This window comes from Triticum urartu, chromosome 5A (genome assembly GCF_056163025.1).
Source record: "Triticum urartu cultivar PI428250 chromosome 5A, HENAU_Tu73, whole genome shotgun sequence".
NCBI classification, from domain to species: Eukaryota; Viridiplantae; Streptophyta; class Magnoliopsida; order Poales; family Poaceae; genus Triticum; species Triticum urartu.
The window spans coordinates 459,666,141-459,737,520 of record NC_141877.1 but is presented as its reverse complement, the minus strand read 5'-3'; the positions used below and the strand labels follow the sequence as shown (position 1 = coordinate 459,737,520).

General features: G+C 45.9%; 5 protein-coding genes across 6 annotated transcripts; all 5 read right to left on the bottom strand.

The window, feature by feature from the left end:
- Positions 1-38,004: 38,004 nt before the first annotated feature.
- On the bottom strand, positions 38,005-38,418 carry LOC147971918 (uncharacterized). Its single transcript, XM_087522883.1, has one exon. It carries the CDS (start codon positions 38,416-38,418, stop codon positions 38,005-38,007), a length of 414 nt encoding a protein of 137 aa, XP_087379009.1.
- Positions 38,419-41,207: 2,789 nt separating this feature from the next.
- LOC147971917 (uncharacterized) lies at positions 41,208-42,960 on the bottom strand. Its single transcript, XM_087526431.1, has one exon. It carries the CDS (start codon positions 42,577-42,579, stop codon positions 41,641-41,643), a length of 939 nt encoding a protein of 312 aa, XP_087382557.1. The 5' UTR covers positions 42,580-42,960; the 3' UTR covers positions 41,208-41,640.
- Positions 42,961-43,093: 133 nt separating this feature from the next.
- On the bottom strand, positions 43,094-47,150 carry LOC125509732 (putative galacturonosyltransferase 4). The gene is made up of 7 exons (XM_048674756.2): positions 46,758-47,150; positions 46,589-46,678; positions 45,942-46,345; positions 45,064-45,332; positions 44,597-44,954; positions 43,812-44,387; positions 43,094-43,612 (listed from the first exon to the last, which is right to left on the bottom strand). Exons 1-7 carry the CDS (start codon positions 46,879-46,881, stop codon positions 43,337-43,339), a joined length of 2,097 nt encoding a protein of 698 aa, XP_048530713.2. The 5' UTR covers positions 46,882-47,150; the 3' UTR covers positions 43,094-43,336.
- A 5,711-nt stretch (positions 47,151-52,861) lies between these two features.
- Positions 52,862-54,697, bottom strand: LOC125509731 (uncharacterized). Of its 2 annotated transcripts, XM_087526430.1 has the most exons (3): positions 54,524-54,697; positions 53,810-53,888; positions 52,862-53,695 (listed from the first exon to the last, which is right to left on the bottom strand). In XM_087526430.1, exons 1-3 carry the CDS (start codon positions 54,695-54,697, stop codon positions 53,271-53,273), a joined length of 678 nt encoding a protein of 225 aa, XP_087382556.1. In that variant the 3' UTR covers positions 52,862-53,270. The 2 variants fall into 2 exon arrangements, with proteins under 2 accessions (XP_087382556.1, XP_048530712.1); XM_048674755.2 differs by lacking the exon at positions 54,524-54,697 and having other exon boundaries at positions 52,888-53,695; positions 53,814-54,412.
- A 174-nt stretch (positions 54,698-54,871) lies between these two features.
- On the bottom strand, positions 54,872-56,817 carry LOC125509730 (Tetratricopeptide repeat (TPR)-like superfamily protein). Its single transcript, XM_048674754.2, has one exon. It carries the CDS (start codon positions 56,744-56,746, stop codon positions 54,872-54,874), a length of 1,875 nt encoding a protein of 624 aa, XP_048530711.2. The 5' UTR covers positions 56,747-56,817.
- Between the last annotated feature and the right edge of the window lie 14,563 nt (positions 56,818-71,380).

Below are 71,380 nucleotides of genomic sequence, written 5' to 3'. Positions count from 1 at the left end.
CAGGAAAGGATTGGGTTCTTGTCCTACTAGATAAAGTGACTGGAGACTTACGACAAAAACTTATGCTATTTTGGTGGCGTGTTTGGCTTCATAGAAATGATGCGATCTTTGCGAAAGGTAAAGCAAAAATCTCCCACTCTGCTCGGTTTTTGCAAAACTACCTTGCAAGCATCTGTTTGATCGAGAACGGAAATTCCAAGATTGATCGTAAAGGGAAAAGCCGTATGATCAAATTGGCAAAATTGAAAGAACATGATAATACAAAGGAAAAAGCTTGGCAAAAGCCTGACCACGGGTGGGCCACGGTCAATGTGGATGGAAGTTTTTTGCAGGAGAATAGCAGCGGAGCATGGGGAGCTGTGGTTCGAGAGCATGATGGGAGAATTATCTTGTCGGCCTGGGACTACATTCCGTGATGCAAAGGAGCAGACTTCGCAGAAGCTACGGCTTGTCTAGAAGGACTGCATGCACATACCTACCTTTAATTATTGAGACGGACAACAACGTCGTGGCAAAGTCACTTGACCCCTCATGCATGGATAGATCGGAAATCGGAGTGTTTGCGAAGGAATTCCAGGCCATCAAGCAAGGAAACAGAGAAGTTAAAGTTCAGAGAGTAGATAGAAGATTCAATAGTTTAGCCCATAGTCTTGTCCAGTTTGGGCGTAGAAAGTTGGTGACGGTGTTATGTAACGGACAATGCCAACCTGCGTGTTGAGCGTGGCGTTGCAAGATTGTAAGAACAATGTTTCCTCTTTTAATTAATACAACTCTCTATTAAAAAAATAGAAATACAGATTTTAGACAGTTTCCTTCCCCGGGAGGAATTCAGTTTTGCATCTCTGGTCATCTTATTTGGATTTGATCTTTTTCCTCATACGGTTTTTGCTCTCAGGCCTCCTTTGATTCACAGGATAGGAATAGTATAGAAATAGAAAAACCATAGAAAGTGAGATGACATGCATCTCAATTTATATAGGGAAAGACATGTCATTTGATGCATAGAATACACTTTTTCATTGAGTATAGACTAATATTTTTTTCCTTTAAAATATGAAGGATTGATGCCTATCCTATAGAAATAGGAATAGATTCATGTAAACCAAGGGGCTTCGAAGGAGATGTTCCTACAAAGTTCTTATCCTACAAAATTTCTATGAACCAAAGGAGGCCTCAGAGTTTTCCCTTTTAGGTGTTAGTTGAGGTAGTTTGGTACTAGTTTTATTCCTTTCCCCTTTTGGACATAAACTTTACACACAAAAATTAAAAAAAATGTGGGAATAAACTCCTACAGTTTGGAGTCATAGAAAAAGAAACATAGATTGTGCACGCCAGATGATCTTCCCACTCAAGGGTGTGCTTGGTTGACAAATCAATGGCGTGTCTGTTTGAGCCCATGTGGTGAAATGTGAAGTGCCGGTTCCACATTTGGCAGTCATTCATTTGTCAGTAGAATGGAAAGAATTGGTTCCACCGAAAAGAGTATTCTTCCTCGACGCAGAACTATGTCATAACATAAAATTTGTCTAATGCACCGGTTCCTCAGTCGATCAACGGTCACGTTATCTCTGTGACCCAACTCTCACCGTGTTCCACGCTCACTCACTAGTGGAGAGAGAGAGAGAGGAACAAATGCCTTTACTGTATCCCTAAACGCAACGCCCCTCTCGCCTCTTCTTCCCGTCTATGCGAAGGTGGAGCACAAAAGTAGCAGTGACAGAAGGAGGTGACGAAAAAAACTCTCATTGCCGGTCACATGTATCAAATTAACTTCAGATTTGGGCACAATGGATCTTATAGAAGTGCAAAGTCCTCGGGGGAGGGCGCCGGGAGGGGGGGGGATTGGGGCATGTGAGTAAGGACATGCGGTATCGGTATCACTGAGGGAAGTTGGCGGCTGTCGAGTGGGAAGTTAGTTTTGCGGTGTCCCTGGGTGGAGCGAAGGAGCATCCTGCCAAACCAGTGGGGTTAACAACGACAAACTTAATGAAAAATGAGAATTCACTTTTCCTCCCCTCCTGTTTGGACGATCCCATCGTACATGGGTCTCTAGCTTGGCTTTTCATGTCGAGCTCGACGTGTAATGATTCTCTCTGTATGCTGCACCCCAGCACCAATTCACGATTTGGTTGTGTCTTCATGCGAACTGACATGTTTGTATGGCCTATAATAAACTTGGTTGCTTTTGGGTGACATGTGTTATATACGCCCAGTACTACCGTCTTATGAATGTGTTTTTTAAAATGTGTTATCTGTGATGACAAATATTTGTTACGTTTGTGATTGTACATTGCTATTTTTATATGTTGCAAATACAAATGAAATCGTGTTGAAAATTCAAATAATATGTTGTCAGAAAGTCAAAGGGCTATACTTATTCGTATTATGCATCATATGCATATGGGGGTAAACTCACCACTCCTGTGAAAGAGGTGAGTTGAATCAAATTTGATTCATTCGATCTCTCTAGCCAAACATCGGAGCGAAAATATTCCATTCCATTTTTTACTCCACCTAGTAGATGTAAGAATGGAACAAAAACCAACTTGTGTCGCCGTAATGGAACCATAACATTCCGTTCAAGGTTGGCCAGGTCGATAACACATTCATGAATTTGGTTGGTGTGTGATTATGTTTTGGTGTTTGGTTGGAGTCGGCATAGTGGATCTAAACGGTTCTATTTTAGTGTTTGCTTGGAGAGATGAAATATTGCATATTTTATTGGGCTCACGTGTTGCATAGGAATGATGAGATTACCTCTTACCTGTCTATGACGTACAGTCTCAATAATCATGTATTCGTAGCAACATATGTTGTTCAAATGTTCAACGGCGTTTTATTTTGTATTTACAGCACAAAAACAATTGATAATATACTCACAAGCCTAACAAAATAAGAAACTTTTCAATGCCATCTCCATAAGACAGCAATGATCAATATACAATTTCTGCAGGGCTAATCAATGCTTACTCCGTTATATTTGCACAGTATCGAGCGTGCGATTGCTGGCCAAGTCAAGCCCCGTGACGCTCCTGCTGCAACGATTTAATACGGCGACGTGGACACGCCGAAGATTGTTTTGGTGCTAGCAGTAGTACGTACCTAGTGGTTGGGCGTTCAGGCTAAGCTAAGCTACCTGACACGCATACCGCGTACTACCGGATTACTACCTATCTAAAAACAACCACTACCTTCTACTCCTTCAGTTCCGAATTACTTGTCCCAGATATAGATATATCTAAATATATTTTAGTTCTAGATACGTTAATTTCTGCGACGAATAATTTAGAACAGAGAAATTATATACTGCTAATACTACGTCCCTCTTAAAAGATGGTACTTTTTTGACGTCGTCGTCGCGCTAGTTTTAGTTTTAGTTTACTTGCTCGTGACACGATGGCGATCAGCGCCGTTTACTTAACAGTTAAGCAAGGAAAATGTTGTTTTTGCACATGACATTGCAGCGGCCGTCACGGAAGGCTTGTCACGGAGCGCGACTGTGTGAGGAACCAGTGTGGTCATCGGCTCGGCAGCAGCCAGCGGGCTGGACTTTCTCGCGCCAGTCCTCAACCTTGACCCCGGCTGCCGTCCGTCTCCCTCCGCAGGCGCGCCGAATTATCTCCTGACAAAGGCAAAATCAAACACGGGGAGGCTGGAGAAGCTAGCTCGGGGGAAGGTGATTCTTCTTTTACGCCAAAACGGAGTAATTATAAGGACTATGTACAGAAACGCAGATGGTGCACGTTCATATGTTCGTCCTGATCAAGGGTGCGCTTGGTTGACAAATCAGGGGCGCGTTTGGTTGAGCCCATGTGATGAAATATGAGGTGTCGGTTCCACATTTGACAGTCATCCGCGTGCTTGGTTCGAGCGTAGAATGGAACGATTTGGTTCCACCACGGAGGAGACTCTCTATTCTAGACGTGGAAGGTGTAACCATGCCGTGACATTAGAGCATTTTCAACGCCGATCCTTAAAGCCTCCCTTCTTGGCCCTCTTAGCTATCATCTCGCCGCTCTCCACCTCAATTTTCGCCCTTTTTCGCCACCGCCACCGCCGCATGGACCCATACGAAAAGCTGCCGGAGATGGCTAGGAGGGAAATCCAACGAAGGCGGCCGCCCAAAAAAACTCAGTGAGACCGCAAGCCCACTGCCTCAAAAGGAATGCAAAGAGGCGTCGCTCAAAAAGAAGGGCAGCAGGCGTGACGGCGGACGAGGTGCGGGAGGCGGTCAAGGACTGGGATGCGGGGTGTTGCCGCCGTCGCCATCCATGCACACGTCGTCCTGGCCAAGACAATACAAGCCTCCCTACTTCTACGCCTCCCAACAGCTCGGCGGACATCCGCCGTCAGGCACGTGCCTTACTGTGTCGATGTCAACGTGGCACCGCTCCTTTTCTTCAAGTCTCCATCGCCACAACTTGTCCGGTCACGAACGCCCGTCGTGGAGCGGCTTGGTGCCTGCTCTCTGTTCGGGGTATGTCTTAACCGGGTGAGCCGTGTACGACAATGCGGACAAGGAGACGATAGACATGATCCACGACGCAGGGGGAGGGCAAAGGGATTCGACGACGGACAGGTGAATGACTCGGATCGGGAATTCGGGATGTGCACGCCTAGCAGCCTGGCACATACACCGACCAGCCGGAGCAGGGCGGCGACGACGACTTTGATCGGGACGAATTTGCGGCCGATCCAAAGAAGAGGGTATAGGAGAAAGCTTCAACATGCGGCAGGACGAGTTGTTGTGTGATGCGTGCTTGGCCATTAGCATTGATCCGGTCCATGACAAATAAAAAGGGCACAATATTTTGGGCCAACACTAGTACTTGGTTCCATGAGCACAAGAAGTTCGAGCCCTATGGCGACGAACTCATCTGCAATCGTAAGACAAAGTCGCTCAACCATTGATGGTACACCATCCAAGAGGACGTGAGTAAGTATTGTGGCTATTTGAAACAACTAATCGGTCGGTGGCCAAGTGGTGGCCAAATCACCAAGCAAGCAAGTTGTTATATGTGTTGGTCATTTGACCAGATAGTGCCGGTCATTTGGCCGGATATACAACTTGTTGGCAATGTTGTTATTTGTAGCCCTTCCGTGTGTGCAACTTGTTCTTAAAGGTGGACAAGAGAAACTTCGTCCCCATGCATTGTTAGTTGAAATCGGGCGGGTAACCCAAATAAAATATATACATTGCAAACTACATCAAAACCACAGGCATCGGCACCAAGGAAGAAGCGGGTGATCCAACTAACCCAAACACAAGCTTTGTAATGATTCTCTGTATGGTGCCTCAATTCATGATTGTATGGGCTATAATGAACTTGGTTGACTTTGGATGATTGTATATGCTCATTACTACTATCTTATGAAAAAGTATTGAAAAACCTGTTATGCTACGAATATTGTAAGGGTATTTTTATCCCTAAGGTGTTTTGGTGATTGATGACAATGTTTTTGCGGACTAATCGTGTGCTTTGAGCATTTCAGAGATTCATCCTTTGGCACGAGACAATTCTTTCCCCTCGGAGTTTTTAATCAAGACGGTGTAGCTCTTTCGTTTCTGGTTTGTTGCACTTGTCTCGTAGGAGTCACCGTACTATCAAGAGGGGGTCCGCTTTGGTAAGGCTAGGGTGGAATCAACACGTACACTTCCTTTTCGCACCCTGTGAGCCTCCCCGCGTCGATGGAGGTCTCTTTCCCTGCTTTATGAGCTTGTTTTGATCCGAGCGGTAGTACCGCGGTGCCCAGCGATAGTACCGCTTGTGGGTCCTCAGCCGCAGTACCGTTGCGGTACCGGGCTCCTACCGCGTCGACTCGAGGGGGTCGTCTCTCGTGTCGGATTGTGCGGCACTAAGCAGCGGCAGTAGAAGCGGTAGTACCGCTCGAGAGCGGTAGTACCGCCCTACCACCGCGGCAGTACCGCACTGGGTCTGACTCCTGCTCATTCGCCAGCCCTCCCAGACTGCACGGTAGTACCGCGAGGGGGAGCGGTAGTACCGCTGGTCTCAGCGGTAGTACCGCTGCCCCCTGCGGTAGTACCGCCCTCTGCGGGGCTTTTTTAGGGGGTAACGGTTGGATTGTTCCCCCCTCTATAAAAGGGGGTCTTCTTCTTCAACGTTGACTTACCTCTTCCCCCAAAGCTCCATTAATGCTCCAAGCTCCATTTTCGCCCGATCTCTCTCCCTAGCCAATCAAACTTGTTGATTTGCTCGGGATTGATTGAGAAGGCCCCGATCTACACTTCCACCAAGAGAAATTTGATTCTCTCACTAATCCCTAGCGGATCTTGTTACTCTTGGGTGTTTGAGCACCCTAGACGGTTGAGGTCACCATGGAGCCATATTCCATTGTGGTGAAGCTTCGTAGTGTTGTTGAGAGCCTCCGATTAAGTTGTGGAGATTGCCCCAACCTTGTTTGTAAAGGTCCGGTCGCCGCCTCCAAGGGCACCAATAGTGGAATCACGGCATCTAGCATTATGTGAGGGCGTGAGGAGAATACGGTGGCCCTAGTGGCTTCTTGGGGAGCATTGTGCCTCCACATCGCTCCAACGGAGACGTACTTTCCCTCAAAAGGAAGGAACTTCGATAACACATCCTCGTCTTCATCGGCTCCACTCTTGGTTATCTCGTACCTTCACTTGAGCAAGCTTATTTGTATTATTTCCATTGCTTGCTTATGTGCTTGTTGTTGTTGCATCATATAGGTTGCTCACCTAGTTGCACATCTCGACAAGCTACTTCGATGCAAAGTTTAATTTGGCAAAGAAAAGCTAAAAATTGTTAGTTGCCTATTCACCCCCCTCTAGTCAACTATATCGATCCTTTCAATTGGTATCAGAGCCTCGTCTCTTTTTGAGGACTTTGTCGTCCGAAGAGTATGGTTGACGTCGTAGACGGTGTGGAGGAGCACTCCGGTGCGAATCCGGTCTCGTCTACAGGAGATGGGGAAACCTCTGTCTCTTGTGAGGAATTCAATGTGGCATTGGAGACATTGAAAACCTCCATGACGACCGAGGTTGAAAGTATGTTTACTAAATTCATTGAAGGGCTTAAACTATCCACCGCACCGTTGAAAGTGGGTGATCCCACCAACAAGATGACGGATGCTAACTCTGACAAGGGGGGTGCTACTAGTGAAAAAGCTCCTTCTTCTAGTGGTAAGAATGGCACCGGCATCTTTGCCCATGTGGAACCGCCACTTGTCTATGGTGGACCGATTCCCTCTACTCATTTGAATCATGCCGGTCCTCCCCTTAAGATTGTGAAAAATAAGGACTTTGATTCTTGGGTTTATCTCTTTAAGCGTCATTTAAATCATATGAATACTAATCTTTGGAGAATCATTGAAGAAGGTTTCTATCTACATGATCCAAGCAACTTCACCCCTAGAGAAGCTGTGGATAATCAATTCAATGAGAATGCTCTCTTCATCATCCAAGATGCAATTCCACCCGAAGATCTCCCTCATCTTCGGCCCTTCGCCTTGGCCAAAGATGCATGGCTTTGTGTTGTCTCCCTCTATCGGGGAAGCGCAAGCATTCAACGCTTCAACTATGAAGTAGTGCAAGATGAAGCCGATGAGTTTGCAATGAAAGAAGATGAAGAATCTCGTGAGCTTTATCGGAGAGTAACCAAACTCGCGGTCTCACTCCGAGATCATGGGAGCAAGGACACGGATGACAATTGGATCAAGCGCAAATTCCTCAAGGCAATGATGCCTTACCACAAGGCCATGTCCTCCGTCATTCGTCAAAGGCCAGAATTCCACACTTTGTCCTCAAGTGAAGTGTTGGATGAGTTTGTGGCCATGAGCATCTTGGACAAGACCGCCGACAATGCCGTGCTACGTTCTCAAAGAGCAAAGAATCCCAACCTTGCATTAAAGGCCAAGGTTAGTGCGGAAGAAGAGGACGAAGAAGAAGAAGAGGAGGGCAACCCCGAAGATACAAAGTATGCCTATCATGAACACATGGCTCTTGCTTCAAGGCAATTTTGGAGCAAGAAAAACTCAAGGCCCAACTTCTACAAGAACAACTCAAGTGGCACAAAGGGCAAGCAACGTGTGAGGACTTGCTATAATTGTGGCAATGTGAGCCATTTTGTTGCGGAGTGCCCGTATGAGAAGAGGGAAGACAATGGTGGCAAGCTCATCCGAAAGGACAAAGCCAAGTCATTCCCAAACAAGAGAAACTTCACCAAGAAGACTCCTCCCAAAGCGTTGGTGGTACAAGAAGAGTACAATGAGGATGATGGTGATGATGATGAGTTGGTTGCCATGGCCTCCGTTGCCATTGTGAAAATTCCATGAGTGTCACTCTTCGACTCAACCAATGAGAGCATCACCTCCAAGTGCCTCATGCTAAAGCCACCAACAAGGTAACCCCCAACATCAAAACTACCATCATTAATAATCCTTCTTGGACGGATTGCATTGATGAACATGATGGACCTAATGTGGAGGAGAATGAGTTTGAGTCCTTTATGGGCAAACTCAAGGGTAAAACCAAGAAACACTTTGTTGCTCTCCTGAAACAACTTGGTGAAGCCAATGACATGATCGAAACTCATGAAGATACCATCTCTAGGATGGAGGGGCATAGTCGTGACTATGCCGATGAGATTTCGGATCTTTCCAATGCTCTTGAGAAAGAGCGTGGTCTTCGTTTGGCTCTTGAGGAGTCACACAACGATGATCACGCTACGTTAAAGAAAGATCTTGATCATGCTATTGTTGTTTCTCGTGTGCTAAACTCCGAGAAGGCCAAGCTTGGGGTTGATCTTGCTAGACTCAAAGAGGAGTTTGTGTTGGGTTTCGTAGTAATTTCAAAAAAAATTCCTACGCACACGCAAGATCATGCTGATGCATAGCAACGAGGGGGGAGTATGATCTACGTACCTAGTAGATCGACAACGGAAGCGTTTGGTTGATGTAGTCGTACGTCTTCACGATCCGACCGATCAAGCACCGAAACTACGACACCTCCGAGTTCTAGCACACGTTCAGCTCGATGACGATCCCCGGACTCCGATCCAGCAAAGTGTCGGGGAAGAGTTCCGTCAGCACGATGGCGTGGTGACGATCTTGATGTACTACAGCAGCAGGGCTTCGCCTAAACTCCGCTACAATATTATCGAGGACTATGGTGGCTGGGGGCGCCGCACACGGCTAAGGAAAAGATCATGTGGATCAACTTGTGTCTCTCTGGGGTGCCCCTACCTCCGTATATAAAGGACTAAAGGGGGGAGGCTGGCCGGCCAAGGAAGGCGCGCCAGGAGAGTCCTACTCCCTCTAGTAGTAGGATCCCCCCCAATCCTAGTTGGAATAGGATTCGCGGAGGGGGGAAAAGAGAGAGAGGGGCCGGCCCCCCCTCCTTGTCCTATTCGGACCAAGGGAGGGGAGGGGCGCGCGGCCCATGTAGGGCTGCCTCTTCTCTTTTCCACTAAGGCCCATCATGGCCCATTTAGCTCCCGGGTGGTTCCGGTAACCTCCCGGTACTCCGGTAAAATCCCGATTTCACCCGAAACACTTCCGATATCCAAACATAGGCTTCCAATATATCAATCTTTATGTCTCGACCATTTCGAGACTCCTCGTCATGTCCGTGATCACATCCGGGACTCCGAACAAACTTCGGTACATCAAAATGCATAAACTCATAATATAACTGTCATCGTAACCTTAAGCGTGCGGACCCTACGGGTTCGAGAACAATGTAGACATGACCGAGACACGTCTCCGGTCAATAACCAATAGCGGGACCTGGATGCCCATATTGGCTCCTACATATTCTACGAAGATCTTTATCGGTCAGACCGCATAACAACATACGTCGTTCCCTTTGTCATCGGTATGTTACTTGCCCGAGATTCGATCGTCGGTATTCCAAATACCTAGTTCAATCTCGTTACTGGCAAGTCTCTTTACTCGTTCTGTAATACATCATCCCGCCCGCAACTAACTCATTAGTTGCAATGCTTGCAAGGCTTTAAGTGATGTGCATTACCGAGAGGGCCCAGAGATACCTCTCCGATAATCGGAGTGACAAAACCTAATCTCGAAATACGCCAACCCAACATGTACCTTTGGAGACACCTGTAGTACTCCTTTATAATCACCCAGTTACGTTGTGACGTTTGGTAGTACCCAAAGTGTTCCTCCGATAAACGGGAGTTACATAATCTCATAGTTATAGGAACATGTATAAGTCATGAAGAAAGCAATAGCAACATACTAAACGATCGGGTGCTAAGCTAATGGAATGGGTCATGTCAATCAGATCATTCTCTTAATGATGTGATCCCGTTAATCAAATAACAACTCATTGTTCATGGTTAGGAAACATAACCATCTTTGATTAACGAGCTAGTCAAGTAGAGGCATACTAGTGACACTTTGTTTGTCTATGTATTCACACGTGTATTATGTTTCCGGTTAATACAATTCTAGCATGAATAATAAACATTTATCATGATTATAAGGAAATAAATAATAACTTTATTATTGCCTCTAGGGCATATTTCCTTCAGTCTCCCACTTGCACTAGAGTCAATAATCTAGATTACACAGTAATGATTCTAACACCCATGGAGCCTTGGTGCTGATCATGTTTTGCTCGTGGAAGAGGCTTAGTCAACGGGTCTGCAATATTCAGATCCGTATGTATCTTGCAAATCTCTATGTCTCCCACCTGGACTAGATCCCGGATGGAATTGAAGCGTCTCTTGATGTGCTTTGTTCTCTTGTGAAATCTGGATTCCTTTGCCAAGGCAATTGCACCAGTATTGTCACAAAAGATTTTCATTGGACCCGATGCACTAGGTATGACACCTAGATCGGATATGAACTCCTTCATCCAGACTCCTTCATTTGCTGCTTCCGAAGCAGCTATGTACTCCGCTTCACATGTAGATCCTGCTACAACGCTTTGTTTAGAACTGCACCAACTTACAGCCCCACCGTTTAATGTAAACACGTATCCGGTTTGCGATTTAGAATCGTCCGGATCAGTGTCAAAGCTTGCATCAACGAAACCTTTTACGATGAGCTCTTTGTCACCTCCATATACGAGAAGCATATCCTTAGTCCTTTTCAGGTATTTCAGGATGTTCTTGGTCGCTGTCAAGTGATCCACTCCTGGATTACTTTGGTACCTCCCTGCTAGACTTATAGCAAGGCACACATCAGGTCTGGTACACAGCATTGCATACATGATAGATCCTATGGCTGATGCATAGGGAACATCTTTCATTGTAACATCCCAAAATTCTAAATTTTGGAATGTTATAATAAATAGATAGATTTGATTGATTGTTTGATTGATTGTCTGAAAGTGAGTGAATTCGAAACTTTTGAAAGTTAAATGAGAGGGAATAAAAGGACTTTCCCAAACTTTCATACTTGCTTTTTGATCTCCGTGAATTCAAATTCTTTTCAAATACAAAACCCTGGAGAGAAGATGACATGACTTCTTCCATTTATTTAAATGAAATGGGGTGTTTGAAAATATTTGAATTTCATTTGAAAATATTTCCGATTCTGGAATTTTATGCAACTCAATGATTTTCATGAGAGAAGATAAAATGACTTCTTCAAATTATATGAAATATGAGTTGGAGTTTCAAAGAATTAAATTCAAAGTTTCTTTTGAATTTATTCTCAATTTGGAGTTATTTGAGTTTTATTCAATTTATTTTCCGCCAAAAATAAAATATATGGAAAATAGGGTAACATGATTCCCTACATTAGAAAATTTGAGGAAAATTAATTTGAAATCATTTTGGGTTTTTTTAAAATGATTTTAGTTGGATTTTAATAGACCAGTAGCACTCTTTGATTTATCTGAATTTGTGTGGATTTTATTTGAAGTTATAAAAATGTTCACCGTGTAGAAAATCTTTTTCTGAAAATTTTGATATATAATATGCCTATATAATATTTTGATTTTTGTTTTTGTTTTTGTTATTTTTGTTGTCTGTGAAAAATGTTAAAAAAAAACTCTCTTCGAACAGTGCCAGGCCGAAGCCCAGCACTGCTCTCTCTCTCTCTCCCCGCGCCAGGCCAGCCGGCCCAGCCCAGCAGCGGCCCAGCGCGCCGTCTCTCTCCCCGAGCAGGAGACCGGCCGTCGTGGCCGAGGAGGACTCCTCCTCCTGCCCCTTCCCCAAGTCGGTGCCGCGCCTCCCCTCCACCCTTAAATACCGGAGCCCAGGACCCCGCCTCCCTCTCCTCCCCGCCTCTCGCCACCACAACCGCCGCCATCGCCGGACGCCGGAGCCACCGCGCCGCGCCCCTCTGCTGCCTCGCCGCGCGCCGCCTCGCCTCGCTGCCGCCTCTGCTGCCTCGCCGCGCGCCGCCCCGCCTTTGCTGCTCGTCGCCGCCGCCCCGCGCCACTCTGCCCCGCCGCGCTCGCCGGAGCCGCCTCGCCTCGCCCGCCGGAGAACACCGCCGCCGCCGGTTTTCTAAGAAAAACCGCCCCGACCGGTAAAACCGTTGCCCGGTTCGATTCGGTTCTTTTGATTAAAACCGGTTTTTCTTAATAACCTAGTTAAGTAGTGAACGTTCATTGTTTTAGTCTTCGCAGCGAACGTTTTTCGTCATATAAACTTCTGTAGCGAACGTTCGCTATTTAGTATTTTTCCTTTTTCTTATTTATTTCGGCCAGGGACCTATATGTGAGGATTTTCTTTATAGTTTAGCCCCTGTTTTTCAAACGCTCATAACTTTTTGCTCGTTAGTCCAAATCCAATGAAACCAACGCTCACATCTTCGTTATGATCTCCTCTATCCATTAATACAACTCAAACATGTTTTTGAAAAGTTTAAAATTTGAATTAGATCAGATTTGAATTCAAACTCCGTTTGATCATAACTTGAGTTTCGTAGCTCCGTTTGAGTTGATTCTTTTTGCAAATCGAAGCTCTTGACCTAAACATTCTAATAAGGCCAAATTCACATAATTTTGGTACTGTTAGAAATAGCATTATATTGCAAGAGCTATTTGCTTGGTTTTGATGTTTTCCGAATCGACTTCTTCGATCTTTCTGGTCTTTTGAGTGATTGCTTATGTGTGGTTACTATTGCTTGCTTACGATAGATTGACCGGAGTGTGACGAGTAGAGCTATCAAGATTTTGAGTGCGAATCATCTTCATCAACATTGCAGGCAAGTTCACACTTTGATCATACCTTTTCTACAACCCAGTTTTATTGCATTAGATCAATCCTCACACATTGCATGATTAGGATCTAATTAAATTGTGGGATGGGAAGTAGATGAGGTAGTACCTATTACATGTTTATTATCAAACCCTTGGGAGTTACTATTACGTTATGCTTATATTGCCATGCTATGCTCGTAGACGTGGATTGGGTTTGAGAGAATTTCATGACAGATGTGAGAGATTATTGTTAACTAAGGTTTAACTTAAGGTGGCTACTTTAATACACATCTGGGTGGATTGGTTGGGGCACCCTGGGGATATACCAACGGACTTGCCCGGACACCTGGGGATTACCAGTGTTGTCCTAGGAGATCCCGGGGTTACCGTGTGATCATCCTATGGTTCTCCACCCAGGCTCAAAGGGATCATGAGATTATTCATACTAGAAACTTCCGTGTGCAGCCACAAGCCATTATGGGCTCTGGCATAGTTGAGTAAGTTGTGTGAACTCTTACGGGTAGACTAGCAGATGTAGGGGAAAGTAGGTGTACCGGTCTACCCACATGTAAGGTGCTAGCGCTTCTGAAAGACTGTGTCTCGGTCATCCGTCTTCTCAAACACCCTGTAGTGCGAGAAACCAAACGGAGGCGATCGAGTCTTGTGGGGAAAAGTGCGCAAACCTCTGCAGAGTGTATAAACTAATCATGGTTAGCCGTGTCCCCGGTTATGGACATCTTGAGTATCTAGTTCTTGGATTATCCTGTTGATCTCATCACGTTACTTTAAATGAATATTGTTGGGTTTAATGATGTTAATTAATTGGGATTGAGAATGCTGTCAACCATTCTCAATGTTCAACAACCACCATGATAGTTAAATAAATTTATTCCTTTGCAGTAGGGAAAAATTGGCTTTACGCAAAAACCTTATAACCATAGAGCTTTTCCACCAGCCAAATATGCATGTAGTGATAGTCATTGTTCATCATTTTCTCTATGGTGTGAATTTGCCAGTACATTCAATGTACTGACCCGTTTCGGGCTGCAACGTCTCATGTTGCAGGTTTCTTACGACGAGTAAGTGATACGTTTGGGTTACGATTTCTACACTCAACTTTGCCGTTGGTGTTGATGGGAATCCACAACCTTGTTGCTTCCGCTACATGGATTGAGGTAATAGTATTTACATTACTTTATACATTTGATTTACCTCTGTTATAAATCCTTCGAGTACTGTGTGTGTCAGCATACCGATCCAGGGATGACACTTAAGCACAGAGACTTGATCCATTCGGGTCAGGTCGCTACAAGATGGTATCAGAGCACATGTTGACTGTAGGACGTGACCCTAGAAACTGGCAAGCCCATAGCAAAGATTTTTCTCTAAAACTTTACTCTTCAAAAGGATCTTTTACCTCTCTTCTCCTCTGAGCTTATTCAAAATTCCCTTTAGTGAGACCATACCCCTTTCCCCTTTTGACCACACAAGGATTCGACTGAAGAGATCACTCCAAGAAGTACAGGATATCAGACAAGTAAGACCATTCGGAATGAAGAGAATTTTACCATACATTATGATAATGGAAACTACAGCTGTTGAAGACTCTGAAGACAAGTAGAATTTGAAGGCTCTGAAGAATCTCTAGATTTGTATGACCTAGGAAGGCTACCCTTATGGAACTTGGCAGACTATGGAAGTTGTCAATACCCGAGATCAAGGTGTATCGGAGAAAGACTGAAACAAGGAGTATGAGAACTCGAAGTTTTGTCAAAGAAACCCTAAGGCAGGAGATATCAACTGTGGAGAGATAGCTCATGGAAATGACAAGAGCAGAAACACGGTTATCCGTGATGTCATCACCATTGATACTGTGGTCACCAAGCTGAGCTAAGCATGCATTCCTTCGGAAGGATTGGATGGTAGAAGGCTGATGGAGCATCTATCAGCAAAGGATGCAGTTTTAAACTTAGCTGGTGTATCACCAGGATCTGTAGTAGTACATCAAGAAGTTTAAAATGGAGCCACAAGAAGCCGTATTTGAAAGGAAACATTTCATGAAGAACTCAGGACCCAAAAGTTTTGAAAGTAGCCAAGCTAGAGTAGAAAAACCTCGAGATACCGAAGATTCGTTAGGAACAGAAGGACAGTAGTACCATGGTTCATGTGAAGGATGTTGAAACCAGAAGTTTGAAATGCAACTCCGGAATATTAAAGGACGTCACGAGAGACTTCGCGTCAACAGAGTTGATCTGGCAAAAGAACTTGAGAAAGACAAGCATGATCGGAAGAAGCCATTGGAGACATGACCAAGACTTGAAGAGTTTTGGTGACGTTGACCTTGAGAAGACCAAACCCCTGTTATATACCTACGTTAGATGCGACGTTTATGAGCTGTCATTTGTTTGATGTTTTCGACAGCCACAATAAAATCTGTCTTTTCAAAACTTTTGTTTGTATTGTGTGCATCCCTCTCTATCTCTCTTATCTCACTCCAAACCCATGGACCCAATAGAGGATGAATGGAGATGAGCTTTTTGGACTGATGAGTCAGTTGGAGACAGACCGATGGATTCAGAACATGGAGGATCACATGAAGAATAACCCTATAGTTGGACATGATATGACCCAGCATGCTCTTTTGTGCTTTGAAAGAGGTGCTGCTACTTGGTGGAGTATGTACCAAACCATCAATGGATGGCAAGGAGTAACCACTTGGAAAGAATTTAAGTTGACTTTGCCAAAGTCTCGGTTTGTGTCCCAGAAGTTGAAACCTTATGGGAATTTTAGAAGAAACTATGATGAAGGAAGAGGTGGAGGACACACCTAAAGAAGACCCGAGTAAACCCTGCACTAAGTCATGCTATTCATGCGGAGAAGAAGGACACATCTCCCAAAATTGTTTGAATGGGGATTTAGTAGAATTCTCGACAGAGGAAGTAGAATATGACCCACAGGAAATAGAAGCCCTGATTGGAATGGAAAAGTCCAGGAAGAGAAACATATTGGAGCCCAGGAGGAACCTGAGTCATATCACCTGTTACAGGTGCAAGGAGTTAGGGCACTACCTCAATAGTTGTCCAAAAAGGAAACCTCGATACTTGTCAGAAGTAATATGTTTTAGTTGTAATGGAGCAGGGCACTTTGCCAGAGAATGCCCCAAGGAGAAGGAAACTTGTGCTAGATAGTTGAGTTTGCAACAAAAGAAATGGAGTAGTAGAAGTGAGAACATTTTTCTTTTATATTGAGGTGTTGAGTTGAGACATGTAATGGAGAAGCGAGAGATTGTAATCATTTGAGAATGAATAAAGTAGCATCGTTGGTACTGATATGGATTTTATGAGTTGTTACTCTATGAAGAAGGATTTTGACCATTTTTGAGGATAAGAGAAATATGGTCTATGGAAGGTTTGTGCATTTTGAGGGTGGTAGTACCCTGTAATGGATTTCGGACAAAAAATGAATACGAATTTTGTCTCGATATGTGTGATGCCCCAAGAGTATGTGGGATGAAGTTGGAGACCGACAGTTGTTTGGACCAAATGTGATCAAGGAGTCAGAAGAGAATGTTAAGTTGATTCGAGATAGACCGAAGGTAGCTCAGTCCAGGCAGAAGAGTTATGTAGACTCAAGGAGGTGGCCTATGAAATTGGAGATAGAGCATGTCTTCGTGTGACCCTTCTGCGAGGAGTTAAAATGATTTGGAGTTAAGTGACAGTTAGCCCTGAGATTTGTAGGACCATACCGAGTTTTGGAGCATATGAGAGAAGTGGCCTACAAGTTTGAGTTACCCGAAGGACTGTCAGGAGTTCAAGATGTGTTTCACGTTTCCCAGTTGAAGAAGTTCCATGCAGAGATGGCCAATATTCCCCTGTAAGGACGCTTGATCGTGGAAAGGATAATGATGTTCCACAAAGTGGAATATGGACTTCATAAGTATAAGTTTTATCCCGGTATGAGGGATATCCCACGAGGATGAAGAGATGAGGTACTATTGGATATAAAGGAGGTATGATGTTGGAAATATGGACCAATGGAAATTCCATGATGAGTCTGAGTAATCATGTCCTAGTTTAGTGCCAATAGACGGAAGGAAGACAGTACAATTGGATGGATTTAAGAATACTAGGAAGTTGGAAGTTGGAATAATGATCAGTTGCCCGATGATAAGTTCAAGGACTACAAGTGATGAGATGGGCCATAACCCACAGGCCCCAGGACCTGCCAAGAAGCAAGCACATTCTTGCTGAAGGAAAAACCCTGGAAGTGGATATACCTTTGTCGACAGACGATTTTATAGGAGTTTACGCAAAACCTGAGAGTTGTGAAGGAATGATAGATGTTTGTTTGGCTTGCAGAATCAATGGATTTATCCGAACTTGGTTCGTCGACAAGAGAAATTCTGCAATGCTTGTGAGGATGACCGAGTGTTAGAATGCGAGATTCGCTAAACTGTATACAAGGTAATGATTTGGGTGCGGGATGGATTGATCACCATACCGACTTACTCTTATTATTCGCCTTGCTATATGGAATGGTAAATCTGAGTGACTTACCTATAGTAGAGAGACGAGGATATTAAACCTTGTTAAACCTTAGAATGGTATAGGTATTTTTCCCTTGTACACGGCAGCTTTGCCAACCGTAGGTTATACGGTGAGGATCACCCAGACCCATTTCCTGCAGGAGAAACCATAAATTGTTGACCACCATGAGATATCAATAGTTGTTTAGTCTTGGCGCCAGACCGGTCAGCTAAGAAGACCCAGTCTTGGAATAACCTTACCAGGATGAAAGTATAGAAAAATTGTGGTAAGGTTATGCCACTACCGGAAGAGCTCAGAGAAGGAATTTTCTCGAGGATCTGAGAAGACCGACACTGTCAAGAATAAGGATGGAGTATATGAGTTTTGATGGAACAGTAACCATGCTTGTAAGGGTGGTAGCACCCCAGACCCCGGTGATGATCGATGGATTTTGAGGAGACCCCCAAACCCTAACCTTTTCTTGCTAGCCTCTCTGAATCTCGAGGACGATATTCATTTTAAGGGTGGTAGGTTTGTAACATCCCAAAATTCTAAATTTTGGAATGTTATAATAAATAGATAGATTTGATTGATTGTTTGATTGATTGTCTGAAAGTGAGTGAATTCGAAACTTTTGAAAGTTAAATGAGAGGGAATAAAAGGACTTTCCCAAACTTTCATACTTGCTTTTTGATCTCCATGAATTCAAATTCTTTTCAAATACAAAACCCTGGAGAGAAGATGACATGACTTCTTCCATTTATTTAAATGAAATGGGGTGTTTGAAAATATTTGAATTTTATTTGAAAATATTTCTGATTCTGGAACTTTATGCAACTCAATGATTTTCATGAGAGAAGATAAAATGACTTCTTCAAATTATATGAAATATGAGTTGGGAGTTTCAAAGAATTAAATTCAAAGTTCTTTTGAATTTATTCTCAATTTGGAGTTATTTGAGTTTTATTCAATTTATTTTCCGCCAAAAATAAAATATATGGAAAATAGGGTAACATGATTCCCTACATTAGAAAATTGGAGGAAAATTAATTTGAAATCATTTTGTTTTTTTTAATGATTTTAGTTGGATTTCAATAGACCAGTAGCACTCTTTGATTTATCTGAATTTGTGTGGATCTTATTTGAAGTTATAAAAATGTTCACCGTGTAGAAAATCTTTTTCTAAAAATTTTGATATATAATATGCCTATATAATATTTTGATTTTTTTTGTTTTTGTTATTTTTGTTGTCTGTGAAAAATGTTTAAAAAAACCTCTCTTCGAACAGTGCCAGGCCGAAGCCCAGCACTGCTCTCTCTCTCTCCCCGCGCCAGGCCAGCCGGCCCAGCCCAGCAGCGGCCCAGCGCGCCGTCTCTCTCCCCGAGCAGGAGACCGGCCGGCGTACGCCGCCGTCGCCGTCGTGGCCGAGGAGGACTCCTCCTCCTGCCCCTTCCCCAAGTCGGTGCCGCGCCTCCCCTCCGCCCTTAAATACCGGAGCCCAGGACCTCGCCTCCCTCTCCTCCCCGCCTCTCGCCACCACAACCGCCGCCATCGCCGGACGCCGGAGCCGCCGCGCCGCGCCCCTCTGCTGCCTCGCCGCGCGCCGCCTCGCCTCGCTGCCGCCTATGCTGCCTCGCCACGTGCCGCCCCGCCTCTGCTGCTCGCCGCCGCCGCCCCGCGCCACTCTGCCCCGCCGCGCTCGCCGGAGCCGCCTCGCCTCGCCCGCCGGAGAACACCGCCGCCGCCGGTTTTCTAAGAAAAACCGCCCCGACCAGTAAAACCGTTGCCCGGTTCGATTCGGTTCTTTTGATTAAAACCGGTTTTTCTTAATAACCTAGTTAAGTAGTGAACGTTCATTGTTTTAGTCTTCGCAGCGAACGTTTTTCGTCATATAAACTTCTGTAGCGAACGTTCGCTATTTAGTATTTTTCCTTTTCTTATTTATTTTGGCCAGGGACCTATATGTGAGGATTTTCTTTACAGTTTAGCCCCTATTTTTCAAATGCTCATAACTTTTTGCTCGTTAGTCCAAATCCAACGAAACCAACGCTCACATCTTCGTTATGATCTCCTCTATCCATTAATCCAACTCAAACATGTTTTTGAAAAGTTTAAAATTTGAATTAGATCAGATTTGAATTCAAACTCTGTTTGATCATAACTTGAGTTTCGTAGCACCGTTTGAGTTGATTCTTTTTGCAAATCGAAGCTCTTGACCTAAACATTCTAATAAGGCCAAATTCACATAATTTTGGTACTGTTAGAAATAGTTTTATATTGCAAGAGCTATTTGCTTGGTTTTGATGTTTTCCGAATCGACTTCTTCGATCTTTCTGGTCTTTTGAGTGATTGCTTATGTGTGGTTACTATTGCTTGCTTACGATAGATTGACTGGAGTGTGACGAGTAGAGCTATCAAGATTTTGAGTGTGAATCATCTTCATCAACATTGCAGGCAAGTTCACACTTTGATCATACCTTTTCTACAACCCATTTTTATTGCATTAGATCAATCCTCGCACATTGCATGATTAGGATCTAATTAAATTATGGGATGGGAAGTAGATGAGGTAGTACCTATTACCTGTTTATTATCAAACCCTTGGGAGTTACTATTACGTTATGCTTATATTGCCATGCTATGCTCGTAGACGTGGATTGGGTTTGAGAGAATTTCATGACAGATGTGAGAGATTATTGTTAACTAAGGTTTAACTTAAGGTGGCTACTTTAATACACATCTGGGTGGATTGGTTGGGGCACCCTGGGGATATACCAGCGGACTTGCCCGGACACCTGGGGATTACCAGTGTTCTCCTAGGAGATCCCGGGGTTACCGTGTGATCATCCTATGGTTCGCCACCCAGGCTCAAAGGGATCATGAGATTATTCATACTAGAAACTTCCGTGTGCAGCCACAAGCCATTATGGGCTCTGGCATAGTTGAGTAAGTTGTGCGAACTCTTACGGGTAGACTAGCAGATGTAGGGGAAAGTAGGTGTGCCGGTCTACCCACATGTAAGGTGCTAGCGCTTCTGAAAGACTGTGTCTCGGTCATCCGTCTTCTCAAACACCCTGTAGTGCGAGAAACCAAACGGAGGCGATCGAGTCTTGTGGGGAAAAGTGCGCAAACCTCTGCAGAGTGTATAAACTAATCATGGTTAGCCGTGTCCCTGGTTATGGACATCTTGAGTATCTAGTTCTTGGATTATCCTGTTGATCTCATCACGTTACTTTAAATGAATATTGTTGGGTTTAATGATGTTAATTAATTGGGATTGAGAATGCTGTCAACCATTCTCAATGTTCAACAACCACCATGATAGTTAAATAAATTTATTCCTTTGCAGTAGGGAAAAATTGGCTTTACGCAAAAACCTTATAACCATAGAGCTTTTCCACCAGCCAAATATGCATGTAGTGATAGTCATTGTTCATCATTTTCTCTATGGTGTGAATTTGCCAGTACATTCAATGTACTGACCCGTTTCGGGCTGCAACGTATCATGTTGCAGGTTTCTTATGACGAGTAAGTGATACGTTAGGGTTACGATTTCTACACTCAACTTTGCCGTTGGTGTTGATGGGAATCCACAACCTTGTTGCTTCCGCTACATGGATTGAGGTGATAGTATTTACGTTACTTTATACATGTGATTTACCTCTGTTATAAATCCTTCGAGTACTGTGTGTGTCAGCATACCGATCCAGGGATGACACTTAAGCACAGAGACTTGATCCATTCGGGTCAGGTCGCTACATTCATATTCTCTCTATCTTTTGCAGTGGTCGGGCATTGAGTCTTACTCAACTTCACACCTTGTAACACAGGCAAGAACCCTTTCTTTGCTTGATCCATTTTGAACTTTTTCAAAACTTTGTCAAGGTATGTGGTTTGTGAAAGTCCAATTAAGCGTCTTGACCTATCTCTGTAGATCTTAATGCCTAATATGTAAGCAGCTTCACCGAGGTCTTTCATTGAAAAACTCTTATTCAAGTATCCCTTTATGCTATCCAGAAATTCTACATCATTTCCAATTAGTAATATGTCATCCACATATAATATCAGAAATGCTACAGAGCTCCCACTCACTTTCTTGTAAATACAGGCTTCTCCAAAAGTCTGTATAAAACCAAATGCTTTGGTCACACTATCAAAACGTTTATTCCAACTCCGAGAGGCTTGCACCAGTCCATAAATGGATCGCTGGAGCTTGCACACTTTATTAGCTCCCTTTGGATCGACAAAACCTTCTGGTTGCATCATATACAACTCTTCTTCCAGAAATCCATTCAGGAATGTAGTTTTGACATCCATCTGCCAAATTTCATAATCATAAAATGCGGCAATCGCTAACATGATTCGGACAGACTTAAGCATCGCTACGGGTGAGAAGGTCTCATCGTAGTCAATCCCTTGAACTTGCCGAAAACCTTTTGCGACAAGTCGAGCTTTGTAGACAGTAATATTACCGTCAGTGTCAGTCTTCTTCTTGAAGATCCATTTATTCTCAATTGCTTGCCGATCATCGGGCAAGTCAACCAAAGTCCATACTTTGTTCTCATACATGGATCCCATCTCAGATTTCATGGCTTCAAGCCACTTTGCGGAATCTGGGCTCATCATCGCTTCTTCATAGTTCGTAGGTTCATCATGATCTAGTAGCATGACTTCCAGAACAGGATTACCGTACCACTCTGGCATGGATCTTACTCTGGTTGATCTACGGGGTTCAGTAGTATCTTGTTCTGAAGTTTCATGATCATTATCATTAACTTCCTCATTAACTGGTGTAGGTGTCGCAGAAACAGTTTTCTGTGGTGTACTACTTTCCAATAAGGGAGCAGGTACAGTTACCTCGTCAAGTTCTACTTTCCTCCCACTCACTTCTTTCGAGAGAAACTCCTTCTCCAGAAAGTTTCCGAATTTAGCAACAGAAGTCTTGCCTTCGGATCTGTGATAGAAGGTGTATCCAATAGTCTCCTTTGGATATCCTATGAAGACACATTTCTCCGATTTGGGTTCGAGCTTTTCAGGTTGAAGTTTTTTCACATAAGCATCGCAGCCCCAAACTTTTAGAAACGACAACTTTGGTTTCTTGCTAAACCATAGTTCATAAGGCGTCGTCTCAACGGATTTTGATGGTGCCCTATTTAACGTGAATGCGGCCGTCTCTAGAGCGTATCCCCAAAACGATAGCGGTAAATCAGTAAGAGACATCATAGATCGCACCATATCTAGTAAAGTACGATTACGACGTTCGAACACACCATTACGCTGTGGTGTTCCGGGTGGCGTGAGTTGCGAAACTATTCCACAGTTTTTCAAATGTACACCAAACTCGTAACTCAAATATTCTCCTCCACGATCAGATCGTAGAAACTTTATTTTCTTGTTACGATGATTTTCAACTTCACTCTGAAATTCTTTGAACTTTTCAAATGTTTCAGACTTATGTTTCATTAAGTAGATATACCCATATCTGCTCAAATCATCTGTGAAGGTGAGAAAATAACGATATCCGCCACGAGCCTCAATATTCATCGGACCACATACATCTGTATGTATGATTTCCAACAAATCTGTTGCTCTCTCCATAGTACCGGAGAACGGCGTTTTGGTCATCTTGCCCATGAGGCACGGTTCGCAAGTACCAAGTGATTCATAATCAAGTGGTTCCAAAAGTCCATCAGTATGGAGTTTCTTCATGCGCTTTACAGCGATATGACCTAAACGGCAGTGCCACAAATAAGTTGCACTATCATTATCAACTCTACATCTTTTGGCTTCAACATTATGAATATGTGTGTTACTACTATCGAGATTCAACAAGAATAGACCACTCTTCAAGGGTGCATGACCATAAAAGATATTACTCATATAAATAGAACAACCATTATTCTCTGATTTAAATGAATAACCGTCTCGCATCAAACAAGATCCAGATATAATGTTCATGCTTAACGCTGGCACCAAATAACTATTATTTAGGTCTAATATTAATCCCGAAGGTAGATGTAGAGGTAGCGTGCCGACTGCGATCACATCGACTTTGGAACCGTTTCCCACGCGCATCGTCACCTCGTCCTTAGCCAATCTTCGCTTAATCCGTAGTCCCTGTTTCGAGTTGCAAATATTAGCAACAGAACCAATATCAAATACCTAGGTGCTACTGCGAGCATTAGTAAGGTACACATCAATAACATGTATATCACATATACCTTTGTTCACCATGCCATCCTTCTTATCCGCCAAATACTTGGGGCAGTTCCGCTTCCAGTGACCAGTCTGCTTGCAGTAGAAGCACTCAATTTCAGGCTTAGGTCCAGGTTTGGGTTTCTTCTCTTGAGTAGCAACTTGCTTGCCGTTCTTTTTGAAGTTCCCTTCTTCTTCCCTTTGCCCTTTTTCTTGAAACTAGTGGTTTTGTTGACCATCAACACTTGATGCTCCTTCTTGATTTCTACCTCCGCAGCTTCTAGCATTGCGAAGAGCTCGGGAATAGTCTTGTTCATCCCTTGCATATTATAGTTCATCACGAAGCTCTTGTAGCTTGGTGGCAGTGATTGGAGAATTCTGTCAATGACGCAATCATCTGGAAGATTAACTCCCAATTGAATCAAGTGATTATTATACCCAGACATTTTGAGTATATGCTCACTGACAGAACTGTTCTCCTCCATCTTGCAGCTATAGAACTTATTGGAGACTTCATATCTCTCAATCCGGGCATTTGCTTGAAATATTAACTTCAACTCCTGGAACATCTCATATGCTCCATGACGTTCAAAACGTCGTTGAAGTCCCGATTCTAAGCCGTAAAGCATGGCACACTGAACTATCGAGTAGTCATCAGCTTTGCTCTGCCAGACGTTCATAACATCCGGCGTTGCTCCTGCAGCAGGCCTGGCACCCAGCGGTGTTTTCAGGACGTAATTCTTCTGTGCAGCAATGAGGATAATCCTCAAGCTACGGACCCAGTCCGTGTAATTGCTACCATCATCTTTCAACTTTGCTTTCTCAAGGAACGCATTAAAATTCAACGGAACAACAGCACGAGCCATCTATCTACAAACAAGCATAAACAAGCAAGATACTAATCAGGTACTAAGTTTCATGATAAATTTAAGTTCAGTTAATTTACTTAAAGAACTCCCACTTAGATAGACATCCCTCTTAATCCTCTAAGTGATTACGTGATCCAAATCAACTAAACCATGTCCGATCATCACGTGAGATGGAGTAGTTTCATTGGTGAACATCATTATGTTGATCATATCTACTATATGATTCACGCTCGACCTTTCGGTCTCCGTGTTCCGAGGCCATATCTGTATATGCTTGGCTCGTCAAGTATAACCTGAGAATTCCGCGTGTGCAACTGTTTTGCACCCGTTGTATTTGAACGTAGAACCTATCACACCCGATCATCACGTGGTGTCTCAGCACGAAGAACTTTCGCAACGGTGCATACTCAGGGAGAACACTTCTTGATAATTAGTGAGAGATCATCTTATAATGCTATCGTCAATCAAAGCAAGATAAGATGCATAAAAGATAAACATCACATGCAATCAATATATGTGATATGATATGGCCATCATCATCTTGTGCTTGTGATCTCCATCTCCGAAGCACCGTCGTGATCACCATCGTCACCGGCGTGCCACCTTGATCTCCATCGTAGCATCGTTGTCGCCTCGCCAAGCTTGTGCTTCCACGACTATCGCTACCGTTTAGTGATAAAGTAAAGCATTACATCGCGATTTCATTGCATACAATAAAGTGACAACCATATGGCTCCTGCCGGTTGCCGATAACTCGGTTACAAAACATGATCATCTCATACAATAAAATTCAGCATCATGTCTTGACCATATCACATCACAACATGCCCTGCAAAAACAAGTTAGACGTCCTCTACTTTGTTGTTGCAAGTTTTACGTGGCTGCTACGGGCTTAAGTAAGAACCAATCTCACCTACGCATCAAAACCACAACGATAGTTTGTCAATTTGACTCCATTTTAACCTTCGCAAGGGCCGGGAGTAGCCACACTTGGTTCAACTAAAGTTGGAGAAACTGTCACCCACAAGCCACCTCTGTGCAAAGCACGTCGGGAGAACCGGTCTCGCGTAAGCGTATGCGTAATGTCGGTCTGGGCCGCTTCATCCAACAATACCGCCGAACCAAAGTATGACTTATATCACCCACAACTCACTTGTGTTCTACTCGTGCATATAACATCAACATATAAAACCTAGGCTCGGATGCCACTGTTGGGTTTCGTAGTAATTTCAAAAAAAAATCCTACGCACACGCAAGATCATGGTGATGCATAGCAACGAGGGGGGGAGTATGATCTACGTACCTAGTAGATCGACAACGGAAGCGTTTGGTTGATGTAGTCGTACTTCTTCATGATCCGACCGATCAAGCACCGAAACTACGGCACCTCCGAGTTCTAGCACACATTCAGCTCGATGACGATCCCCGGACTCCGATCCAGCAAAGTGTCGGGGAAGAGTTCCGTCAGCACGATGGCGTGGTGACGATCTTGATGTACTACAGCAGCAGGGCTTCGCCTAAACTCCGCTACAATATTATCGAGGACTATGGTGGCTGGGGGCACCGCACACGGCTAAGGAAAAGATCACGTGGATCAACTTGTGTCTCTCTGGGGTGCCCCTGCCTCCGTATATAAAGGACTAAAGGGGGGAGGCTGGCCGGCCAAGGAGGGCGCGCCAGGAGAGTCCTACTCCCTCTGGGAGTAGGATTCCCCCCCCAATCCTAGTTGGAATAGGATTCGCGGAGGGGGGAAAAGAGAGAGAGGGGCCGGCCCCCTCTCCTTGTCCTATTCGGACCAAGGGAGGGGAGGGGCGCGCGGCCCATGTAGGGCTGCCTCTTCTCTTTTCCACTAAGGCCCATCATGGCCCATTTAGCTCCCGGGGGGTTCCGATAACCTCCCGGTACTCCGGTAAAATCCCGATTTCACCCGGAACACTTTCGATATCCAAACATAGGCTTCCAATATATCAATCTTTATGTCTCGACCATTTCGAGACTCCTCGTCATGTCTGTGATCACATCCGGGACTCCGAACAAACTTCGTTACATCAAAATGCATAAACTCATAATATAACTGTCATCGTAACCTTAAGCGTGCGGACCCTACGGGTTCGAGAACAATGTAGACATGACCGAGACACGTCTCCGGTCAATAACCAATAGCGGGACCTGGATGCCCATATTGGCTCCTACATATTCTACGAAGATATTTATCGGTCAGACCGCATAACAACATACGTTGTTCCCTTTGTCATCGGTATGTTACTTGCCCGAGATTCGATCATCGGTATTCCAAATACCTAGTTCAATCTCGTTACTGGCAAGTCTCTTTACTCGTTCTGTAATACATCATCCCGCAACTAACTCATTAGTTGCAATGCTTGCAAGGCTTTAAGTGATGTGCATTACCAAGAGGGCCCAGAGATACCTCTCCGACAATCGAAGTGACAAAACCTAATCTCGAAATACGCCAACCCAACATGTACCTTTGGAGACACCTGTAGTACTCCTTTATAATCACCCAGTTATGTTGTGACGTTTGGTAGTACCCAAAGTGTTCCTCCGGTAAACAGGAGTTGCATAATCTCATAGTTATAGGAACATGTATAAGTCATGAAGAAAGCAATAGCAACATACTAAACGATCGGGTGCTAAGCTAATGGAATGGGTCATGTCAATCAGATCATTCTCTTAATGATGTGATCCCGTTAATCAAATAACAACTCATTGTTCATGGTTAGGAAACATAACCATCTTTGATTAACGAGCTAGTCAAGTAGAGGCATACTAGTGACACTTTGTTTGTCTATGTATTCACACATGTATTATGTTTCCGGTTAATACAATTCTAGCATGAATAATAAACATTTATCATGATTATAAGGAAATAAATAATAACTTTATTATTGCCTCTAGGGCATATTTCCTTCAGTTTGACCTACTTGACAAGGCTCACAAGGTCTTGAAGGGTGCTCATGCTAGCCTCAAAGAGTCTCATGATCAACTTCAAGTAAAGCTAACGAAGGAGAAAGCCACATTTCCTCATATGGTGTTAATTGATAATGCAAATGCTACTAACCCATGTTGCGAGCATGTGCATCTTGTTGAGGAGAATGCCAAGTTGAAGGAGCGACTTGAGAAAGGCCTTGTTTCTTGCATACAAGGCGAGAAGAACCTCAACGACCTTTTGAGCAATCAAAAAGGGGTTGTGGCCAAGGAAGGGATTGAGTACGCACCCGAGTACAAGAACAAGAAGAAGAGTGACAAGGCCAAACGACCTCCCGCTCTCAAGCAAACCTTTGTGAAGGAGGAAGAGGGTGCTACTAATGAGAAGAAGAAGAACACTGGGAAGAGTGGTGATGCCAAGAAGGGCAACACTTCTCTTCCCAACCAAGCCGGCAACTTTAACCCTTCTTATGTGTTGTGTCGTGCTAGTGATGGACATGTTTATGCCAAATTTGTTGGCTCTCCTTATGAGTATATTGAATGGTATATTTGGGTTCCTAAGACCCTTGTTACTAACATCAAAGGACCCATTACTAAATGGGTACCTAAAACCAAGCATTGATCTCTTGTAGGTGTTTGCTTCCGGTGGGGGATCATGGTTGCTCGATAGTGGAGCCACTAATCATATGACCGGAAGCAAGGAATTGGTGGTGGATGTTCACAAGATTCCATCTATGCCCACCAATGTCGAGTGGGGTGATTCCTTGTCCTCCAAGGTATTGGGGCTTGGCAAGGTTGTCATTTCTCATGATCTCACGATCGAGAAGGTCATGCTTGTTGAGTCCCTTGCATACAATTTACTTTCCGTTCGTCAACTTGCACTCATGGGCTTTGCCACTTTCTTTGATATTGATACCGTGGCCCTCTTGTGGAGTAAGACTCTTAAAGTAGCCTTTGTTGGGCTTGTCGAGAATGGTCTCTATGTGATTAACTTTTCGGAGCGACCCACTAAGACCGCGACATGCCTAATGGCTAAAGTTGACATGGGTTGGCTTTGGCATCGCCTTCTAGCCCATGTCAATATGAGATCTTTGCAAAGTCTTCTCAAGGGGGACCATGTCCGTGGACTAAAAAATGTTAGTTTTGCTAAAGATCGTGCTTGCAGTGCGTGCATCGAAGGAAAGCTACATGAGAAGGCTCACCCTCCCACGACTATCATCTACTCGAAGAGGCCTTTGGAGCTCCTTCATATGGATCTCTTTGGGCCTCCATCCTTTGATAGTCTTGGGGCTAGAAAATATTGCTTGGTGATTGTGGATGATTATTCAAGATACACCTGGGTATATTTATTTAAGAGGAAGAGCGAGACCCAACAAACCGTCATTGACTTTGCAAATGAAGCCCAACGTCAACACAATGCAAAGATCTTGACTATAAGAAGTGACAACAGCACCGAGTTCAAGAACTACACCTTGGATGAGTTTCTTAGTGATGAGGGGATCAAGCATCAATATTCCGCACCATACACCCCTCAACAAAATGGTGTAGCGGAGAGGAAGAACCGGACGTTGATGGATGCGGCAAGGACCATGATGGCGGAGTTCAAGTCTCCATACAACTTTTGGGCCGAAGCCATCAACACCGTGTGTCATGCATCAAATCGGCTCTATCTCCGCAAAGGCTTGAACAAGACTCCATATGAGATACTCATCGGTAACAAGCCCAACCTCAAGTACTTCCGGGTGTTCGGGTGTAAGTGTTTCATTCTAAAGAAAGGTGGTCATTTGTCTAAATTTGAGGCCAGAGCTTATGAGGGCATATTTGTTGGTTATGCTACAAACTCTCATGCTTACCGTGTCCTCAATAAGTCCACGGGGCTTATTGAGGAGACGTGTAACGTGGAGTTTGATGAGAATAATGGCTCCCAAGTGGGGCAAAGTGGCACTTGTGATGTAGGTGATGAAATTCCTCCTCGAGCCATAAGAAGAATGGGTGTTGGTTTTATCCTACCCATTGAGGAACCCCTTGTGGCCGAAGGAGAAGGACAATGCTCCACTCAAGTGGAGCCATCACCAACCCAAGGCCCACACGCTTCCGAAGAACAAAGTGAAGGCCCTCAACCTCAAGAACAAGATCAAGGGCAAGGTCAATCTCAAGATGGTGTTGAAACATCAAGGGATGCCCAAGGTCAATTTCTCACCATCGAGCATGTTCAAGATCAAGAGCAAGCTCGAGATCATGAACAAGCTCAAGACGACGCTCAAGATGATCAAGTTGACGCTCATCAGCTCTCCCTAGAGGAGGAATTAGAGCGTCGTGCCGCCAAGATCGCATCCAAGCTATCCACCAAAGACCATCTCATGACAAATGTGCTTGGAAGCTTAAGAAAGGGGGTAAGCACTCGTAGACAATTAGCAAACTATTCTGAACATCACATGTTTGTCTCTTGTGTTTAACCCCCAAAGGCCTATGAGGCGCTCGAAGATCCGGATTGGCTCAATGCCATGCATGAAGAACTCAACAATTTCGAGCACAACAAGGTGTGGAGATTGGTGCCAAGGCCAACGGGGAACCATGATGTCATTGGAACCAAGTGGATATTCAAGAACAAGAAATATGCTCATGGGATTATCATTCGCAACAAGGCTCGTTTGGTAGCACAAGGCTACTCCCAAGTCGAGGCTTTCAATGAGGAATTTTCCGCGCTCATGACCTCCAAGTTTAAGATGTCCATGATAGGAGAGTTGAAGTTCTTCCTTGGCTTCAAAGTCAAACAAAGAAGAGAAGGAACCTTCATCAACCAAGCCAAATACACTCAAGACATGCTCAAGAGATTCAAGCTAAGTGATGTCAAGCCAGCTTCCACTCCCATGCCCACCAAGTGTCAACTTGACATTGATCTCAATGGTAAAGCGGTGGATCAAAAGGTATATCGCTCCATGATTGGCTCCTTGCTTTACCTTTGTGCATCTAGATCGGATATCATGTTGAGTGTGGGGATTTGTGCACGGTTTCAAGCCACGCCTAAGGAAATCCACTTTGTGGCGGTCAAGCCAATCTTTTGATATTTGGATCATACCCCAAACTTTGGCTTATGGTACCCAAGAGGAGCAAACTTCAAGCTTGTAGGATATTCGGACTCCGATTGGGCGGGAGACAAAGTGGATAGGAAGTCCACTTCCGGAGGGTGCCAATTTCTTGGTTGCTCTTTGGTGAGTTGGTCTTCCAAGAAACAAAGTTGTGTGTCTCTCTCGTCCACCGAAGTGGAGTATGTGGCGGCCGGTAGTTATTGTGCACAACTTCTTTGGATGAGGCAAACTTTAAAGGATTACGGCGTCATTTGTGACAAGTGCCTCTTTGGTGTGACAATGAAAGTGCCATCAAGATTTCTCTCAACCCGGTCCAACACTTCAAGACGAAGCATATTGAGATTCGGTATCACTTCATCCGGAATCACATTAGGCGAGGGGAGATCGAGCTCAACTATGTCAACACTCATGATAACCTTGCAGATATCTTCACGAAGCCCTTGGATGAAGCAAGATTTCGCGACTTAAGGCATGAGCTAAATATCATTGATTCGAGCAATGTTGCTTGAACCTTTCACACCCCACCATACTCAACTTGATATCTTGTTTAGGTGTAGGCATGGACATAGGGGGAGTGTGGTTGTCTCAATGAACCTTCCCTCCCCCCATTATGCATAAACTAATCAAACTCTTTCACTCTACCCATTTTTTATGGTTCTTGTGCTTCAAAGATGACTTTTGGTCATGGTCCCAAGGTTAAAATCTTCGCGGTACCATACCTCCGGACTCAAACATAGGTGGCCTCGGCCACCGCCCTCTCCTGGAGAGGTGTGTGTTCTTCGTATTCTTTGTGTTGGTTTGGCGTGTGTGTTTTCTCTTGTTTTCTAGTCGTTTTCTCTTCTTGAGCTAAGCCGTTTTGGCTAGTCTTTTTGCGGCTGAGCGGTACTACCGCTGGGTGCGTGGTACTACCGCTGATGAACGTCAAGCGGTACTACTGCCCACCCCAGCGGTACTACCGCTACGGGGCAGACGATGGGGTTATGTTGGGGCCAGGGGAGTTGCTTTTCTCCCCCATACCCATTCGCCCCACTCTCTCGTCTTCCTCGTCGCTCCTGCAACGTCTCGCCGTAGGAGGGCTTCGGTCGGCCGCCGTCTTTGTGCCGCCCCTCTCCAGTTCCTCCGGTGGAGTCGATCCCCACCGCGTTCTCTTGCCATGGATGCCGGTATTGCCCCCGTTCCCGTTCTCTCTTTGCCTAGATCTCATATCTAGTTGTTAGGGAAATAGGCATTGCTTTTCTCGATTTTTGGCTAAGTCGAGGCTTGAGTAGGATGGAGATGGCATCTAGGCCTTTGGATTGATGATTGGTAGGCTTATTTTTGAATTTGGCATCCCTGGTAGTGCCGGATCTGTCCACGGCAGTAGGGAACCGCCGTTCCCGGTCTGGAGAAGTACTACCGCTCTTCTTGCATGGTACTACCGCTCGAGCGGTACTGCCGCGGTGGGGTCGCGGTACCACCGCTGGATGCCCAATTCCATCATCTCCTACCACTTTTTGATCCATGTTGTCTTCTTTGGAGGCTTATGCTCTTTCTTTCATGTTGTTTCTTCTGCTCGTGTGTTTGGTTCCAGGTGATGAACATTCTGAGCAGCAAGTCCGTCGTGTCAACCCCGGACGTGCAATGTCCAAGCGATACCGCATCTCTGAGACAATGACAACCTCGTCAAGTGCTCCACCAAGTGTTCCGCCAAGTGTTTCGCCTCAAATGAAGAAGATGAGTGCATCCAAGCCCAAGCCAATGGCCAAGTCTGTGACAGAGATGTCTGCCAAGGAATTCTAGGAGAAGCGTCGGCGCAACCCCTATGAGGTCGATCAAGAGCCTGCCTTGGTCAACCGCCCGTTCTGAAACCGCTTTCAGTATGCCATCTACTTTGATGTGATCAAGGCCAAGAAGAACCTTTTTGTTGATGTTCGCTCCATCGATGTTGCCTTTATGGAGAAGGATCCTGACTACTTTGGAAAGACTCTTCAGATGTGCTCTCAGTTGAACATCCCCAGGATCATGCAGTTCAACAAGGATTTTAATGCAGATTTGGTGGCTCAAGTTTTATGCCATCGTCCATCTTGGGACAGATGAGGACAGAACTATGACTTGGATGACAAATGGTAGGCTGCTTACTGTTAAGTGGAAGGCCTTCATGGAGCTTCTTGAAGTTGAGGATCAAGGTCTTGAGAACCCAGTTGCCTTTCGCCCTCACCGCAATGCAACTTCCACTCACAAGCAATCTCTCTGGCCATACTGTACCTTGAAGATTAACCCAGTGACTCAGAAGGAGACCTATGAGCTGCCAACATTTCTGGATATTCTCCATCACATCTTCAGGGAGACCCTCTTCCCTTGCATCGGCAACTTAGATATGGTACACTCTTATCTTGTGGACATGCTTCTTTTCTGTCAACATGAGAAGGAAGAAAACACTAGAGACTCTTTGGATATCTCTCATGTCATGTGGTCTGAGTTGGTTTCCGCCATCTCTGGGCGCAAGTGCCCTATCTATGGACCGTTTATCATGTTGCTCATTGAGAAGGCCTGGGAGCGTGTGTATCCTAGGGTGGTGCTGGAGACTGGAGATCTTGTTTCTCATGAGATCAAGCGTCTGAGGAAGAAGGAGAACTGGGGCACCACAGCTTCGAGTTCTGCTGTTCCGCCTGGAGCTGCTGACATGGAGACCGAGGCTAATGCTGATGAGGACGATGACTATGAGCCATCTGGAGCAGAGCCCTCTTGGGTAAAGAAGCTCAAGCGCAAGATGAAGAAACTCTTCTGCATGGAGTCTCATGGTTAGTACATGACTCACGTGGCTGAGAAGCAGGTCAGGGGTCGTCACAAGGAGCTCAGTTGGGTGCGACCGTTGCCAGCGGATCTGAGGACAAGATCACTGATGAGGAGGAGTGGATTCAACAGCACTGCCCGTGGACCGACTCAAACACCGAGCAGTTTCCGACCGATGACGGCGGTGCAGCCGATCCCGCTGGGATATGATGTTCGAGATCCTCAGTTGGCTATCACCTGGAGCCATAGCAACGCTCTTTGCCTTTTTGGTGTCTCGATGCCAAAGGGGGAGAGAGTTTAGGGATTTGTGTCGTTGTCGAGTTGCGAGCATGTGTTTGTGTGGCGTGTTTGCCTTGCCTGTCTTTCTCGCGAACTCTTTTCTCGTGTTGAACCTTTCTTACGTTGGTTTGGTTGTGCTCGTGAGATTTTTCTATCATATGGTGTAAGACATATGCACTCTATCACATCTTATTGAGCTTATGTTATCTTGTACTAGTTATGCTATGCTCTTATCTACTATTTTGCTTAGTGTTAGCCTTAGTGCTGCAAGATATGCATTGTCTCTAAAATATAGGGGTAGTGTTGATCCTAGTATGTGCGCCGTGCAGTCCAAAGCACTTTTCTCTATAGCACACATCTAGGGGGAGCCCGTCTATATTTTAGAGATGTGGGGTTTTCTTATGTCATATATTTTCCCATTTGTGCAAATCCCGTATTGTCATCAATCCACCAAATAGAGGGAGATTGTAAGGGCATATTTATCCCTAAGGTGATTTGGTCATTGATGACAATGCTTTTGCGGACTAATCGTGTGCTTTGAGCATTTCAGAGATTCATCCTTTGGCACGAGACGATTCTTTCCCCTCGGAGTTTTTAATCAAGACGGTGTAGCTCTTTCGTTTCTGGTTTCGTGGACTTGTCTCATAGGAGTCACCGTGCTATCAAGAGGGGGTCCGCTTTGGTAAGGCTAGGGTGGAATCAACACGTACACTTCCTTTTCGCACCCTCTGTGCCTTCCCGCGTCGATGAAGGTCTCTTTTCCTGCTTTATGAGCTTGTTTTGGTCCGAGTGGTAATACCGCGGTGCCCAGCGGTAGTACCGCTTGTGGGTCCTCAGACGCAGTACCGCTGCGGTACCGGGCTCCTACCGCGTCGACTCGAGGGGGTCGCCTCTCGTGTCGGATTGTGCGGCACTAAGCAGCGGCAGTAGAAGCGGTAGTACCGCTCGAGAGCGGTAGTACCGCCCTACCACCGCGGCAGTACCGCACTGGGTCTGACTCCTGCTCATACGCCAGCCCTCCCAAACTGCATGGCTGTACCGCGAGGGGGAGCGGTAGTACCGCTGCCCCCTGCGATAGTACCGCCCTTCGCGGGGCTGTTTTAGGGGGTAACGGTTGGATTGTTCCCCCCTTTATAAAAGGGGGTCTTCTTCTTCAACGTTGACTTACCTCTTCCCCCAAAGCTCCATTAATGCTCCAAGCTTCATTTTCACCCGATCTCTCTCCCTAGCTAATCAAACTTGTTGATTTTCTCGGGATTGGTTGAGAAGGCCCCGATCTACACTTCCACCAAGAGAAATTTGATTTCCCCACTAATCCCTAGCGGATCTTGTTACTCTTTGGTGTTTGAGCACCCTAGACGGTTGAGGTCACCACAGAGCCATATTCCATTGTGGTGAAGCTTCATGGTGTTGTTGGGAGCCTCCGATTAAGTTGTGAAGATTGCCCCGACCTTGTTTGTAAAGGTCCGGTCGCCGCCTCCAAGGGCACCAATAGTGGAATCACGGCATCTCGCATTGTGTGAGGGCGTGAGGAGAATACGATGGCCCTAGTGGCTTCTTGGGGAGCATGGTGTCTCCACACCGCTCCAACGGAGACGTACTTCCCCTCAAAAGGAAGGAACTTCGGTAACACATCCTCGTCTTCATCGGCTCCACTCTTGGTTATCTCGTACCTTCACTTGAGCAAGCTTATTTGTATTATTTCCATTGCTTGCTTGTGTGCTTGTTGTTGTTGCATCATATAGGTTGCTCACCTAGTTGCACATCTAGACAAGCTACTTTGATGCAAAGTTTAATTTGGCAAAGAAAAGCTAAAAATTGTTAGTTGCCTATTCACCCCCCCCCTCTAGTTAACTATATCGATCCTTTCAAATACAAATGAAATGTTGTAGAAAATTTGAATAACGTTGCCACAAAATGCAAAGGATTATACTTGTCCAGATTACCCATCATGTGTATATGGGGGTAAACTCACCATTCCTATAGGTGAGCTGAATCAAATTTGTCCCATTCCATCTCTCTAGCCAAACAACAAAGCAAAATTGTTCCATTCCATTTGTTTGACTCCCTACATGCAAGAACAAAACCAATACCAATTTGGAACGGAACCATGACATTCCGTTCAAGGCATACCGGCTTGGTACCACATGCTTGTGTTTGGTTGGAGATGGTATAAGGGATTTAAATGGTTTTGTTTTAGCGTTTGGTCGGAGAGATGAAATAGAACATATCTGATTTAGCCCATGGGTGTTGCATATGAATGATGAGATTACCTCTTATATGTATATGGTGTATAGTCTCAACCATCATCATAGCTCTTTGTGTTTTTAGCAACATGTTATTCAAATTTTCAGCACTGTTTCATTTGCATTTGCAGCACAAAAACAATTGATTATTTACACTCACAAGCGTAATAAATATACGACATTACATATAAAAAATTCATGTCGTTTTCTGCATACTACTATACAAGTAATCCAAAAACACCCAATTGTTGTTCATTACAATCCATAAAACCATGTAAACAGTTATTTCTCTCGAAAATTCTTTGCAATACCTTTTCATAGGAACTTTTGAGAGAAATAACTCACCCAATCCGAACTTGTTCAATTGCACTACCACAATCAAACACCTAAATGTCCCCAAAAACATTCACTTCCATTCCACCTCATTTCCCCAACCAAATGCACCATAGAAGCAAAAGTGCATGCTAGAACAATATGTTTGGAGCGGAGTAAAAATGTTGCTCTTCCATAGCACTCGACCTTTTTTGTGAAACAACTTACAAAACATTGTAAAACAGTGAACCCACAAAAAATGTATCAATTTATATGTATCGTATTGCTAGTGATGGAGCTAGAAGTTAACCAAATCGATGGCCATATTTAGCCGCGGGGGCTTACAAAAGAGGCGACGAGATACCCCCATGCAAGAAAAAATGGTTAGCACTTTCTCCAATTCAAAATACAAGTCCTTTTAGCATATTTATACAGGTCAAACATTTCTAGGTTGAATGGTATGTTATTAAAGACAACACCGCAACACCGTTGTTCTAGAGTTTGAGGGTGTGTTTGGTTTGAGATAACCCACTGCACGCCAAAGACATTTGACAAGGCCACTTCTGCTTGGTTTCAGTAGCCAATCTCACTTAAAAAGATGGGTTGGCCTATTCTTCATGAAGACTTTGGTTTTTCAGTGTTGTCTATGGTTGGTTTTCTTATGTTTTAAGTTTGTTAGACCATCCTATGACATGTGTGAAGACTAAGGAGAAGAAAGATGACCCCCTCCCCCCCCCCCTCTTCAACGCGTATGCATCATGAGAAACACCACAGTGTACTTTCTATCCTTTATTAATGGGATGATACGCTTCGGCGTATTCATGAAAAACAGATTGGATTAGAGCAGACTTAAATGTAATTTCTCCTATATCTAATTTACGTTGATGTGATCACTCTGGGTTAAGATTGAGGATAATAAAGATTACTAGTACTAGATTATAGTAGAAGATTCGAATATAAACTAGAATCTTGGCCAACTACCATGAACATAACATTCACGCAACAAAAAACATTCAGAACAACAAACACATTTGTTGAATTACATTCAGTCGTCCACATTCGAGGCACTGAAATAAGAAAATCAAGAACAAATAACACTTCAATGAATAATCTAGGAAGACAAACTAATCGAAACACTAATCCGCAGCTAACCGACACGATGGTTGTATCGCCAAAAAGAACACCATGGTCGGAACACACATAATCCTGAAATTAACACCACTAGACTGACTTAACTAAGGCTAGTGCCATAGTGGGAGTAACTTAGCTAGTAACATAGCGCGTTCCAAGAAAATTTTGCTTATGTGGCATGTAGTTAATAAGAAATGGTAACATAATATGTTACTATAACATAGCGTTTTCCAAGGCAGGATGAGTCTACAAGCTAATAAATAAAGACCTCTATGACATTAGTACTATGTTACTTTGCACTATGAAGGTAGTAACTTAGACTAGTGTCATATGCATGACACTAGTATAAGTTACTTCCCACTATGACCAGCCTAAGATGATCACGCATGCATGCAGCCATTAATATGCCGTGCATGCATGCAGCCATTAATACACCGTGCATGCATGCCAACACAAGACCGAATGAATCAACCCGCCAACTTAGCAGCCTCCGCCGCAGCCACCGCCACCGCCACCACCACCTCCACCTCTGCCCCCACGGCAGCCGCTGCCACCACCATGGCCGTGGCTGTGGCCATGGCATCCACCGGAGGCGTACGTGGCTCTGTGCCACCCCGTCGTGCCGACCGCCGAGCCCCCGGACCTCGACGACCTCACCTTGGTGGGCGCGACGCTCGCCGGCCTGCTAGCCTTGGCCGCCGTGGCAGCAGCGGCGGGCTTCCTCTTGGGGACGTCGATGTCGTCGTGCGAGCTGCTGCGGCCGCAGAGGAACACGGCGAACGAGACGACCCGGACCGACGCCACGACCATGCCGAGCGCCGCAAGCCACGGCGGCAGGAAGCCCGGCGCCGCCGCCGCCGCGCTGCCCGAGGACTCCAGGAGCGCTCTCGCCATCGTGAATGGAGCAGAGTTGAACAGATCAGAACAATGTGTACGTGTAGCGGAGCTTCGGATGTACTGCCAGCAAGAGAGCGTATATATAGGCATATGATGCCCGTAGATGCGGATCGGCGAAACTAATCACCGACTAACTAGAGATTAGTTAAGGAACTCCGTTGGGATCAGGGCTCATCTTCTTGTTAAGGCCTACACTGTCTTGTGTTAAGATAAGGCATCGGGTGACGGACCTCGTTTTCAATTCGATTTGATCACATCCTGAACAGTCCATTGCTAATAAACTGCGAGCCATCGTCTGCAACCTGAGTTTCTACAACTTCGTGTGGATCATTATGCTAATTCAGCTTATCTCTAGTTTCGTTGCTACTTCTTTTCTTCACAGCGGATTATGAAATTCGTACATTAAGACTTTGTTATTTGCGAAAAAAATTAGCTACATCCACATCAGTAAGTACAAAACGTAACACGGCCTACGTAGCTATTAACTGGGGCCTGTGTCTGGTTCTAAATCCTTACCACTAAACAGCTGGCACCTTTACAGTTGGTTATAAGAGCAACGGGCACCTTTACGACTGAAAAATAATATAGTAAATGCTCTAGATTTAGCCTAGCAAGCAAAAAAAAAAGAAGAAGAATAACGAACCCATACACAAAGTGTTTGTCACTCAGGGATTTATGTTGCACTTCCGTATGAACCTGGGGGCGGCGCAACCTTGCGGTCCAGCGGCGAGTAGCCAATCATCTCCTCGATGCATCATGCGCCGTGCTTCATCATGCAGAGTGTGTGCTTGGTCGGGATGTGGGCGACATCCCATATCCACACTTAGGCGAATGTCTTTGTATGGCCGCGCTGTCGACGCGGCAGAGGTCTTCAAGCGCCTCCTCTGCCCCTTCCATTGAAGGAAACTCCATAGGCAGCTTCTCGATGACGACGTGGACATGGAGTGAGAACTTTTGGAGTGTCGTGTGGTCATTCTCATGCCAAGGCATGATGTTGAAGTGCGCGCGTCCACCATGACGAAGCCCTTTGCTACGATGTTGTCACGGAGCATCGACACGTCGAATTGGACGAAGTAGTTCTCCAGGTGGTGCGCTATGACACATAGCAGGTGCGATGAGACGTGCAACTGCTCCTTTAGAGCGCGCCCCATAATCAGGGGGTCTGTTGTCCCCTTTCCGCCCAGGGCCGAGAGCGTGACCGCGTGTGGTGAAGGCAAACACCTCTTGGTCCATGGCGGGGGAGGAGACCACCCCCTTATGGCTGGAGCGGGGGCGGCGCAATGGGTTGGTGTGGGAGAAACGGGCCACGGTGGCCATGGTGACAAGAGGCGGAGTAGGCGGTAGAGGTGGAGTGGGCTATCGGAGATGATATTGCATCGAGAGCGACGGCAGCCGAGGACCTAGTCTATTTTTGGCACTACCTCCTCTACCCTTGTTCCTAGGATTTTGAGGGCATTCCTTGCCGAAGTGGCCAGGAAGCTTGCATATGATGCAGCAAAGGTGGTCTCTGCGTCCTTGCAAAAGTGGCGAGAGTTGAGGTATCAAAGACACATGCCATCAAGGCGCCTTAAGAAGGCCTCGCGCACTGGATCAACATGGGAAGGGTGGGACCTGTCCCAACTAGGGCCCGGAGTTCTCTCCCCGGAGCAGAATACTCGGAAAAGAGGCGGGATCCAGAGTTCACTCGCACGAGGGGGCTGCGAATCCAGCACATGTGGGTTCCTCATCCGACGCTGTCAAGCCGAGCAACGGGAGGGGTGCATGTGGCTATGGCCCACGGTGCGCGTTGGTGGCGCCGCTGCCCGAGCGGTGAGCGGGCAGCGAGGGAGGACGGTTGGTGGCCGCCGCACCGTAGCGGCCAGCGTCGAGGAGATAAGGGCATCTCCAACATGTTGTATGTTAGTCTTGTTGGTAAAATGTCCATGTCATCAACCAACAAGCTATCATACAACTATTTCAATGGGTTGTATCTAAGTTAACCAATAGATGGGGAGAAAATAAATGTGATTGCTCTCTATTTCATCTTGGAGTTTGTGCAAATGTTGTTTGTTAATCTACATACAACTTTGCTCTCTCTCTCTCTCCACATTTATTGCATGCCACATCATCACCATGTCCTAGATGACAAATTATCAACAACTATCTTACAATTGTTGGAGATGCCGTATGTTAGTCTTGTTGGTAGAATGTCTATGTCATCAACCAACAAGTTATCATACAACTACTTCAATGGATTGTATATAAGCTATCCAATAGATGGTAAGAAAATAAATGTAATTGCTCTCTATTTCACCTAGGAGCTTGTGCAAAGGTTGTTGGTTAAACTACATACAACTTTGCTCTCTTTCTACATTTATTACATGTCACATCATCACTATGTTTTAGGTGGCAAATTTACCAACACCTATCTTACAACTGTTGAAGATACCCTAACAGATTCAAATCAAATAAACTCAAGTGTTGGATAAGTACAGCGAAAAAGACATTCCTGAAAACCATAATTTTCTGGAGAACAAATACATTTGCAGGATTTAATTTGGTGCCGATCGAGGGACTGACATAGGAAAACCCCAAGAACAAATAACACCATGATGCAATCTAGGAAGACTAACTAATACTTCATCTGTTTCTTTTTACTCCGTATATAAGATTTGATCAAAATCAAACTGCACAAAGTTTACCAAATTTATACAAAAAAATTTGAACATCTGCAATACTAAAAACTATATATTATAAATATATGTTTTATGGTGCATTTGATAATATTGATTTCATATTATGAATATTTATATTTTTTTAATATAAAATTAGTCAAACACTACAAAGTTTGATTTTGACCAAACCTTATAGAGGGAATAACTAACCAAAAGTCCGAAACACAAATCCACAGCTAACGAGCACAATGGTTGTACGCTAAAAGAACACCATGGTCGTTATACATGATCCTGAAACTAATACGACTAGACTGTTGTTCATTGTGCTCGGGAAGGTAATGCGGCAGCGCATGGGCTTGCTTGGGCTAGTTACAGAGGAAATTTTTCTGGAGAGTGACGAGATAAACCTCCTGTTTTCTTATTCCCCTTCCTTGTAACTGATATGATTATTGTTTAATAAAGGTTGCCGAATCTTAAAAAAAAAAAGATAACCACCACGCATGCAAGCAGCCATTAATACGCCTTGCATGCATGCCACCACAAGACCGAAGAATCAACCAGAACTTTAGCAGCCGCCGCAGCCACCGCCGCCGCCGCCACCACCACCTCCGCCGCCGCCGCAGCCACCGCCGCCACCACCTCCGCCGCCGCCGCAGCCGCCGCAGCCACCGCCGCCGCCACCACCACCACCTCCGCCGCCGCCGCAGCCACCGCCGCCACCACCACCACCACCTCCGCCGCCGCCGCAGCCACCACCACCACCTTGCCCATGGCAGTGGCCGTGGCCGTGGCCACGGCATCCACCGGAGGCGTACGCGGCTCCGTACCACCCCGTCGTGTCCACTACCGTGCTCCCGGACCTCGACGAGCTCACCGTGGTGGGCGCGAAGATCGCCGGCCTGCTCACCTTCGCTGCCGTGGCGACACTCGCGGGTCGGCTCGCCATCGGTGCCGTGGCGACACTCACGGGCCATCTCGACGTCGCGTCCGTGGCGACACTCACGGGCGTCCTCGCCTTCGCTGCCGTGGCGACACTCGCGGGTCGGCTCGCAACCGGAGCCGTGGCGACACTCGCGGGTGTGCTCGTCATCGGGACCGCGGCGACACTCGCGGGCCGGCTCTCCATCGGGGCCGCGGCGACACTCGCGGGCGTGCTCGCCTTCGGTGCCGTGGCCACAGTCACGGGCGTGCTCGCCTTCGGGGCCGCGGCGACACTCGCGGGTCGGCTCGCCATCGGGACCGTGGCGACACTCGCGGGCGCGCTCGTCTTCGGGGCCGGGGCGACACTCACGGAGCTGGTCGCCTTCGGGGCCGGGGCAGCAGGGGCGGGCTTCTTCTTGGGGGCGTCGTCGCGCGAGCTGCTGCGGCCGCAGAGGAACACGGCGAACGAGACGGCCCAGACCGACGCCACGACCATGCCGAGCGCCGCGAGCCACGGCGGCAGGAAACCCCACGCCGCCGCCGCCGCCGCGCCGCCCGCGGACTCCAGGAGCGCTCTCGCCATCGTGAACGGTGAGCAGAGTTAAACAGATCAGAATGATGTGCGTACGTTGCGAAACTTCACAAGGATCAGCAAAGAGCGCGTATATATAGGCATATGATATGATGCCCGTGCATGAGGATCGGGGAAACGAATCTCAACTAATCGCCGGCTAAGTAGAGATTGGATAAGGAATTCTGTTGGGATTAGGGGTCATCTTCAAGTTAAGGCCCACAGTATCTTGTTAAGATAAGGCATCCATTGGATTACCTCGTTTTCTGTTGGATTTGATCACATTCTGAACGGTCCATTGGGAGCTGTCGTTTGCAGCCTGGGTTTGTAAACTTCGTGTGGATTATTATGATAATTTAACTGATCGACATAAGCACAGCAACCACTTCGAAATTTCATGTGTGGCGGCAGAACAGAGAACGAACTGACTACTTTCAAAAAAAAAAAAAACTGACTACACTTGCATTGCAGTATGCAGGAACTGGGCACAGTTTTTCTACCATCTTGTTACATCCGCGTCAGCAAGTATAAAAACGCAATATATAGCCTACGTGGCTCTTAACTGGAGCGTGTGTCTGTCTGGTTCTAAAGCCTACCACTAAATAGCTGGCACTTTTACAGTTAGTCATACATAGGAGGAACGGGCACCTTTACCACTGAAAAACAATAGTAGATGCTCTAGATATCTTACAAAACCTAGAGCATAAAGAATTAACCTATAGCAAGCGAAAAAAGAATAACGAAACCATACATGAAGCGTGTTTGCCACTCAGGGGTTTATATTGCACTCCCGTATGAACACTTGATCGTAATTGACATGCCGCGACCAGTATTTTCGGTATTTCGACAGTCCGATCTCAAGCCAGGGTTTCAGGTTCCCATTGTAGTGAATGACGGATGCCCGCCTGATCTCCTTCTCGTTGACGTTTGGGTTGTACCCGAGCCCCAATAGATGCCACGAGCGATCGAGGGGGAAAGTGCGGTTCCAGAACGTCACAAGGCCTGCAGGGAGGCTGCCTAGCTTCCATAGTAGCCTGTCTTCATTCTGCACAAATGAGATAAGTCATGGGTCAAATACCACTGAAGAATGGGGAGATGACAGTTTCGGTCAAGTACAGGGATTTCCTTGTAGATCAAAATAGGACAGAATAGCTGAAAGCTTATTACAGGATAAACTCTCCTCAGCTCTCGGTGAAGACTCTTTTTTATAATGGAGTATGTTGTTCATAAGTTCATAAACTCACCAGGTTCTGCCAGGTGTGGTAGACGTCGGTGATGTTTTGCTTTCTCCACTCCGACAAATCAAACATGTTCATGCCATATGCCCAACCGCAAGCGTGTGGATTAAAATTGCTGGCAATTAGAGGATTGGAGAAGTTGAGGTATTTATCAAACCTGTGGAAGCTCTCTCCACAGGTCTCAACAGCACCATTGACCTTGCCTTTGAGATCTATCGACCAAAGCGCACTTAGGTCCTGCTGCACCACGGTATCATCGTCTAGAAATAACACCTTGTTAAGCTTCGGGAATATCTCAGGGAGATAGAACCTCAGATGATTGAGAATCGACAGGTATTTTGGGTTCCGGAATTTGGGATTTTCACCCGGCCTAGCCTTCCCACTCCCGAAGTAGTAATCAATCATCGAACTGGATTCCAACTGCTTCAGAACTGGGCTGTAGCTTGAGTTCAGCCAGGTAAACTCTTCAATGTTCTGAACCTGAACCGCAGCTTCACCCAAGGGATTAGCCAAGAACCACATCTTCATTGCAGCGTAGTTAAGCCTATCTGTCACAATGTGGAAGACATGGTTTGCTGGTTTCTGCAGAACAGAGTATTGAGTACATATTAGTGATTTAGGTACAAACTTAAATACAGTGAGATTGATAGATACATTATAGTGTTAGATACATCCATATCTAGAAAAATTCAAGACAGGCAATTTGGTACAGAGGTAATAGAAAACAGAAGTCGGTTCACAATCATTAATCAGCTGCCTGGCTAGCTATCTCATTGACCAAGTGGTAATACCTTAGCATGAACAAGAGTGGAGTTCACAACCACTGCAGCAGCCAATACATTATCTGAGAAAACAGCATAGTGATGGAGTTGAGGGTCTTCCAACTTTTCCGTATTTGGAAAATCCTTATTGTTGGAGTTGCTGGAATAATATTCATTTGTAAGCCGCAATGGGAGACAATGGAGTCCTTTGGGTAAAGATTTTGCTGCTAGTTGAGCTAGATAGTTGGCATCTTTTCTGTGAGATTGAAGACGCTCCTCTGTTGAGTGAAGGCTTGTACGGAGCCTGTTCACAGCACCTGAGCAACCATCATGCATTCTCTTGATCCTACCCAGCGTCTGCTCCATCGCTTTTATTTTGCCATGGACACTTCATGCAACCGAAAGTTTTGTAAGTTCAGAGATAATTACCGCAATACAAAGTACAAGACACCAATAATGACAATGGAAATTCAGTAGTACAGTGAAAGAGAAAGTACTTCTGAGGAAGCATCCCATCATCGGTTGCACCACCAAGTGCTCGTTGGATATTCTTCATTCGTGCACGTAACTCCTTGGCGGTACCATGATTTCCTCTAGAAGCTAGAACACCAAGATATGTCTTTGCTCTTATCAATTGATCCTTGATGATGCGGATTGTAGCATCTGGGGAAGTTGCGGAATGATCAGTGCTACTCACTAATGTGGCGAGATCAGCATTGGCACTAGCATGTGTAGTTTGATCAGATGATGTATCAGCAATGCTTTCCTGGACAATTAAAACACTAGCTGTTAGAACAACCCTGAAAGATGGTAACTGGCAGAACACATAACATGCTCTGTTGTGACTGAATAAACAAGCTACAGTGTAAACATAACTATCAACATGGTGTAAAATATAAGAGTAGACTTTCAGGACTTCTAATCGCTCGTCACTCAGTGTTCTAGTCCTAATGTTCACAAAAAGGTAAGAAACAGACCACAAAACAGTAACATTGCAAAATGGGAATGGAAATAATAGGCATATATTTGCCAATCCATTAAGATGGCTGCAATGTCTTTGGGAGTAGTCATAGAATAAATTTGATTTTTACAATAAATAATATCACCTCCATTCCAGTTCATTCAGTGCACAAATATTTTACCTTCATACGATGAGTATGAGCTTAGGTACTGAGTAGTAATATAGATGTGCTGCAAGGTTCAGTCATAGGTTAGTTTTGCGTCCTACATTTAGGTAAGATGACCCAGACATGTCAGGCAGGTCTGTATCCATGATTCAGTCTTCCACTAATTTACCCCCTTAGAAGGGGATTCAGTCTTCCAGAAATATACCCCTCCCTTAGAAAGGGAAAGGGCTTCTCTAATAACTTTTTACCTTATTCAAAGACGATGTCAGATTTCCAGCAGTATCTGTTCCAGCAATGTTATTCTCAGATGCGCCAGATCCATCTTTGTGCTCTAGCTCAGTTGCATCCTGCAACTCTTTTTCATCCATCACTTGTCCGTCCTGCTCTTCAGCTACCCTGCTATCGCCGGGATCACGAAATCCATCTGCTCGTCCGTCGGTGCTAACAACTTCCTTTATCATGCCATCCTGTGTAGACTGAGCACTGTCATTTCCCACAGCAACCACCTGATCAGCATCTCGCGACACAGGGTCCTCCCAGGTATCAATTTTCTTTTCTGATGGATGGCTCCTGGCTACCTCAACTGCTTGCCAGTCGTCAGTCGCCGACAGCACCCGGTTCTTGTGCTCCCCTAGCCTCTCAATTGTCAAATCTACAAAAAGCAATTCACACAGAGTTCCAACAAAAATCAGATGCGTTTACCCACGGATGACTCAACTGGCGACTGCTTCACCAAAAAAAGTGCAAGAAGTTGGTTCATTCGTTCTTACTGTGGTGAAAACAGACTCAATCTATCTCTATACCATTTTCACGGTCTAATCTACAGTCAGTGAAACTCATGCCTTCCCGAGATTAGGCAAGCAAAACGAAAGGGGGGAGGAAAAGCGGCATCTACCTTTGGCGAGAGAAACCTCGGACGCGGCCATTTGCGGCCACACCAGATTGGAGCCGGACCCGTCGCCCCGATCGAACGCGCCCCTCGCCACTGCAAGACAATACATGAACCAAATCAAGTCAAGAACGGATCTTCGCCGCATTGCCGCCGGCGCCGGAGCCGCACGTACCGGTGGAGTCCGGGAGGTACGGGACGGGGGAGCGGCCGTAGAGCACGAGGGGCGCGAGCACGGACGCGACGAGCAGCAGCAGCACCGCGCCCCGGCACCGCCGGCCCCGCGCGGCCCCCGCCATGTCCGTGGGCCCCGCACCCGCAGCCGGCGGCCGGAGAGCCTCGGACGGCGCACTGCACCGCCGCCGCCGGACGAGGGGGGTTTGCTTTCCGGCTTCGGGGAGGGTTCGGGGGGCTTCGGGCGTCGGCACGCGCGGCGGACGCGAAATTCCGGGGCGGCAGTGAGTCAGTCAGGGCTCAGGATGGGTAACGTGGGAGCGGTGCGCGGCCCATGCGGTGCGATGCGTGCTGCGCCGGTTTGGACTCGAGTGGTTTCTTTCCTTTCCACCGGCACCTTTGCCTGCCTTACACGCGCTGGATCGCACGAATTTTCTATTCCCGTGGCCCGTGGCCTGTGGGGCAGACGGGTTTCATGGAGATGTTTCTCTCCAGATTTGCAACGGTACGGAGATACAGCCTAATAATACAATAATCTGTGGTACAGAGATACAAGATCGTATTTACCGCTCCTATATTTGCTAAGCATTTGGTCAGATTTGGTTCGGCGTTTGTGCATAGAGAAACAGAGTCGGCGTTTGGATATGGGAGCGGTGGTCTGTGGGCGCACGGGACAGCAGAGGCATCACGGGCCACACGGGCAGAGGTGGATAGACCGAGTAAATGAGACCGCACAGGTGCTACAGACAGATATACCGGGGGGTTTTTAGGGCGGAGATGGGCCGAATTAAATGGGTGAATGTTCTTCAACAACAACAACAAAAAAGGGTGAAAGTGACGCCAGTGAGTTAAGCATGTCTTTCGAGTGACATTTTGAGACGGAGGAGAATGAGAAAGGTATCCATCCTTGAGTGCGCGCTTCTCGTTCAGAAGATTCAGACGGCACCATTCTTTGGTGCTTTTCTCCCTCGACCGGGTGATCCGCCTGCAGATCTGCTCGTGCGCGCGTCCATTCTCTGCGAATCACGCGGCGTAGTACTGGCACGGACGGACCGCCGAAGCCGTGTGCCGTGCGCCCATCCCAGCAGCAGGCCCCGCGCGTGCCGTGTGCGTGCGTGGATCCTACTCCTACGTACTACGCACAGGCAGTTGCAACTGCCAGGATATGCTTACGTAGTACAACCTCCGTTTGGGTTTAGTGCACATTCATGTCACACCACACGGATCGAGGCCCTTTCATCCTCTATAAAATCCGACGATAAACTCTCGCCAGTCTCCGACTAAGTTTCTTCACGTATTATTACAAGTTTATTAAAAAATATCTAGAAAACAATATTTCTATGACATGTTTGTTCAAATCTTGTTTGGAATGTACTATGCGAGAAGGTTGAGTAGCGCTTGTCGTATCATTGTCGTTCGCGGACGGATATCCTGTCCGTCTAAGGCCAACTCCACCGCGCGACTTCAAACGGACGTTCGAATTGACCGGATTTTGTCTCTTTGGAGCGCCGATGAGTTCACCCATGTCCGGCATTGTCAGATGGGGCGTGCGTGCGTCCACCGCGCGGCCGCACCCCAAATCGTGTCCAGGGTGGACGTGAATAAAAAAAATATAAAAACTGGAATGAAATAACTAAAAAAGTAAATAAACGCATTTAAAAAAACATAAAACATATATAGGGGTCGGCCACAAAACGGCCCAGTTTCCACGGCCACTTAAAAGGCCCAGTTTCATAATTAACATATAAAAACAAAATAAAAAAACTCCTCCCGCGCGCTCCTGCCGTGCCCGTCGGTGTCGTGGCCGTCGCCGTCTTCACTGGCCGCCGGTGTCGTCGTCGTCGCTGACGAGGTCGACGTAGGCCGGCGGCGTCCACAAATGGGGCGGCGGTGCGTAGTAGACGGGAGTTGGCTGGACGGCCGGAGGTGCCTGCACCACCTCCTCCCGGGGCGACGCCTCCCACTCCGGTGACCGCGGCGGAGTGGGGCACCAGTTCACGCCCACGCCGGCGGCCATCTCCAGAGCAGTGCAGGACCAGCCCCACCCCTGGCCCAGCAACTGCTGGAACGCGGCCGGCAACGCCTCCTCCGTCGGCTCCTCCGTGACGGCCGCCATCTCCGGGAAGGCGACGTCCTCGGCGGCAGAGAGGGCCATGGTCTCCTCCAGGGCGTGCCACTGCCGCTCGTCGTGCGTGTTCATGGAGTCGTCCATGACACGCGACAGGAGACGGGCCTCCTCCTCCGCTGTCATGCGAGGAGGGGGAGGTGGCGACGGTGACGGTGAAGGCGACAGCGTGGGCGTCATGCCGCGCACCCGAGTACGCCCCTGCTCCTGTCGTGGCCGCCGCAGCCCCGTCGAGGTGCCGGCGAAGAACGACGCGCGCCTAGTGTCGTGCTCGTCACGAAACCAGGTGTCCCAGAGCCCGGCGTCGGGGACGTACCTGGGGTCGTAGAAGAGGTCGTCGGGGAGGAGGCGGCAGCGGCGCTCGATCTCCTTGCCGCGCGCACGGCCGCTCGTCGGGACCGGCGGGATCGGGACCCGGTCGGCGGACAGATGCTAGTTATTGGGGAGATGGACGTCGCTCCAAGGGAGCGGCGTCCTCGTCTCCCAATAACGGCGGCACACCGACGACCGGACGTAATGCCGGTCGCGCTCGCCGGCGGACGTGGGTGCGATGGAGAAGGCGGGCGGCGCGGGGGCCCAGCGTGGTTGCGATGGCGAGCCGCGGCGGCGTCCCAACGAGGAACCAGCCTCGCGGCCGTGCTTGCCTTTGCGGCCCATGGCAGCGGGCGGCCGGCCGGCGAGGTGTTGGCTAGGGTTTGGGACTGGGGCTGTCGGGTTTCGAGGAGGTCGCGGGATGGCGTGTGGCAGTGTGGACGACGACCCATCCACGCTTCCCACTTAAAGAAGGACGCGGCCCTTCGACGTGCGGATGACAGGTGGGGCCGTCCGCTCGTGTGCATTTATGTGGGCGGGTGGGAGGTAGGTGGCCGCCTGCCAGGCGGCCCTGACGCGGACGAGGCGCGCGTCCGTTTGATGTCCGTCGCGACCCAAACCCGGTGCAAGTTTGCGCTCGAAATGGGTCGGCCCGGACACAAAACAAACAAGATGGGTCCGGGCCGCCGCGCGCTGGGCCGCCTTCTTTGTCCGTTTTATCCCAAATGAACGGGGCCGGACAAGATAGGGTCGTGCGGTGGAGTTGGCCTAAGGGGTCCGTGTTGGAGTTGCCCTTATATTTTTATTTCAGAATTGTTTAAATTTTTTGTCCTAGATAGATTTAAAATAGCTAATGCTTTGCGTTCTTTTAAGAGCTCTAGGCATAACCGGCAGCTAAAAAAATGAATAATTTTATATGAACGTCCTTCAATCTGCTGGAGCGTGTGGAAAAACAAATCAGTAAGTTACAAAAGGAAAAAAAACAATAAACAAATCAGTAAGTTACAATCTGATATACAGCAGGTTCATTTTCGTGCTTAATTACATGAATTGTCGTTTACGTAGTATTTATGTAGGAATAATAAAAGTACTATCCCTCGATCCTTATTAATTGTTGCTGATTTACTATAATTTTGTACTAAGTCGGTGGGTTAGAGGGAGTAATATTTTTTCTTTTGTGTTATTTAAAATTTTCAAAATAGTTTTTGATGTAACATGAAGCATCTGTACTAGAGATATGTACTAGCCTTTTCGTATAGAGCGGGAGCGAGGATGCATGCCTACGTACAAAAGATCCCTTTTGTATTTTGTGCCCAACTTTGACCGTAGGTTTGACTAACAAATTATAAGTTGTATGGCATAAAATTTATATTATCAGATTCAAATGTGAAAGTGGTTTTCAATGATAGTACTATTTTTAGGGTATACAAATTATGTTTAATAGTTAAATTAAATGTCAAAATTTGAATCAAAATACAAAGGCGCATTAATAAATCATTACGGATTAGCACGTTGTGAGGCGCGCGTAGCGGCTGACAGCGTGAGAACAAAACGAGGACGCAGGCCACCAGAAAGCAAAAAAGGTTGCTTACATCGCATGGCATCGTAGTAGTACCGTACGTACCGTGTGTATCAGCTTTCTTAAAGCAGCAAATGATGATCGGGCTGTGTGTGTGGGGGGAAGGGGCACGGACGACCGAGAATCATCCTAGTCGCCATGCACCCGTGCAGCGCGCTACCCCGGCGTCCGGCGACATGAGTTTGTACCACCCCGGTGGGCCGTCGCGCACGAGTTTGTCAACGTGTACACCCACCGCCGTCCTCCCACAGCCACCTCTCCGGAAAATGTGCTCCGGGACTGTGGGCACGGCCGGCGTGCCCACGCTTGCCATTACTCATTTCAACGTAATATGGCATTGGTAAATAGTAGTATAATTCATTTGAATTTGTCTATATCTGAAACAATGTCATGAGGCACCGGGGTTCCAGTGGGGTGGGGGGGGGGGGGGGGGGGGGTGACGTGACGAGCTCAACGACCGCGGTCGTGGATGGTGGGGAACATTGAGTCATCCTAATGATCTCCTCTTTAGACAGCGAAATCACGGAAGAAGTGAGACGGTGTTGCGATACTTCTTGTGTCTTTTGATTTAATATCATTATTCTTTTGATGCATCCACATCAAAGATTGGACCAGATCCACAACCGATGGCGCTACCTTAAATATAAGAATGTCTCGTGTGATTTTTCCTTGTAATTCCGTACTAAAAGGTTGTGATATGTTGTTGATTTGTTCAAGTGTATTTTGGTTCTGATTTCCACCAAAACCCTTTGGTCGTTCACTCACCATGTCTTTTGTAATTTTTTTTGTTTGATTGCCTTTGGTCTCTTGTCTTTGCGCCTTTACAAGCTCTTTTCACCAAAGGTTCGGCATTCGTTTGTCCCGCGGTCGTACATCTGCTCTATGGAATTCCAATGATGCTAGCCTCACAAAGAACAAAAGTTGGTTTTGATAATTATATGCAAATGCAGTGTAGAATCATTGAGTTGGAAAATGTTACATTCCACAAATTGAAGATGAAGTAGAATTTATAGCTGAGTTTGTTCTAACTAAAACCTTATCTAAGTCCGAGAGTGTAACTTCGTGGATTTGTATGCTTCAAGTTTTAACAAGGGGTAGTACTAAACAACAACATGGATAAAAGAACATGTTTGTAATCCTCTGGTAGATGCCGGCGGAGCATGATGTCCAGACCACGTAGCTTAATTGATGAGATTTTCATTATGAGCATCGTGTCAAGACTGCGTGTCTTAATTGACGAGATTTTTTAATTGAGAAACATTAAGTACAACGTAAGTGCGCACATACACACCACCGCCATCACATATACTCACATAACACATATCGAGGATCAAAGTTGCAGAGTTTCAAGATTGATGAAGTCATCACTGTCATCTCGCTATCCACGAGAACGTCGCCCTCGACGGCTAAAATAATCCACATTAATAGGACACACAAAAGCATCGATCACAGGGTTTGATCTGATGGGCAGAGGATACAACCTCCAACCAAGCATTATCGATGAGATTTTTGATTCTTAACATAACCATCATTCGTACTGAACTACCCCATCCACTATTTTGTAAGTTATCGTTTTGTACAGGGACATGGTCAAACTTTTAAAATCCCGAAGAGTAATATATTTCCAATTTTCTTTTTTCTAAATCCATGCTTATACATTCGACGTTTGACCAACAAAAGGGGGGAGAATGCCGCGAATGTATTAGTGTGGATTTTCTGCAATTTCTTTTTTGAAATTCATCGCTATTCATTCCATCTCAATTGAAGTTTTGAGGCACTTTGACATGATGAGAAACTATAAAAAGGATAATTCATGGATATCGTTAAATTTTATGCTCTGAGACATGGAGCCTTTAAAAACTACAACTATAAATATGTTATTGCACCCAAGAAAAAATGAGGTCATGAGTACTATTGTGGTATTGCTTACTTGTCTATTGTTTTGTTTTGCCTTTTGTGTTAGACACAAATAATAAAAAATCCACAGAGTGTCAAGAGATATATCAACGAAAAAAACACTTCAATAACCTATCAACATGTGTGATGTATTCAACCTTTTCCTAATGTAACCATATGATAAGACTGACATCTTTAAACCTCGAGTAATGCAAGAATTTATTTGCCAAAAAAAAGAGAATAAGACTGTCATCTAAAACATGATATTTAAATACGGGAAATGAGTAGGTTTCAGATGGATATGTATGTGGTTTCGAAATTTTTACCTAGAGGCTTGAGAGAGGATGTGTAACTATTTGGAAACAACACTTGTGATTATTAAAGTGATGCTTAAAAATGAAGAGAGAGTAAATAATTATTGGCAGCAATCATCATATATACAGGAGCAAATTGATCGTGATCATCAACAGGCCCGTGCCAACCCAGGCGGCCAGGCCAGCTTCACGAGGCCGATGGGCCAGGCGGCGCCGCGCACTGAATGTCAGGCGGGGCCACCGGCGACGGGGGCCCTCCACGGCCCACGCCATGCATCGTCTGTCTCGTCACACCGCCGACGCGGAGGGCCCGGCGCCCCTGATCGCCGACCGCCAGACGGGGTCGACCTCGCCGTCGTCGGCGGCGGCGAGCCAGGCGTCGACGTCGTCGAAGAGCGCGCGCTGCTTGCTGGGCGGCGGCGGCGAGACGAGGCGGTCGCCCGGCACGCCGATGGCAGCGGCGCCGCCGTCGACGAGGGAGTGGAAGAAGACGTCCCGCAGCTCCCAGCCGCCGCCGCCGGCCACGCCGAGCCCGCCGCGGCACTTCTGCCAGGGGAACTGGAACACGCCCGGCGGCCTCCGCCACGCCTCCCCGGCGTCGGTGGCCGCCGCCGCCTCGTCGAAGGGGAAGTCCGCCGCCTGGTCCGGCTCCTCCCGCGCGCGTTTCCTCGCCCTGCCGCCCTCCGGCCGCCGATCCATGCAGGCTGAGGGCGCTGCATCGGGAGATGGAACATGCATGTCGACATTGATCAATCCGGCCCCTCGACCCACCTTCAAACCATATCATATATCATACGCATGGCGGCGACGGCCGGCATGCACGCGACGCACCTGAGACACGAGAGGCCGGCCTGATCGAGACGACGAAGGAGAGCGCCCGTACGTGGACGTCGCGATGTCGAGCTCCTGGGAAGGGGGTGGTGGGAGTATATAACGGGGAGATCGGTGGAGAGGGTGGGGGAGCATGCATCATGTTCATGCAGAATGTACCGATGGAGACGTGCACGGCAGGCCCAGGCGGCCCGGGCAGCTAGGGCTGGCATTGCCAGCCGGTGCATGCCCCGCTGAAGGAAAAAAAATGCCAACGAATGCATTTTTTTTTTTGAAACTCTAACGAATGCTCTTTATTTTTGAAACTCTAACGAATGCATGCTGGTAACTCGCAGTGCTCGTTTAACAAACGTTCGTTTTTGCTTGGATCCGTTGGCGACATGGGCGGGGTGTTGGGTTCCTTGTCGAGGAGCATGGACCGAAAGAACGACGAGCAAGCGACTACAAAAGAGCCATCATCAGTCCCAGAGGGCAATGCTTAGCAAAATCAACGTGCATTGCGCTTCGTGAGCTCTGAGCTGAAACCGATATACCCTGAAATGCACACCATGCATATGTAGCAAAATCACCCAGCCTTACACTTGTAGAACTACGGATATCTAAATTGTTCTCTCTCTGGAATTTATCGGGTGCGGAAATTAGGTTCCGGAAATCGGCAGACTATCATTCATTTGCACGTATGAGCAAGATAGGTTGTTGGGAATGTTTACCTGGAAAATAAAGCCATCTGAAGTGTGTTTCCAGTCGGAGATCGTGCCTCCAAATGGAGGTCTACTTTTGTCCCAGGAATCATGCAGACAATGATGCTGTTTTAGCAACCTGCGAAATTTTAGTGATTGCGTTATAAGGATGAAAGCACATGTCTTCTGGAGTCCATCCCTCATGAAGGATGCCAAATGATCTTCAGGGCCGCAGCATGCTTGCTGTTTGCTCTGTCAACAGAGACAATCAAGCAGAAATAGTTTGCCCTTTATCAGTCCATAAAAAGGTTCCTGTTGGCTGTTACTGAATCAACCCACGGCCTTGTAGATTCATAAACGCACTACATCTTGGCAGAATCACCAGTAATCTCCACAGGAACAAGATCCACTACTGAAATGATGAAATCTATTTGTGTCCCTCACAACAATCTCCCTTCCAAAAACTTTGGAGATGTATTTGAAAGCAGAGTGGCAATCCCCACATATCCTAATATTCTTCATGATGCGAATTGTTGCCCCTGCAGGCATTTCGATCAGCGCAAATGCAAGCGCGAGCTTCTCGCTGTGGTACTGTAGGTTTGCCTCCCTCTCTTGGTCATCTACACGCAGAAGCACATAATCCATATCAGGAACATATCCTTCTTTCCTAATCTTCTTGCTTATCTCACCCCACATCTTATATATCTCTTCCGCTCGTGGATGGGTATCATCATTTGCCACAAACATGTGCACAGAATTCTCCATCTCAACCCAACTGCATGCAGGTTCCTTCTTCACACCAGTTGTCTTCATCATCCTCCTCACTCTGGCTGCAGCATCCCATTGGCCCGTGGAAGCATATATGTTATACAACAGGACAGGTGGACCACTATCATCTGGGTCAAGTTCAAAGACATGATCAGCTGCAAATTGCCCTACTTTAGCATTCTTATGCATTCTGCATGCCGCAAGCAAGGCTCCCCAAACTGCAGCAGTTGGCTCCATGGGCATTTTAAATATAAAGACCAGAGCATAATTTAGGAAACCAGCTCGGCCCAGAAGAGCAACAACCGTAACATAATGATCAATCTCCGGTTCTAAATCGTACTCCTTCATCATTTCAAAGTAGCGCTTGCCCTCCTTCACCAGTCCTCCATGGCTACAGGCAGTCAAAATGCAAAGGAAGGTGATCTGATTCAGGTAAACGCCAGATTTCCTCATCTCCTCAAAATGGGAGACTGCTTCCTTCCCCAGTCCATATTGTGCAAATGCTGTGAGCATTGTGTTCCATGTAACTGGATCCTTATTTTCCATACGGTCAAACAACTTTCTCGCGTCAATCATGCTCCCTGATTTTGCATACATGTCAAGCAATGTATTTCCAACAAATGCAGTCAGTTTCTGCCGAGATTTAATCACATGTGCATGCACCCACTTCCCCTGCTCAAGAGCACCTAAACGAGCGATAGAACTGAAGACACTGGAGTATGTAAAATGTGTCGCTTCAAACCCATTTCTCAGCATCTCCGCAAAGGTCATCAGAGCAGTCTCTCCATCACCCTTCCTCGCAAACCCGGAGATCAATGCGTTCCAAGAAACCCCATTCTTCGAGTCAAGTTTGTCAAACACTGCGGTGGCCATGTCCATCTTCCCACACCGCGCATACATGTCGAGGAGCGCGCTCCCAACATAGACGTCCTCATGCCAGTCACACTTCACAGCAAGAGCATGGATCTGCCTCCCGATGCCACTGTCAGCATAAGCGCCGGCAGCCTTGAGGAGGCTGGCGAACGTGAACCCGTTCGGCCTGAAGCGCCCCTTCAGCATGCCAGGGAGCAGCCTGATGGCCACCGCCGGCATGTCGTTCTGCGCGTACCCGGCAATGAGCGAGGTCCAGGAGACCATGTCTTTCCTCCGCATTCCGTCGAACACCTTCCGCGCTTCCAGCACGCTGCCGCACTTGCAGTAGAGGTGGATGAGCGAGTTGTCGAGGAAGGCGTCGCCGGCGAACCGGGAGCTGGCCAGGTGCGCGTGGATCTTCCTGGCATCCTCGAGGTTCTTGGATTGCGTACAGGCGGTTATGAACGAGTGGTAAACGCGCGGGGTCGGGGCGAGCTCGCCAGCGTCCAGGAGATCGAGGTCACGGAGGACGGCGGAGGCGGCCGGGACGGGGTTGGCCGCGGTTGAGGTGCAGGGTCTGGTGTGTCGGTAGAGGAGAAGGTAGTTGGGCAGAAGCTTGTGGGGCTTTCTCATGGAGGTGGCGAAAGGGGCGGCCGGTGTCCGACGTTCTGCTCGCGAGAATGCGAGAACGAGGGTCCGTATACAGCGAGAAAAAATATTTTCTATTTTGGCTAATTCTCCTTTTTTTTACTATTCCATCCGTTCACAAATACTCCCTCCGTCCCATAATATAAGACCGTTTTGCAAGCTGTTTTAGTTTGCAAAACGATCTTATATTATGAGATAAAGGGAGTACTAAAAAGTGTTCAACTTTTTTTTCTGAATTGAATGTATATAGAGATGTTTTAGTCTGTTTGTTCAGTCATTTCACTCCGTAGGTAGTTCATAGCATTAAAATATCCAAAACATCATATATTTATAAATGGAGGTAGTACCTTTTAAAAGAATGGCTAATTTGATCGATTAGAAAGTCGTTAAGAGAGTAGCAAGGGCCTCTCTAGCCCATCCCACATAAGTCAAATTTAGTCTATTTTTTGTATTCTAAAGATTAAGCACCTTCTAGTCCATCCCCGATTCATTTAATTTTTTAGAAGGTCAACTTTTCAATCATGACATCTCACCCCTCGGGTCCATACTCTAGCAACACAACATCTCGACAAATTTGGTCTACCACACTCGCCAGTGTCGGAATCATCGTTTTCACTGCCCCTGTGGCTACCATCGCAGAGCTCCGTCCCATCATTGTGAGGTCCCTTTCGCTGGAAATCGAATCGGCCAACCTTGAAGATGGCGTAGGAGGCACATTTCTGAGCCCTAGCCGGTCGACGCCGCCGGAATCGGCCAAGTAACCCCCCCCCCCCCATTGTCGGCCCTACATCCCCACCACATGAGTCGCCTCCAGGCGCGAGATCCGGCGTCGTCCAGCCCTAGTCGAGGTTCCATCGCCAACCGTCGTCGCTCCGCCCACCACAGCCCACAAGGTGTTTGAGAAATTGCCCCAACTGTTATTGTTCATGTTTTTTGTGTTATTCATTGAGTACAGTTCTCAAATTGATCATGAAACACTCTAATGTGTAGAAGAAGAAGAAGAAGAGGAACATGGTATCGAGGTGGCGTTGGGCGCGATCACTTAAGCGGGTGATTTCAGGAGATCGAGGCATGGTTCCCAGATTGGTTACATATGGATTATTCGAGATATGATCCATGGTCATGATGATCTCTAGTGAGGGATGGCACCTATGGATTATAGGCAACTCAATGCGTAAAACGTAAAAAAGAAATGGCCAATACCAGTCATTCATGATCTTCTGGATGAGCTACATGGTTATATTGTGTACTCAACAATTGTTTTATCTACTCCCACACTGATTCACCAAACCTGGAACTCGTTATGGATAGAAGGTTCGTAGAAGTGAGAAAAGAGTAAGTAGTACATGAAAAATAAGATATTTGACTCTCTGCCCATGAACGCGCCTAACGCAATATATCCCCTAGATATTTTTGAAGCCGATTTCAGATGCATTGGGATATCTTCAACACCGTTGCAAGAGTTGTGGATAAGCATGATCATTGATTTTAACAGAGAAGGATTCTGTGAAGAATCAAGTGCAAGTCCATTGTTGAAGATTAAAACGACCGTGTGAGTGCTTTCATTTGGATGTATAGTCGATGCCATTGATGTTGGAGAAGATCTCATCCTCATGTGTGTGAATAGATTCACCAAAGCCGTGATCGAGATCTCTAAACCAGAGTACTTGAGGGTTTTCACCGATGAAGATACCAAGGGGCTCATGACAGAGAGTGAAGAGAGAGGTTGACCAGAGATCCTTGGATCCAATGATTGTATGCATTGGACATGGAAGAATCGTCCTTTGACATGGAAAGGTCGGTAGAAAGGGCATTGACATGATCCAACCATCATTCTTGAGGCAGTTGCATCACATGATTTATGGATTTGACATTTATACTTCGGGATGCCTAACTATCACAATGGCCTCTTTTTTTGCAAGGTTGGTTGTTGGTAACATTCCATATTGCAATTATGTTGCAATGGTCCTGAATACAATATGGGGTAGTATCTTGCCGATGATATCCATCCTCCAAGGACCACATTTGTAAAGATAATCCAGCGCCATTAAGGTAACAAGAAATCTCACATTGCAATGTGCCAAGAATCTACTAGGAATGATGTTGAGTGACATCTTTGTGTGGTTAAACTTTGCGATTTTTCATGGTCCTACTGAGTATTGAAGGGTCATAGCCTATCAGAGGCCGTGACAACATTTGTTATCTTGCACAACATAATCATCAAGGATGAGAGAGATGAGCCCATACAACAGTGTCATGGTGGAACCATAACATTGTCTAAACAAGATTCAAGCATTCCCCGCAACACATGAAGGACCAAGAACCGAGAAACTCACAACCAACTCCAAGATGGTTATGTTACAACACTTGATTTATCTGGATTTATTTCAGACTTTTCGGCGATGTTTGTTCAGTGAGAGTAGATGTTTCTGTCGACTATGAGGCATCTGTGTGACTTCGTCAATCTCAATATGTGATGTCGCCTCAATATCGGAGGTGCTCGTATGAAGGATGTGTGTGCCTGTGTTCATAGAGGTGAGTGTAGGTAAGCATGTGTGAATTTGCTATGTTAACCTATAGACTAAATCCTACGGAATTAAATTCATATACTAAGGTGGCAACATCTGATTGAAAACCGAGGGGGGTTCTCTAAAAAGAAAAATGAGTGGAGATGGGCTCGCGCAGAAAGGAGGATCAGCGAAGGCGGGAGCAAAATGTGGCCTTGCTTAAAGAGACTATTGCAACCCGGCCTACTATTGTTTTAGGACAACATGAAAATCTCGGTATTTGGGCCAAGCCCAGAAGAGGTCTGGACACTTAACCTCAACATGTTCTTCAGATGCGGGACCCTGCGGCAAACCCTATTTGGCGCTGCAGGCGTCAGTTATTACTGTTTCTACAAACCAGCGTCTGCAGCCGCATTAGCTGGGCTTGGCCCGTTTCGTTCGCCTCCCGTCAACCCATCGTCTTTCTCGTTTAGAGCCAAAAATCAGCTAGAGCTGGTAATCGAACACAAGATTTTCTGGTTCACCGCGCATTGTGGTAACCACCCCCCTACGCAAACTTGATGCGATAAGTTCCATCGTTTTTTGTCCTATCATCTTTCCGTTCGTTCATTATGTTTTTCATTTGTCTTTTTCATATTTAGTTTTCTGTGTTCTTTTTTATTTTTGCTTCTTCCTCATTCGATGATTATTTTTTTTCAAATCTATCCACATTTTTAAAATTTTAATGATTTTTTTCAAATTCGATGGACTTTTTTCAAATTTGATAAACATTTTTTTCAGATTTGATGAACTATTTCCAATTTTGATGAACTTATTTCCAATCCGATGATGTTTTTTCAAGATTGATGATTTTTTTCTTTCAAATTTGTGAACTTCTTTCAAAATCGTTGAACTATTTTTCAAACTCGATGAATGATAACCCACAAGTATAGGGGATCGCAACAGTTTTCAAGTGTAGAGCAACCCAAATTTATTGATTCGACACAAGGGGAGCCAAAGAACATTCTCAAGTATTAGCAGCTGAGTTGTCAATTCAACCACACCTGGAAACTTAGTATCTGCAGCAAAGTGTTTAGTAGCAAAGTAATATGATAGCAGTGGTAACGGTAGCAAAATGGTAACAGTAGTAAAAATAATGTTTTTGGTATTTTGTAGTGATGATAGCAATAGCAACGGAAAAGTAAATAAGCGAAAAACAATATATGGAAAGCTCGTAGGAAATAGATCGGTGATGGAGAATTATGCCGGATGCGGTTCATCATGTAACAGTCGTAACCTAGGGTGATACAGAACTAGCTCCAGTTCATCAATGTAATGTAGGCATGCATTCCGAATATAGTCATACGTGCTTATGGAAAAGAACTTGCATGACACCTTTTGTCCTACCCTCCCGTGGCAGCAGTTTCCTTACGAAAACTAAGGGATATTAAGGCCTCCTTTTAATAGAGTACCGGAACAAAGCATTAACACATAGTGAATACATGAACTCCTCAAACTACGGTCATCACCGGTAAGTATCCCGATTATTGTCACTTCGGGGTTAACGGATCATAACACATAATAGGTGACTATAGACTGCAAGATAGGATCAAGAACTCTCATATATTGATGAAAACATAATAGGTTCAGATCTGAAATCATGGTACTCGGGCCCTAGTGACAAGCATTAAGCATAGCAAAGTCATAGCAACATCAATCTCAGAACATAGTGGATACTAGGATCAAACCCTAACAAAACTAACTCGATTACATGATAGATCCCATCCAACCCATCACCGTCCAGCAAGCCTACGATGGAATTACTCACGCACGGCGGTGAGCACCATGAAATTGGTGATGGAGGATGGTTGATGATGACGATGGCGACGGATTCCCCTCTTCGGAGCCCCGAACGGACTCCAGATCAGCCCTCCCGAGAGGTTTTAGGGCTTTGCGGCGGATCCGTATCGTAAAACGCGATGAATTCTTCTCTCTAATTTTTTTCTCCCCGAAACACAATATATAGAGTTGGAGTTGGAGTCGGAGGAGCTCCAGGGGGCCCACGAGGTAGGGGGGCGCGCCCCCACCCTCATGGATAGGTGGTGGGCCTCCTGGCCTTCATCTTTTGCAGATATTTTTTATATTTTCCAAAAAGTTGCTCCGTGAAGTTTCAGGTCATTTCGAGAATTTTTGTTTCTGCACATAAATAACACCATGGTAATTCTGCTGAAAGCAGCGTCAGTCCGGGTTAGTTCCATTCAAATCATGCAAGCTAGAGTCCAAAACAAGGGCAAAAGTATTTGGAAAAGTAGATACGACGGAGGTGTATCAATGAACTTTTTGCCAGATCGATAAAAAAATTCAAAACCAATGAAAATTTTCAAAAACGATGAAAATCTTAAACTTTTTCATAAAGTTTTCCCAAAATTGGTGAGCTTTTCTTCAAAAATGATGAACTATTTCTCAAAATTGATGAACTTTTTAAAATTTTGTGAACTTTTATCTCAAAATTGATGAATTTTTAAATTCACGTTTTTTAATAAATAAAAAAATTAAGTGATAAATGAATAGCACGGACATACTAGTTCACACAGTATTAGCGCTATTAAAATCGCAAATGAAATGGGTGTGGTGGTCATTTTTTTTCCGGATCCGCTGGGTGGTCAGCTAAGCTCGAACAACTTAGAGATGCAAGTTCGATTCCTGGAGGTGCTGCATTTTTCTGGCGATTTGTGTTCGTTGTGTTTTTAGACAAACTCATGAAAGCTTTATTAGACCGTCACAATGTTTACAGGGATGAATAAAATATCACCGGGGTGGCCTAACCAAACACGACGGCCGGTCCCCAGCGTTAATGCATGCTTCGCGAGGTTATGTGCCTCGAAATTCGAGGTTCGAAATTCATGACTAAAAGTGCAAGAAGTAAAAAACCTAGCTCGTTCTATTATTTCTTGCGCCACCGCTCCATAAGATGTCGACGTTCCCCCTTTAATTGCTTCAACAGCAGTCCTGCAGTCAGACGCAACCAAAATTCTCTGCTCATATAAGTCATCAACTAGCGCCAGTGCTTCTCTGATGTCTAGGACCCCCAAAACCTCTGGATCTTCGATGTTTCTGAAAATGATTGCGGATGCACCCTTGAACTCCCCTGTGCTATCACGACAGATCGCTCCCATGCCCCAATCCGGCTAGCGCGTGAGACTGCCGCATCGACGTTAATCTTCGTGTGGTCTTCCGGAGGAGGTAGCCATGAAGTTGGGCGTGGAGCTCGTGCTGTTGCAGCCGTCACCACGGGTTTCTGAATATGCTGTAAATCTGAGATATAACTCGTGATGAAATCATGAGTAGAAAAAAGTGTTTTGTAGATTCCTTCATGGATTATCTTCCTCCTTGCCGCCCAGATTGCCCAAAGAGTCACAATCATTGTATTAAACTCAGTTTGCGGCAGAGGGTCACTCATTGCAAACAACCACTTCCTTGCTTGTTCTTCTCTATGCATGCACATATGTTGAACAAGCTCCTCTTTGGATAAAGCCCAAACACATTGAGAGTAGTTGCAATCAATCAGCGAGTGGCGCCGGTTGTCTTCAGCTCCACATAAAGCACACACACATGTGATGAAGACATATGCCGATGGTGCAAAACATCGCTGGTGGGAAGGGAGTGCTGCGCCAGCCTCCATGTAAATATTTTCAATTTGGATGGCACTTGCAAATTCCAATTCGATGACCACCCTTTGCGGTCCACTGCTCCATTAGACATTTCATAAGTCTCCTCTAACCAAGCCTCTCTCCCCATCTTCATAGTATAGATCATTTTGTAAGCCGAGCTGACAGAAAAACGACCTTTGGGATCTCCTGCCCAAGCCCAGAAATCATCAACTAGCATGGTGCATAGTGGTTGATACGTCTCCAACGTATCTACTTTTCCAAACACTTTTGCCCTTGTTTTGGACTCTAACTTGCATGATTTGAATGGAACTAACCCGGACTGACGATGTTTTCAGCAAAATTGCCATGGTGTTATTTTTGTGCAGAAATAAAAGTTCTTGGAATGACCTGAAAATCAACGGAGAATATTTTTGAAATATATAAAAAATACTGGCAAAAGAATCAAGGCTTGGGGGCCCACACCCTGTCCACGAGGGTGGGGGCGCGCCTACCCCCTGGGCACGCCCCCTGCCTCATGGGCCCCCTGACGCTCCACCGACCTCAACTCCAACTCCATATATTCACGTTCAGGGAGAAAAAAAATCAGAGAGAAGGATTCATCGCGTTTTACGATATGGAGCCGCCGCCAAGCCCTAATCTCTCTCGGGAGGGCTGATCTGGAGTCCGTTCGGGGCTCCGGATAGGGGAATCCATCGCCATCGTCATCATCAAGCTTCCTCCATCGCCAATTTCATGATGCTCACTGATATCTACTACACAGCCTTCTTCTTGTAGACATTGTTGGGCCTCCAAGTGCAGAGGTTTGTAGGACAGTAGCAAATTTCCCTCAAGTGGATGACCTAAGGTTTATCAATCCGTAGGAGGCGTAGGATGAAGATGGTCTCTCTCAAGCAACCCTGCAACCGAATAACAAAGAGTCTCTTGTGTCCCCAACACACCCAATACAATGGTAAATTGTATAGGTGCACTAGTTCGGCGAAGAGATGGTGATACAAGTGGTATATGGATGATAGATATGAATATTTGTAATCTGAAATTATAAAAACAGCGAGGTAACTAATGATAAAAGTGAGCGTAAACGGTATTGCAATGCTAGGAAACAAGGCCTAGGGTTCATACTTTCACTAGTGCAAGTTCTCTCAACAATAATAACATAATTGGATCACATAACTATCCCTCAACATGCAATAAAGAGTCACTCCAAAGTCACTAATAGCGGAGAACAAATGAAGAGATTATGGTAGGGTACGAAACCACCTCAAAGTTATTCTTTCCAATCAATCCGTTGGGCTATTCCTATAAGTGTCACAAACAGCCCTAGGGTTCGTACTAGAATAACACCTTAAGACACAAATCAACCAAAACCCTAATGTCACCTAGATACTCCAATGTCACCTCAAGTATCCGTGGGTATGATTATACGATATGCATCACACAATCTCAGATTCATCTATTCAACCAACACATAGAACCTCAAAGAGTGCCCCAAAGTTCCTACCGGAGAATCACGATGAAAACATTTGCCAACTCCTATGCATAGGTTCATGGGCGGAACCCGCAAGTTGATCACCAAAACATACATCAAGTGAATCACGTGGTATCCCATTGTCACCACAGATACGCACGGCAAGACATACATTAAGTGTTCTCAAATCTTTAAAGACTCAATCCGATAAGATAACTTCAAAGGGGAAACTCAATCCATTACAAGAGAGTAGAGGGGGGAGAAAACATCATAGGATCCAACTATAATAGCAAAGCTCGCGATACATCAAGATCGTATCACCTCAAGAACACGAGAGAGAGAGAGAGATCAAACACATAGCTACTGGTATATACCCTCAGCCCCGAGGGATAACTACTCCTTCCTCGTCATGGAGAGCACCGGGATGATGAAGATAGCCACTGGAGAGGGATTGCCCCCTCCGGCAGGGTGCCGGAACGGGTCTAGATTGGTTTTCGGTGGCTACGGAGGCTTCTGGCGGCGGAACTCCTGATCTATTGTGCTCCCCGATGTTTTTAGGGTATATGGAGATATATAGGAGGAATAAGTACGTCAGGGGGGCGGGGGCACGAGGGGCCCACGAGGGTCGAGGGCGCGCCCAGGGGGGTGGGCGCACCCCCCTGCCTCGTGGCTTCCTCGTAGATCCCCTGATGTGCACTCCAAGTCTTCTGGGCTTCTTCTGATCCAAAAATAAGTTCCGTGAAGTTTCAGGTCAATTGGACTCCGTTTGATTTTCCTTTTCTGCGATACTCTAAAACAAGGAAAAACAGAAACTGGCACTAGGCTCTGGGTTAATAGGTTAGTCCCAAAAATGATATAAAAGTGTATAATAAAGCCCATAAACATCCAAAACAGTAGATAATATAGCATGTAGCAATAAAAAATTATAGATACGTTGGAGACGTATCACTCACCGCCGTGCGTGAGTAATTCCATCGTAGGCTTGCTGGACGGTGATGGGTTGGATGATATTTATCATGTAATCGAGTTAGTTTTGTTAGGGTTTGATGCCTAGTATCCATTACGTTCTGAGATTGATGTTTCTATGACTTTGCTATGCTTAATGCTTGTCACTAGGCCCTGAGTGCCATGATTTCATATCTAACCTATTATGTTTTCATGAATATATGTGAGTTCTTGATCATATCTTGCAAGTCTATAGTCACCTATTATGTGTTATGATCCGTTAACCCCGAAGTGACAATAATCGGGATACTTACCGGTGATGGTCGTAGTTTGAGGAGTTCATGTATTCACTATGTGTTAATGCTTTGGTCCAGTACTCTATTAAAAGGAGGCCTTAATATCCCTTAGTTTCCAATAGGACCCCGCTGCCACGGGAGGGTAGGACAAAAGATGTCATGCAAGTTCTTTTCCATAAGCATGTATGACTATATTCGGAATACATGCCTACATTACATTGATGAACTGGAGCTAGTTCTGTGTCACTCTATGTTATAACTATTGCATGAGGAATCGCATCCGACATAATTATCCATCACTGATCCATTGCCTACGAGCTTTTCATATATTGTTCTTCGATTATTTACTTTTCCGTTGCTACTGTTACAATCACTATAAAACCAAAACTGCTACCGTTACTTTTGCCACCATTACCACTATTATCATATTACTTTGCTACTAAATACCTTGCTACAGATATTAAGTTTCCAGGTGTGGTTGAATTTACAACTCATCTGCTAATACTTGAGAATATTCTTTGGCTCCCCTTGTGTCGAATCAATAAATTTGGGCTGAATACTCTACCCTCGAAAACTGTTGCGATCCCCTATACTTGTGGGTTATCAAGACTATTTTCTGGCGCCGTTGCCGGGAGCATAGCTCTATTCTTTGAGTCATTTGGGATTTATATCTGCTGATCACCATGAAGAACTTGAAAGATAAAAGAACCAAGATTTTTCCCTCAACTACGAGGGGAGGTAAGGAACTGCCATCTAGCTCTACACTTGATTCACCTTCTGTTTTGAGTAAACTTGCGACACCTACTCCTGCTATTCATTCTGATATGTCGCATGTTATTGATGATGCCACTTCTGCTTTGCATGATACTTATGATGAAACTACTTTTATGCTTGATAATACTGTGCCACTAGGTGAATTTCTTAATGAACAACTTGCTAGGGTTAGAGAGAATGAAATTATTGAAACTGATAATATTGATGAAAGTGATGATGAAGATTCTCCCCCTAGATATGAATTGCCTGTTGTGCCTGAGGGTTATGTTATGGATGAAGAAACTACTAGAGACTTCTTAGCTTGCAATGATATATCTGATCTTAAGAAATTATTAGCTAAGCTTAAAGAAAAGTCTTTGAATGCTAGAATGAAACATGACCCTGCTTTTGCTACTTCACGTATCTTTATTACTGATAAGGATTATGATTTCTCTGTCGATCCTGAGTTAATTACTTTGGTTGAATCTGATCCTTTTTATGGCTATGAATCTGAAACTGTTGTGGCACATCTTACTAAATTAAATGATATAGCCACCCTATTCACTCATGATAAGAAAACTCGCTATTACTTTATCCTTAAGTTGTTTCCGTTCTTATTAAAGGGTGATGCTAAAACATGGTTTAATTCTCTTGATCCTGGTTGTGTGCGTAGTCCCCAGGATATGATTTATTACTTCTCTGCTAAATATTTCCTCGCTCATAAGAAACAAGTTGCCTTAAGGGAAATATATAATTTTGTGCAAATTGAAGAAGAAAGTCTCCCACAAGCTTGGGGGAGGCTTCTCCAATTACTTAATGCTTTGCATGATCATCCTCTTAAGAAAAATGAAATACTTGATATCTTTTATAATCGACTAACCGATGCTTCCAGAGACCACCTGGATAGTTGTGCTGGTTGTGTTTTCAGGGAAAGAACAGTTGATCAAGCTGAATTGCTATTGAATAATATGTTGAGTAATGAAAATGATTGGACACTTCCTGAACCAACTCCTAAGCCAAATCTGAAGAAAAGGGGTATTCTATTTATCAGTCTTGAAGATATGCAAGAGACAAAGAAATCTATGAAAGAAAAAGGTATTGAAGCTGGAGATGTTAATAATTTACCACCTACTGAAGAAATACATGGTCTTGATAACCCGACACAGGTAGTAAAGGTAAATTCTCTCTATAGATTTGATGAAGGTGATATTCCTCGTAATGAGTCTGCTAGCCAATGCTTAGATGAGTTTGATAATTTTATTGTTAAACAAGAAAACTTCAATGCTTATGTTGGTAGACAATTGAAACACAATGTTGATATGCTTGAACACTTGAGTGATTATATGTCTAGAGTTAAAGGTGGACTTAAACTTATTAGTAAACATGCTTCTATGGTTACTGAGGGAGTCCTGGATTAGGGGGTCTCTGGACAGCCGGACTATCTCCATTGGCTAGACTGTTAGACTATGAAGATACAAGATTGAAGACTTCGTCTCGTGTCCGGGTGGGACTCTACTTGGCGTGGAAGGCAAGCTAGGCAATATGGATATGGATATCTCCTCCTTTGTAACCGACCTTGTGTAACCCTAACCCTCTCCGATGTCTATATAAACCGAAGGGTTTTAGTCCGTAGGACAACAATCACAACAATCATACCATAGGCTAGCTTCTAGGGTTTTAGCCTCTCTGATCTCGTGGTAGATCTACTCTTGTACTACCCATATCATCAATATTAATCAAGCAGGACGTAGGGTTTTACCTCCATCAAGAGGGCCTGAACCTGGGTAAAACATCATGTCCCCTACCTCCTGTTACCATCCGGCCTAGACGCACAGTTCGGGACCCCCTACCCGAGATCCGCCGGTTTTGACACCGACATTGGTGCTTTCATTGAGAGTTCCACTATGCCGTCGCCATCAGGAAGGATGTATCATACCGTCTTTAAAGACGGCACTATTGCTAAGGGAGCTTTGGCTATCGGCCAAACTCTCCGGCTAGGTGGTTTTCTTATGACCGCCTGTTCGGCCGCTGCGCCGACGATGACTTCTCGGGTCATCGAAAGCAATCTTCAGGTCAACTCGGAACTCACCGAGCAGTTAGATCCAATGGAGCTCTCTTCCCTGAACGAGCTCTTGGATCGCATCGCCGCCCTGGGAGTCGCTACAGACTACGATCAGATTGGGCCTAAACCCAATCCGAGAGAGATCAACTCTCCCCAGGTCACCCATCACGTTGCAGTGGTGGAGGAACAATGCAGCAACCCTTCATCTATCTTAAGGACTAGCTATGTCCGGATTCCCGATCCCTCCAAGCCGGATACCCATGGAGGGGAGGACGTCACTCAAGGCCTGAACCTAGAATCAGGCAGCGGGCTAGATTTATCGAAAAACATCCAAGAATCCAAACTTTCGAGTTCGGAAACTCCTTGGCCCCTGAGTCTCAGATTGGGTAAGGATTCAGATTCAATTCCACCCACCCACCCAAACATACGCGATCTGTCCCAAACTAGGCAAGAGCCCGAAGAAACAATACACCATTACTGGGCCAGATTCCTCCTGGTCATGAATAGGATAAAGGACTGCCGTGAGGAAGACGCAATTTCATTCTTCTGCAATAATTGCACGGACAAGGGAATCCTCAACGCCATAAGTCGCCGCGAAATTACACGCTTTGCCGACTTGGTGTCCATAGTACGAAAGTACTGTGCGATGGAAAGCGCCTGGAAAACCGAAATAAAATTTTGGGATAATCCGGCCCTGAATACAAACCCAGTCCGAAATAAAAGGGTGCATTATCACAATACACCTGGTTTAACTACCAAAAAGCAAAAGCCCTCTACGGGGCATGGAACCGTACTGGAGGGATGGCTCAACGGACCCTGCAAAATTCATAGTACAACAGATGCAATACCAACGCACAACCTTAGAGCATGTTGGATACTCCGGCAGGTGGCCAAAAGTGGTGAGGATCTACTCCTCCCAAAAACCACAGAGCACCATCCCGTGGACAACAATACGGTGTTAACGGTCTTTGAGACCTTCGCGTCAAATAATAGACGCAAGTGAACACTCCGTAGCATGGCCGAAATCTGCCACATAGCAGAAATAAATCCTTGGAGTGACACGGCTATTACCTTCAATGCCAGTGACGAACCCAAATTCCGAACAGCCCGAGCACCAGCTGCACTGGTCCTCATTCCAATCGTGGACGGCTTTCGACTCACCAAGGTACTCATGGACGACGGCAGCGGATTAAACCTCATCTATGAGGAAACTCTTCAAAAGATGGAAATAGACTGGAGCCGCATTGAGCAAAGTAGCACAACTTTAGAGGAATCATCCCTAGTCGGGAAGCACGCTGTGCTAGGCAAATCACACTAGATGTGGTATTCGGCACGCCGGATAATTACGGGTCCAAAGAAATTACATTCCAAGTGGCCCCGTTCAGCAGCGGATACCACGCTCTACTAGGGCGGGAGGCGTTTACAATCTTCCAAGCCATACCCCATTACGGGTACATGAAGCTCAAAATGCCCGGGCCCAACGGAATCATCACTCTTGCTAGTGATCCGGACATAGCACTCCGCGCCGAAAATAAGACAGCCGCACTGGCCCTCGAGGCACTATCCGAAGCCCTAGCGGCCGAGGAACTAACTGCGCTGCACTCCACGGTGAACAGGGACGATGTGATACTCGATAAAAGATCCAAGTCCACCTCCTTTAAACTAGCAGACGAAATAGTCAAATTCCAAGTCCATCCAATGGACCCTACAAAAACAGCTTCCATCGGGGCACAATTAAACCCTGATGTCGACGCCGCACTGCGAGAGTTCCTATGCGAGAACTAGGACATTTTTGCCTGGCACCCTTCAAACATGCCAGGAATCCCACGCAGGCTGGCTAAGCACAACCTAAATATCCTAAAAGGATTCAAGCCAGTCAAGCAGGCTCTTCGACGTTTCTCCGAGCCTAAGAGACAAGCCATGGGAGAGGAACTAGCCAAGCTATTGGAGGCCGGATTCATCAGAGATATAAAACATCTGGACTGGCTAGCAAACCTAGTGATGCTACCAAAGAAGGACAAATCCTGGCGCTTGTGCGTCGATTTTAAGGACCTTAACAAGGCCAGCCCAAAGGATCCCTTCCCCCTCCCCCGCATCGATCAAATCATCGATGCTACCGCAGGACACGATTCATTGTGTTTCCTCGACGCATACTCTGGCTACCATCAAATTAAAATGGCGGAGCCAGACCAAGCCGCAACGGCATTCATCACACCATACAGCCCATTCTGCTTCAACACAATGCCCTTCGGGCTCAAAAATGCCGGCGCAACATATCAGCGCATGATTCAGACATGTCTGGCAAACCAGATCAGCAAAACAGTGGAGGCATACATGGATGACGTGGTCGTTAAAACCAAGCATGTTGAAACTCTAGTAGACGACTTGAGGCTCACATTCGACAACCTCCGAACATATGACATAAAGCTCAATCCGGAAAAATGCGTTTTCGGCGTACCAACCGAAAAGCTCCTGGGATTCATTGTCTCCAGTAGAGGTATTGAAGCTAATCTGGCCAAAATCCAAGCGTTGTCATAGTTGGCTACCCCAACAGACCTCAAACAAATACAAAAATTAACTGGATGCATGGCGGCTCTAAGCCGCTTTATCTCCCGCTTGGGAGAAAAGGCATCACCCCTTTATCGCCTCCTCCGGCGCACCAAACACTTCGAGTGGACGGATGCCGCCTCGGCCCGACTCAACGAAATAAAAGCCATATTGGCAACAAACCTAGTCCTGGCCGCGCCAAACATTGGAGAACCAATGCTATTATACATTGCGACAACTCATCAAGTAGTAAGCGCAGTGCTCGTCGTCGAGCGAGAAGTGGATGGACACAAATTCCCCCTTCAAAAGCCGGTTTACTATGTGTCCACTGTCCTTACTCCATGCAAATCACGGTACCCGCATTATCAAAAGATAGCGTACGCGGTATTTATGG

Excerpts from the sequence above, each read along its gene's own strand:
- LOC147971917 (XM_087526431.1), bottom strand. The coding sequence starts at position 42,579 with ATGGCGAGAGCGCTCCTGGAGTCCGCGGGCGGCGCGGCGGCGGCGGCG.
- LOC125509730 (XM_048674754.2), bottom strand. The coding sequence starts at position 56,746 with ATGAGAAAGCCCCACAAGCTTCTGCCCAACTACCTTCTCCTCTACCGA.
- LOC147971918 (XM_087522883.1), bottom strand. The coding sequence starts at position 38,418 with ATGGCGAGAGCGCTCCTGGAGTCCTCGGGCAGCGCGGCGGCGGCGGCG.
- LOC125509732 (XM_048674756.2), bottom strand. The coding sequence starts at position 46,881 with ATGGCGGGGGCCGCGCGGGGCCGGCGGTGCCGGGGCGCGGTGCTGCTG. Across the intron at positions 46,679-46,757 it reads GTACCTCCCGGACTCCACCG|TGGCGAGGGGCGCGTTCGAT; the intron begins GTACGTGCGGCT and ends ATTGTCTTGCAG. Across the intron at positions 43,613-43,811 it reads ACCACACCTGGCAGAACCTG|AATGAAGACAGGCTACTATG; the intron begins GTGAGTTTATGA and ends TCATTTGTGCAG.
- LOC125509731 (XM_087526430.1), bottom strand. The coding sequence starts at position 54,697 with ATGAGGGATGGACTCCAGAAGACATGTGCTTTCATCCTTATAACGCAA. Across the intron at positions 53,889-54,523 it reads CAGATGGCTTTATTTTCCAG|GAGCTCGACATCGCGACGTC; the intron begins GTAAACATTCCC and ends CCCCCTTCCCAG. Across the intron at positions 53,696-53,809 it reads GCCTCTCGTGTCTCAGGTGC|CGCCCTCAGCCTGCATGGAT; the intron begins GTCGCGTGCATG and ends CTCCCGATGCAG.